At 37.6% G+C, this 72,089-nt stretch overlaps 2 protein-coding genes and 1 non-coding gene across 4 annotated transcripts in view; all 3 read left to right on the forward strand.

Annotated features, from left to right (window-relative positions):
- Positions 1-18,254: 18,254 nt before the first annotated feature.
- Positions 18,255-48,354, forward strand: UBE2D1 (ubiquitin conjugating enzyme E2 D1). Of its 2 annotated transcripts, none has more exons than XM_033131357.1 (7): positions 18,255-18,499; positions 39,142-39,205; positions 39,299-39,330; positions 41,346-41,423; positions 42,745-42,850; positions 45,625-45,718; positions 46,402-48,354. In XM_033131357.1, exons 1-7 carry the CDS (start codon positions 18,476-18,478, stop codon positions 46,463-46,465), a joined length of 462 nt encoding a protein of 153 aa, XP_032987248.1. In that variant the 5' UTR covers positions 18,255-18,475; the 3' UTR covers positions 46,466-48,354. The 2 variants fall into 2 exon arrangements, with proteins under 2 accessions (XP_032987248.1, XP_032987249.1); XM_033131358.1 differs by having other exon boundaries at positions 46,413-47,311.
- On the forward strand, positions 28,191-28,264 carry TRNAK-CUU (transfer RNA lysine (anticodon CUU)). Its single transcript has one exon. It is a non-coding gene; the product is annotated as a tRNA-Lys (tRNA).
- An 18,743-nt stretch (positions 48,355-67,097) lies between the features above and the next one.
- The window catches only part of TFAM (transcription factor A, mitochondrial), an 11,597-nt gene continuing 6,605 nt past the window's right edge, over positions 67,098-72,089 (forward strand). The window contains exons 1-4 of the mRNA XM_033129676.1: positions 67,098-67,354; positions 67,903-68,021; positions 69,268-69,338; positions 69,761-69,910. Coding sequence (XP_032985567.1) covers positions 67,254-67,354; positions 67,903-68,021; positions 69,268-69,338; positions 69,761-69,910 — 441 coding nt within the window. The 5' untranslated portion in view covers positions 67,098-67,253. The remainder of the gene's footprint in view (positions 67,355-67,902; positions 68,022-69,267; positions 69,339-69,760; positions 69,911-72,089) is intronic.

Consider the following 72,089-nt stretch of genomic DNA (forward strand, 5'->3'; position numbering starts at 1 on the left):
CTGTCTCTCTCTCTCTCCTCTCTCTCTCTCTTCTCTCTCCTCTCTCCTCTCTCTCTCTCTCTCTCTCTCTCTCTCTCTCTCTCTCTCTCTCTCTCTCTCCACATTCTCCTTCTTTTCTTTCCCCTCTCCAGCATTCTGTGTTAGGAATATCTGAAAATTATTCCAAGAGGCTTAATGTTCTTAAACCTGTCAGTTGCCTGAAACTTTTTTAGCACTAGCAGAATAAGGTGCTTTTTCTTTTTTAAGGTATGAAGTCTATAGCAGCTGTGTAGCTACAACACCTACATTCACACTAATTCCACCTCCTTTTCCTGCAAAGGCAAGAAGAACTTCAATCCAGGACACTGAAACTGTGCTTTGTTTTGAGGTGGGTGGGATGTTCAGTGTGAAGATGTGATTCAGCAATTTCCCATCCCCTCCGGGGTGGCGGTGGGCTGGAGAGACGTAAGAAGGTTAAACAACTTAACAGTCACTTATGTAGTGCACGCTTTATGGGATATTTTTGTCAAAACCCAGAAAACTGTGGCTTTCCCTTTTCTATTCAAGTGCCCTCTCCCCATTTCCCAGCAGGCAAGCATTAAAACAGTATAGTTATCCCTTAGCACACAAAGGGCCTTTGACCAAAGTCTCACACTTTTGCTCCTGGTCAAATAGTATGCTTTCTCTTCACTGTTTCCCAGGCAGCTGTACTCTTTTCACTTTCAAGTTTTACAAAGTGGATTGACCCCCCTCATTTTTTTATCTCTTCTCATTTCTTCCATTTCCTGATCATCTAATGATAGAATGTGTCCCTTTTCCCCAGGCACAGCAATGGATAGAAATTCTTTGACAAATAAAAAGCTAGAGACACAGGCGTGCAAAAGGGACTGGCTTACAGGGTTCAGAGCCACCCATGTGTTCTCTCTATAATAGAAGAGTTTAAGCAACAGTTCTTGGCCTGACTGTCCAGGCCCACCAGGATTGGTAGACTGAATGCCCAATCCCATAAATAGTTTAACAACACATAGTTTTGTATTATATGTATTATATATTGTATTCTTACAGTAAAGTAGAGAAAATAAAATGGAAGACAGTGGGATTCCAGTCAACATGGCAGATGAAAATAAAAATAAAAGTAAGCTAAAAAAAAAAATCACAAGGAAGAGAAAGTATATTTACAGTACTGTATGTATTTATTGAAAAACAAATCTGCACCTAAGGGGGGACCCGAGCAGTTCAAAACTGTGTTGTTCAAGGGTTGACTATATTTCCTTAATTAAAAAGCAGACTTTTGTATTTCAGTGTTTATGAAATTGGGATATCTGGCAATCTGTGCTGTTGTCTATTACATGTATACTATTGCCTACCTCCTGGGTTGTGATGAGGCTGAAAGCTGATCGTACGTGTGAGTTGCACTTCACTGGTGGAAATACGTCCATGATGGATGTTTGCTCTCCCAGAAGGTAAAAGAGGCATGTCAGAATCTGTGGGAACATGAGATTTTATTTTTTATTTGGGAGGATGTGGGTTTGTGTATGTGTGTGGATTTATTTTACTCACAAATCTTCATGTTGGGCAGAGCCCAGCTGAGGTAGCTCACCTCTGCTCCAGAAAGCACTCACACTGGTAGCTTGAATAGGGCGGGAGGATCTCCTTCCAATGGCTCCCACATGTGGGTCATGTGTTGTTTTAGTTTAATATTTATTTTATTAAAGTATAGCTTACATAGTATAAAATTCACCAATTTAAAATGTACACTGAAATGATTTTTTCGTGAATTTATCAAGTACAAACCATCCCCGCCATCCAGTTTTAGAACATTTCCATTACCCCCAAAAGTTTCATTTGTGCTTTGTTTACAGCTAATCCCTATTTGCATTCCCAAACCTAAGCAACCGCTGATCGCTTTATTTTGCTCTTTATAAATTTATCTTTGTTGGACATTTTGTATCAATGAAATCATACAATATGTAGGTCTTTTGCATCTGGCTTTTTTCACTCAACATAATGTTTTTGATGTTCAGCCATGTTGTAGCATGTGTCAGTAGTTTGCTCCTTTTCATTGCTTTAATATTTTATTGTGTGGATATACCACATTCAGTTTATCTATTCCCCAGCTGATGGGCATTTAAATTGTGTCCAATTTTCAGCCATGATAAATAATGCTGTTATGAACATTTATGGACATGTCATTTTGTATGTTTTATTTCTCCTGGGTAGATTTATAAGTGTGAAATGACTGGGTTCATATGGTAAAGTTTGTGTTTTTGTTAAGAAACTGCCAAAACATTTTTCCAAAGTGGCTATACCATTTTACATTCTCACCAGCAGTGTATAAGACCTACATATAGGATATTTGTCCACATCCAATAGTTGTTTGTCTTCTTAATAAGTCATTTTTTTAATTGTGGTTAAAAAAAACCCACATAAAACTTACCATCTTAACCATTTCTAGGTGTACAGTTCAGGAGTGTTAAGTTCATTTACATTGTGCAAACCAGTTTTCCAGAACATTTTTCATCTTGCAAAACTGAAACTCTATATGCATTAAACAACTCTGCCTTCCCCTCTGCCCCTAGCTCCTGGCAACCTCCACTCTACTTTCTGGTTCTATGAACTTGACTACTCTAGATAATTCATATAAGTGGAATCATACTATTTTTTTTTTGTGCCTGGCTTATTTCACTTAGTATAATGTCAAGATTCATCCATCTTGTAGTATGTGTCTGAAATTTCCTCCTTTTTTAAGGTTGAAGGCATGGGTTTTTAAAGGCCAAGGAATCCTGCATTTATCATCCTTAAGTTAAACAAGTCCCCCTTGCAGTTCTAGCTACAGGGGAGGGAAAGAAAAAGAAGGGAAAGAAGAAAGAAAGTAGAAGAAGGATGTTGGTTGGGAAGGAAAGTTTCTGAAAAGGGAGAAAGATATACAGCAAGTAATCAGAAATATGTACTTTATGTTATTTGTCCTTTGGCAGTCAGAAGTAATAAGCTTTCTGCCTTTTCACCATATGTACATATTATAATTATATGTACACACACACACACAAAGGTCCTCCGGGCAGACTGGCTTTTGGAGTCCTTGTCACTCTTAATTGATTATATAGTTGGATCTGCATTTACTGCCCATAATTATACCCTGTTAGGCCTTGTAGAAAAGCACATCCAGCCATGACTCAGGGCACTTGAAAATCAGTTTGTTGAAGAGCTGTATCTTGTATACTTGTTTAACAACCTTTATGGCATTGACATGCTTAATATTGTTTAAACTGAGGAATAAAATTATAAACATTCCTCTTTCACAGTAAATTGTCACATATTGTCTTGGATCACTTATAGAATTAACAGAGTGGGGTATTCATTTATTGCCTCTAAAAATAGTCTTATTATTACATGGCAATATCAGATGCAAAATGTGCAACTGTTATAAATAGAGCAAAAATTCTCAGAGCAATGAAGTATGGGGGTGAAGTGATGAAAGACTACATCCAGAATATTTATATCATAACCTAATATGATGATTCATATCAAAGGATGAAGGGATGGAATTTCTGAAAATACTTGTGGAGAGGTAAGAGACTGCCCTGCATAGGAAACAAATGTTAATTGGAATTGAAAAAAAAAAAAAAGAGAGAGCGAGAGAAAAAGAGAGCTCTGAGAAGGAAGAACTCTGCAAAAGAGTAGAACACGTTTAATTAGGGAATACAATTCTCTCTACATATAACTTGCTGCTTTAGGACTATCACTACCTTAATCTATTTTTTTACATTAAAAGTTTGAACTGAGTTGATTAGGGACATTTTCCCATAGAAACAGTTTTTATTTTAGAGAAGCAATTATGGGAGGGGGGGAACTGTTGTATTGTCACTGTTGCTTCTTTAAAAAATGTTTTTATACAAATGAATTCATGTGGTATTATGTAATTTTTCAAAACATTTTTTACAATGAAGACTATAGACCAAATCATGGACTTCCAAACCTGTTTTTCAAGTACTAGGAACCATTCTTCTAACAATTCTAAAGTAGAATGTAAATACGATAACAGCTACCATTTCTTCTGTAAAGCCCAGTGCTTCTCTCACTGTGCTAAGCGCATTACATGCATCACCTTATTTCGTGATACAGATGATATCAAGCCATTTTTTTATGTGAGGAAACTTGTCTAAGTCCACTCAGATAGTGTAGAAAAACAGATAAACACTCGTCTGTTGCAATTATATTTGAGGATAAGAGGGACCAGGTCTAGCTAGAGCCTCATCCACTTGTCTGCCCTCCCAACCCCCTCTTCCTAGCTCCCACAATCCCAGTCCAAACTCTGGGACTTCACTGAACTACTACCCTGCCTCATAGTGGATGGTCAGGAGCCTGTCCACTGGGCACTGTGTTACAGAATGAGGTGATTCAGCTGCTCTATTTAAGAAGAGTTGCCTGGGTGTGGTTAATTTTATGTGTCAACTGATTAGGCTAATGATGCCCACATAGCTGGGAAAATATTGTTTCTGGGTGTCTGTGAAGGTGGTCACTAAACTGAGTAAAGAGATCCACTCTCACCAATGTTGAGGGCCTGAATAGAACAAAAAGAACAAAAATAGAGGAAGGATAAATTCTTTCTCTTTCTTCTTGAGTTTGGATATTCATTTTCTCCCGTCCTTGGACATCAGAGCTCCTGGTTTAAGGGCCTTCGGACTCCAGGACTTCACACCAGTGCTGCCATTTCCCTCCCCTTCTCAGGCCTTTGGCCTCAGGCTGGAAGTTACACCACTGACTCCACTGGTTCTTAGGCCTTCAGACTTGGATTGATTTATACCTCCGGCTTTCCTGGTTCTCTAGGTTGCAGGTGGCATATCTCAGCCTCCACAGTAAATCTCTTCTTATATATCTATGTATATCCTATTGATTCTGTTTCTCTGGAGAACCGTGAGTAATATACCAGGGCTCCTCAGAACTTTATTAAAATAGGTTATTAGTAAAACCACAGAAGGCTTTTTCTTCTCATACCTTATTAAACAAACAAAAAAATGTTTAAGCATTCTCCTGCTTACTGTTCAGTGCTCAAAATTGATTTTTATTAACAATGAAAATAAATAGACTATGCAATGCACAGAAAGTCTTGAAGGAAATGTAGGTCATAGAAAGGTACATGCAACAGAAAACACCCTTGAAGGAAGCATCTGTCACTCCTGAAAAGTTAATAGTTGGTTTCACAACCATTAAGGCTCTCTGCTCCGTGCCCTTCTCAAACCACACTTCTAGTCCGTTTCAAACAGAAGCTCACTCAACACTGGCTTCTGACTCTATGGAGACTTACTTGGGGACAAGGAAGTTCACGCATCCATCACAGGCTTCACCCACGAATGGTCCCCCTGAAATCTTACGGCCTGTAGCTAGACAGAGTCAGTGGGAATGGTATAAGGACAGAATCTATAAGCCAGCAACCCAGACAGCTATTCTTGAAATACTTTACAATGAACAATGCATGAACAACGTGTGTGCCAAACATCTGTGCTGTGCCACCCCAAACTCTCCTGACCGGGCTCTGCCTCCTGGTGATTCTGCTTTTACAGGTCATGGGACAACAGAATTACATGGGGAGAAGGGCCGTTGTATCCGAACGACTACCACGGTGGCCTACACGCCCGGAACTGTCCCAGAGCAAAGACAGTTCCCATCTTCTCCACCAAAAAGCACCCACTGGCAAAAGAGCTGGGAGTTCTTGGTGGGGAGGCCCTCTCCAGATAAAGACTGTTGACAGCACAGCCATGTAAAAGCACAAAGAAAAAACCAAAACAAGCTCTCGACCTTTGCAAAAACGAACTTTTTTTTTTTTTTTTAAGATTTTATTGGGGAAGGGGAACAGTACTTTATTGGGGAACAGTGTGTACTTCCAGAACTTTTTTCCAAGTCAAGTTGTTGCCTTTCAATCGTAGTTGTGGAGGGCGCAGCTCAGCTCCAGGTCCAGTTGCTGTTGTTAGTTGCAGGAGGCGGAGCCCACCATCCCTTGCGGGACATCCCTTGCTGGAGTTGAACCAGCAACCTTGTGGTTGAGAGCCCACTGGCCCATGTGGGAATCCAACCGGCAGCCTTCGGAGTTAGGAGCAAGGCGCTCTAACCACCTGAGCCACTGGGCGGGCCCAAAACAAACATGTCTTCATAGAGAACAGATGGAGGAGAAGCAACATTGGCTATCAACAGATTGTTCCCAGCAGTACCTGAGAAGTCAGGTGACCTCAGTTGCAGCGAGAGCAGAGCTGGTGGTGTCGTTCCTGGCAGGGCAGCCACTCTCTGCTGGCTTCATTCAGCGGGGGTCAAGTTCATGGACTGCAGAGGCTTGACTCCCAGCAGATGCCCTGCTCCCCCATGTCACACTCACTCAGGAATGTCTGAATATTTTCACCAAACCCTTCCTTTTCACTCCACTCTCTTTGATATGTTCTGGCCACATCAGTGTGTCAGTATCTCTCAGGTCTTCATAAATTGCCCTATTGTCGTTTTGACTCTATTAGGTGTGCCTTGGCCTGCACATCCCACCTGATCCCAAGGGCCTCTTGGTTCACCTCTTTCACTTGGTCAGCAAACCTCTCCAGAGACTTCTCCAAATATGTCAATTCCTTCATTCAGCTTCTTGCCCTGGACCATTTTTTTCCCCTAATTAACATGATCCAGCAACTTCTCTGTATTCCAAGTGTTCACAACCCTGCAGAGGTTTCCGCTTAAATAGGAGTTTCTGAAAGCAAGTGCAATCACTGTGGCCTCTTCGAAAAGTTAAATCCGGGGAGACGGAGAACTGGTTTGCGGCAGCCCTGCTGCGGGGTGATATGAAGGTCAGGATTCTCATTGCTGTAAGTGACGGTCACCTGGAGATGCAGGGTCTGGCTCCCCGCATCTCCACCGGCCCAGCCCAGAGGGTCTGGACTGTCTTCTTCACTCACCTCCTTCCTGGAGCACCCGGCAGGCCACGGAGTGTATGTCCGGCCCGAGACTACACCCATAGGGAAAGGAGACAGAGAAGGACAGGGCGGAGCTCCCTGGACGCGCGGGAGGGGGAGGGAGAGGGCTGGGGGGGCGGATCGGAGGGGGGACAAGGCTTGGAGTTAAGGCCAATCGATGAGCTGCCTGGCCGCCGCTCCTTCTGCTTCTCTGTGCCTCACTGCCTTAATCCGGATTTCTAAAAAGTGATTCTAGCTATTTTGATGCACAGCCTGGGTGAAGAACTTCTACTTCACAGATGCTGAGGCTAGAGGATTCTGACGTCTTTCCATTCTTATTTGGAAGGGGTGGGAATACTGAAACGGCAACCTGGAGATGGAAGCTAGAATAGGGCTAACCAGAGGGAGAATCCAGGGGAAAGAGAGTGACAGTGATAAAGCCTGAGGATTCAAATCCCAATGTGGACAGAACTATCTTTTTAAAAATAGTTTTACTGAGATATAATTACATACCCTAAATCTTAAAGTGTAATATTCAGTGGTTTTAAGTATATTTACAGACTCCTGCAACCATCACCATCCTCTTAGAACAATTCCATCAACCCCAAAAGAAACCCCATGCCCTTTAGAAGCCACTCTTCGTCCCTCCCCCAACTCCATCCTGCCCCCCCAGCCCTTGGCAACCACTAAGATGCTTTTCATCTCTATGGATCTGCCTGTTTTGGACATTTCTTATAAATGGGATCATACAGTATGTAATCTTTGTGACTGGCTTCTTTCACTTATCATAATGTTTTTGAGGGTCATCCATGTTGCAGCATGTATCAGTACTTTATGCCTTTTTATTGCTGAATAATATCCCATAGTATAGATATACCACAGTTTGTTTTTCCATTCTCCAGTTAATGGACATTTGGGTTGTTTCCACTTTTCTGGTTATGATGAATAATGATACTATGAACATTCGTGTACAAGTTTTGGGATGGATGTGTGTTTTCATTTCCCTTGGATAGACATCTAGGAGTGGAATTGCTAGGTCATATGATTATAGACATCCCAGTGGGTGTGAAGTATTACCTCATTGATTTGCATTTCTTTGATGACTAATGGGGTTGAGCATCATTTCATGTGCTTATTATCCATCTGTTTACTTCTTTGAAGAAATGTCTATTCCTATCCTTTGCCCATTTTTAAATGAGGTTGTCTTTCTATTATTGATTTATAAGGATTCTTTACATATTTCAGATACAAGTCACTTATTAGGTATGTAATTTGCAAATATTTTCTTCAAGTTTGTGGGTTGTCTTTTCACTTTGTTGATGAGACTGACCTTTAATAGGTTTGTCTTATATTTACTTTGATGGATTCTTATAAGTTTGTCATGTGACTGTTGTTCATTGTCAACTTCATCAATTTCCTTGTTATTGCTAATACTAAAATACCTTCCTAAAAGTCTCAAAGGAAGGGTGTCTGTGAATTTAGGGAAAAGAAGTGAGAAGATATAGGAAACTTGTCAAAGGCTTCCAAGAGGGTCCAAGAGAAACATAGATGGGAACTACAATGAGGCTGAAGGTCCAATGCTAGGCATTAAGGTGGGGATAGGGACTATTCCAGAAAGTGATGTTTAGGGAGAAGAATCTCATGTGAGTCAACACCAGTCACAATCCTCATCTTTCTTATGAAATTAGGCTCTATTTATTGGCCAGTACTTCATGCTCAATATAGCACTTATTATTACATCAAGTCTGACGAAATGAGGAAGGAATCAAGAACTTTCCAGAATATATATGGTTTCTTAGATATGGTACTAGCAAATGTAATGTGCTCCCTTTAATCAGTGCGCTCTCTAATAAAATTAGAAAGATCGAGATTGGAGAATCTGAAGAATTCAAGAGAAATTTCCCCACAAGTAACAACTGTGATTAAAAGACCAAAAGGGGGGGTCGGCCAGGTGGCTCAGGAGGTTAGAGTTCCATGCTCCTGACTCTGAAGGCTGCCGGTTCGATTCCCACATGGGCCAGTGGGCTCTCAACCACAAGGTTGCAACTAAAATTGAACACAGCACCTTGAGCTCAGTTGCCGCTGAGCTCCTGGATGGCTCAGTTGGTTGGAACGCATCCTCTTGACCACAGGGTTGCCGGTTCAACTCCCGCGGGGGATGGTGGGCTGCGCCCCCTGCAACTAGCAACGGCGACTGGACCTGGAGCTGAGCTGCGCCTTCCACAGCTAAGACTGAAAAGACAACAACTTGACTTGGAAAAAAGTCCTGGAAGTACACACTGTTCCCCAATAAAGTCCTGTACCCCTTCCCCAATAAAAAAGAAAAGAAAAAAAAAAAGACCAAAAGGTAGGACCTACATGGAGAGTTTAAAGAGTTGGAAAAAAGGGGCAAAGAAATGGAAATATTATTGGAGGCTTACTCTGAACTGGATGCTTTAAGTAGTTTGTTTTATTTCTTCTTCTCTCCTACTCTATGGAATTGCTATTATTACCATCAAATTATTTATGAAAAAAGTTAAGAACTGGAGAGGTTAAGAAACTTGTCTGAAGATGCACAGCTAATTAATACTGGAATCAGGATATACATTCAGGTTTTTTATTTCAAAGTTATGTTCTTTCCACTGCATTGTATGGCCTCCTGAAGAAAACAGACTTATTTTTTCATCAAGTTTTCTACCTTAGTTGTAAGTAGGCCTTCTCTGAACAAACTCAAACAGTCACTTCCTTTATAAGTACTCTCAGTTACTTTCCCCTTCACCTCTGTCAGGAGATTCACTACCACTCTTCTTTCCTCCTGGAGAGGATGCAATCCCTCTCTCTAAAGCCAATCCCTATTCCTGTACTCTGGATCAATGTTTCTCGAAATTTAATACACAGATAGGCTACTTGAGAATCTTATAAAATGCAAATTCTGATTTGGTGGGCCTGAGATTCTGTATTTCTAAGAATCTCCCAAATGACACCGCTCTATGGACCATGCTTTGAGTAGCAAGGGCTTAGCTCCCACGCCTGGGGTGGCCAGCCTGTAAGATGCCCCTCAATGATTGTCACTTCTTGATATCCACATCTGTGAAGTTCCTTTCCAAGTTGAGTAAGTTCTTGTCCATACTGAGTCAATGTGTGACTTCCAAGGTTTGTTTATAAACGTCATTGTGACTTCCATCTTACTCTTTTCTTGGAAGAATGAATAGTGTGCCAGGTGCCTCATTGTGAGGGTACTCAAGCAACCCCATGGCCAGATGGCCAGAGACAAAGACCATGCTGCTATCCATGTGAATGAGTCATCGGGGATGAACCATCCTCCATCCCTAGTAGAATCTTCAGATAACTGCAACCCCAGCTCACATTTTGACGACAGTCTTATGAGAGACCTCAAGCTGGAGCCACCTGGCTTAGAGGCTCCCAAATCCGTGACCCACAGAAACTCTGTGAGGTAAGAAATGTTGACGGCTGATCTAAGCAGCTAAGTGTTATAGTATTTTGTTTGGGAGCAATAGATGATATATCTACCAATTCTTTCATGTCTACCTTAAGCATGCAATGATCTTATTTGGAAAAAACACCAAGTCTCTTTTAGTTCCTATTTCATGCCCCTCTCTCCCTCACAAGCAAACTTCTCCAAAGTGTGGTAAGCATTGGTTGAGTCCATTTGATTAACTTCTTTTTATTTTCAGCTTTATTGTGGTATAATTGACAAAATTCTAGGATATTCAAAGGGTATACATCATGGTGATTTGATATATTTATACATTGTGAAAGGATTTCCTTCATGTAGTTAAACCATCACATTACACCATTTATTTATTTGTTAAAGTTCTATCCTCTTAGCAAATTTCAGTTATACAATACAGTATTGTCAACTATAGTCACCATATTATACGTTAGATCCTCAGAACATATTCAACTTCTAGCTGAAGTTTACACCCTATTATTGACCTCTCCCGATTTCCCTCACTCCCAGCCCCTAGCAGTCACTTTTCTTCTCTTTATTTCTATCAGTTTGACTTTTTTTTTTTAAGGTTCCACATGTAAGTGATATGATGCAGTATTTGTCTTTCTCTGTCTGGCTCATTTCACTTAGTAGAATGCCCTCAAGATCCATCCATGTTGTCACAAGTGGCAAGATTTTCTTCTTTCTCATGGCTGAATAATATTTCATTGTATTATATATCTATACACCACATCTTCATCCATTCATTCGTTGATGGACACTTAGGTTTTTTCCATATGTTGACTATTGTGAATAATGTTGCAACGAACGTGGGAATGAAGGTATATTCAATATCCTGTTTTCATTTCCTATGGATATATGCCCTGAAATGGGATTGCTGGGTCATATGATAGTTCTATTTTTAATTTTTTGATGAGCCTCCATTGTGTTTTCCATAGCGACTGCACCAATTTACATTCCTAACAGTGCACAGGGTTCCCTTTTCTCCACATCCGTGTCAACACTTGTTATTTTCTGATTATTTTGTTGTTTTTGTAGTGGCCATGTTTATAAATGTGAGGTGATATCTCATTTGGTTTTGATTTGCATTTTTCTGATGATTAGTGATGTTGAGCATCTTTTCATGTTTGTTGATCATCTGTATGTCTTCTTTGGAGAATGTCTATTCAAGTTCTTTGCTCATTTTTTAATTGTGTTATCTGGTTTTTGGTGTTGTTGTTGAATTGTAGGGATTCTTTATATATTCTGGATAGTAACCTCTTATATATATATGGTTTGCAAATATTTTCTCCCATTCTGTAGGTTGCATTTTCACTCTGTTGATTGTTTTCTTTGCTGCACAGAAGTTTTTAATTTGACATAGTTCCATTTGTCTATTTTTGCTTTTGTTGCCTGCACTTCTGGTGTCACATTCTAGAAAATATTGCCAAATCCAGTGTTGTGAAGCGTTTCCCCTATGTTTTGTTTTAGGAGTTTTATAGTTTCAGGTCTTACCTTTAGGCCTTTAATCTATTTCAAGTTAATTTTTGTATATGAGATAAGGTAAGGGTATAACTTCTTTTTTATACAGACTTTCATACAGACTCCCATCCCTCCATCTCAACTCCTTACACTCTCCTGAGAAACAGAGCTTCATTTCTTGAACCTTTCTGGAACAGTCAGCTGGCTTTTCGTTTGCCTCTCTTGGCTCCCACTACACACAATTTTCTTGGTTTTCTACTTACTTTTCTGCTGTCTGGCTCTGCATACTGCAATAGCAACTGAACTTGTTCCGCTTCTTCCATTTTCTCTTCGTCTAGTCCATCCCACGTCCCTCTACTGTACTAATCTGTTGGTTAATATACCACTATCACCCTCATGATCAAAGCCTCTTCTTGTTGCATTTAAGCTCAACTTCATTGACATGACAGTCAATGTCCTCTATTATCTGATTCCCAATCACTGAATGTAGCTACCTGTATTTCCTTGTATTTCCCAACAGGAAACTTGGCCTCTGTGTGGAACATTTCATGCTCATTTCCTAGTTCTTCAGCTATTCCTGTTCTAATCCAAATGCTTCCCTCCATTCAAGGTCTATTATCTCCACAGAGGTTTCCTTTACTCTCCAGTCCACAATAAAGCCCTTTTTGAACACCTTTAACCCTTATCCTCGGCACCATTTATTTGGCTCTTGGGAAATTTGTTGTTGAGTGACCGAATGAATATCATCTTGCATTGCTACTTATTTATCTCACATATTTTTAAACATCTCCCGCCCATTGTAGATTTTAAGTTCGTGGAAGGTAGGAACAAGTCTAATCTTTCTTTTGTGTAATCCTTATCATTTGGCACAGTGTAACGCCCCAAATAGAGGTAATCCTGAGAGCAAAGATTGTTTATTAATAGTGTGGGCTGATGGCCAGAAATTTGCACTTCTAATACGTCTTGCACCCCTCTCTCCATCCCATAGGATTTTGATGTACTATTGAAGGTAGATCTTATCTATTTTCTTCGTCATATGCCTTCAGTGCCTGGCATATAGTAGTTATTAAGTACTATTTTTGAACCATGGCCTGGGAGAAAGAACAAGAGACTAAATAAAAACTCTGAACTACTATATGTTACATATGTATTTGCATGTTGCAAAACAGCATGCGAAATGTTTTCAAAAGTTTAAAGCAATCTCAAAATATAAACAATTATTATAAGATGCAAAAACAGATTTTATTTTTAAGTGCGATTTCTTTTCTGCTAGGAGGTAAATTTGCCTTGGGATAGATAAAAATAAACTTGTAAGCTTTCTTGTTTATAAAGAACAGAAAAATCAACTTTTTTTTTTTTTTTTACAAATCATAGACTTTTGAGTTGGAAAGGTACCAAACATTTTAGGTTCATTCACTTTAAACAAATACAATACATATTTATTGCCTTAGTTATAGATGAGCAAATTGGGGCTTAGACAGATTTAAGGATTTGCCTAAGGTGGAAATTCTCTCAAAGTGTTGTCCTCAGACACCTCAGAATATGCTGGGAAGCTTATTCAAAAGTATAGACCCCAGAGCTATACCCAAGACTTACTAAATTAGACTCTGCATTTTTAGACCCTTCTTCTATATCAGGGTCTTCCAGCATAGTGCTTCTCAGACTCTAATGTTCGTGTGAATCACCTAGGGATATTATTAAACTGCAAATTCTAATGCAGCCTACCTGGGGTGGGGCCTGAAATTCTTCATTTCTAACGGGTTCTCAAGTTATGCTGATGTTTCTTGTACATGAATCACATTTGAATAGCAAAGATCCAGAGCATCAGTTTTCAAGGTGTGGTCCAAGAACCAGCAGCATCAGCACCACCTGGGAACTTGTTAGAAACACAACTTTTTGGCCCCCACTCCAGACACTTTGATACATGTTAAAATTTGAAAACCCATTGAAACTCATAGCCACTGATTTAAGGACATTTATTGAACAGCCCTTGCCAGAGCCTACCAGAAAATCTGATATAACTACCCCTGGTTGAGGCTTGGATATTGCTGTAATTTTTAAGTTCCTGAGTTGATTCTAATATTTATTCAGGGTTGTACACTGTAGTTGGAAAATGCTGGTCTAAGGTAGCACCTATATTCTTAGAATGACCTAAGTCTCTTGCATGCTGGTGACATCCTTTTCCCATCCTTTCTGTGATTCCTTAACACCAGCTCTTCAGAATACTGACCTATGAATATTCTGCCTAATACTGACCTATGAAGACCTATGAAACACCAGCTCTGCAGAATACTGACTTATGAGTATTCTGACCTATGAGGATGCTGCCTAAGAATCTGACCTCTGCCCCCTTCACACACACACACATAATAGGGACAGAGAGTGGGAAGGCAGGGAAGGAAGAAACCACTTCACCTATGCAACTTTTTTAAAGATTCAGATCCCCAGCCTTGGTTGGGGTACAGAAACTTGGACTTTCTTTTAAGTTCCTTAGTTTTCAAGCACTTTGCGTTGCAGGACCCTGTCTACCTTACACTCCTATCTTTGCACAGACTCAGATTGTTTCTCCACCTAGGACAACTTTTCGAATTAAAAAGTTGCAAAGGCTTGGGTTTATTTGAGTATATATCTTGGCTAGGTAGCCTAAATTCTATGGTTGTTAAATAGATTTAAAATCAAGCTATGACTTTTTTTTAATCACAATTTGATATCCACTTTATCATACAAAGTCCCCTTCTTTGTATGCTGAACAAGATATTCTACTCCTGGCCAGACACTGGGACAGGAATAGCTAGATTTAGAGGGGAAAAAAAATTTAACTTCTCATGGAAAATCACAATTTTGTTTCTACTTTCTGGAAAATTAATTATTGAACTTACTTCTCAGTGACAGTAGGGTTTTCCATCTTCTTGGTTTTTATTCAGGAAATTTTGCTGGAAGACAGTGGATGGTGTTACTTTCTTGCTTGGTTAATTAAGGAGAACATTCAGTCAGTCTAGAAAATGTATTATATATCAACAATCTGCCAAGGGTAAGTTCTGAAGACTGGATGTCTGACATCGGGTGCCAGCATGGTCAGGTCTGGTGAGAGCGCTCTTATGGGTTACTTAATGACAACTTCTTGTATGCTCACATGGTTGAAAAATAAGGTACGACTTTTAGATACTCCTTTTTATGGGCAGAGGATGAGCTGAGAATGGAAAAGTATTTCTTGGTGCATCAATGAATAAAGTTCAAGTCACAAATTCACAGCTAATTGCTGTAGTTTTTCCTAATCTCCTATTTTTGACAAGGCCCCCTTTTTACTAACCCTACCACCATCATGGTTTACTCAGCAAAAAATTGTTTACCCTCTTTACAGAGAAAGGATTCATAATGAGTTCAAACTTTGTCAAGATTGTAGAACAAACAACAGTGTCATACAAGTGCTGTTAGGACTTTAAAATTATACTACCACTTTGGAAAACACTTTGGTGGTGTCATATGATATTATACATACAGTATCCTATGACCCAGTGATTCCACTTCTACGGTTTTAGCCTAGAGAAATGTCAACATATATCTGTAAACACAAGGGAATTTTCTGTGGTGATGGAAGTGTTCTGTATCTTGATTGTGGCTTTGTTACACAGGTATAGTCATTTGTCAAAACTCATACATGCATCTTACTGTATGCAAATTTTAACCAGCTTAAAAAGACATTTTCCATATGTTCTTAGAATTCATGTTCTAATGAGATAACCGAATAAGTCATGAATAAGATAAGTGATATCCCTAAAATATGAATATTTTGCTTTTGGACTGAAAAGAATAATATACATATTAATAAATCTACCTCAGTGACTAGGTAGAGGAGGATCTCATAGAGCATACATCATTTGAGTTGGGTCTAGAAGGATGTGTAGGAGTTTGTCAGGTGAATGGTGGGAGGTCATTCTATGTGAAGAGACTGCATTATGCAAAGGCACATGACATTAACTATAGCGTGTGAGCTAAAAATGGAAAGGAGGAATTTAGGGATAAACTGTGATGGGTGTTTTGCAGTAAGCTCAGGCATTGGGCTTCCATGATACAAACCAATAGAGGTTGTTCAGCAATGGAGTGATATGATAAGTGTGTCTTTTAGTAGTGTGTAGGATATCCTGGAATAGGGAGAAATTAATGACAGTATCTTGAGCTCTCAATGCCTTTTGAATGAAACTGCCCTGATCATAGCCTCTGCTTCAGTGTATATGTTTGTTATTTATTGCGTGATGATCAGGACTGTCCACTAAATAACCCTGGAGGTTTTTTCCTGGGCTTCTTGGGAATGAGCTACCTGCAACTAGGACTTCGCCATAGTGGTAGTGGTTGAATGTGGCCTCACTTTTGACATGATATCCTCAGCTTGGGAAAGGAACTCCCCAAAGCAGTTGGTGCCAAGCCCAGACTGTTTCTCCCCTATTTACAAGGATACTCTCATGCTTTCCCTAGAAAAAGGAAGAGCAATGTGGGGGTAGGATCCCACTTTCCGGAATACAAAAATGGTGCATAGAGCTAGCCCAAGTATCTCTCTCTGCAGGATGATAAGAACTTGCTGGGGTGTTTCAGAAACCTGTTTGCTCAAGAGAAGCTAAGGGGAAGCTTGAAAAAGGAGGTTGGGCCAAAATGCAGCAGTCCGCGAGACCCTATGAAAAGGAAAGTAAGAGAGTAGCCAGACAGATCTGGAGACCCAGATCTGTCTCCTTCTTCTTCTCCTTTTCTTCTTCTTCTTCTTCTTCTTCTTCTTCTTCTTCTTCTTCTTCTTCTTCTTCTTCTTCTTCTTCTTCTTCTTCTTCTTCTTCTCCTCCTCCTCCTCCTCCTCCTCCTCCTCCTCCTCCTCCTCTCCTCCTCCTCCTCCTCCTCCTCCTCCTCCTCCTCCTCCTCCTCCTCTTCTTCTTCTTCTTCTTCTTCTTATTATGTGGGGGATTTCTCAAATTAAGTTCAGGTCCCATTAATTATTTCTATCATTCTGCCACTATCCTATTCCCCTGGACATTTTCTTTTAAGTTATACGAGTGGATTTTTATTCCCTGCTCTTTGTAAGCCTGTAGAAGGCTACGGTAGCTATCGCTTTGGGCTTTCTGGAAAGCTTTCCTCCACCCACACCTTGTAGTACAGACTCTAATTCCTGGCCACAGGGAAGGAAGGTGGACATGCCCAACAGGCTTTTGGAAATACAAGGCCTGAAACTGAGGTGAGAGTTTAGGCTGGAAAGAGAGATTTTAAAGTCATTATCACAGAGATAAATATAAATAAGGAAATAATTTTTATAGAACACTTTCGACATGTTAGGTATTGCATTTGGCACATTATATATATTAAAACCGGTTAATTCTTACAATAATACATGTAGAGATTATTATCTCTATTGACAGATGATGAAACTGAAACTTAGAAAGCTTAAATGGCTTATCCATGGTCACACAGTGGGTGGAGGTCACAGCTGGGATTCCATCCCAGGATGGGGTGAGTCTACAAATCCCATGCTCCTTCAGCAATTCTGGTCCCCCTCCCAGGTTTTGGGAGGGTGGGAGGTCTATCTTCTTGGAAGATATTGATGGTGAGAAACCAAGGCTTGGCACTCCAACTCGAGAAGAGGAGCTAGTGACAGAAAAGGGAAAATCAGAGAAGTGGAAGATCCAACGGCCATGATGCTATGTAGGGCAGAGGGAGTGAACATTATCAAAAGCATAAGCGTAGCCTACTATCAAAAGGTTCAAAAACATCATGGAGAATCAGGGTGAATTGGGTTTGGTAATTAGAAGCTCAAGCGTGACATTGGTGAAAACCGATTCTGCTTGTGCGGCGAGAGAAGCCAAGCTTTAATGAGCACACAAGTGCATACGCATGTAGGGACTGAAGAGTGTGATAGATTATATTGAGCAGATATTGTCAACGGAAGGGAAGGAGCCAATGGTGAGGATGAAATTCAGAATTCAGAGTTCGTAGGAGGAGCAGACATGAGGGATTAGCATTGGATAGAGGAGGTGCCTTTTGAAATAGGAACTAAGGAGGTAAGGAGTCACAGTAGGTATGAGTCTGTATGTGTGGAGGGTAAGAAATTAATGTATTTGAGAAGAGACAGTGAAATCTGTAAAGGTGAAAATGACAGGATCAGCCGTAGAGCACATGTGAGAAATTCCTGTAAGCGCTTTACGAGTTAGTTGTTATCCGCATTTTACAGAGTGGGAAATCCAGCCAGGTCCAATAACCTAATCAGCATCAAACTGCACTCACCAACTCCAGCCCCTGGCCGTTCTAAGCCCGGGCTGCGGGGCTGAGGTCAGTAGCGAGTCCCGGGACCCCTCCTGGAGCTGGTGGCCGAGGAGAAGGCTGGAACTACACTTCCCAGTGTGCCAGGCGGGGCGGGGCGGGGCGCGGACGGGGAGGGCTCAGGCTCCTTCCCAGAAGCAAAAGCGGAAACAAAAGAGTCTCGCCGGCGTCCCCGCCCGCACACTCGCGCTCGGGCGCACACACGGAGCAGCCACCGGCGCCCGCAGGGAGCCAGCGAGCGGCGAGCCGGGGACCCACTCGACTGAGCCAGCCCAGCAGCCAGCGAGCCGAGTCCGGGACGTCCCCACGCTCCTGAGCCCCGCAGCCGCCCCCCGCCGGCCGGTGTCCCCGCCGTCCTCCCTGACCCATGGCGCTGAAGCGGATTCAGAAAGTGAGTGTTGGGGACAGGCCTGGGGCTGCGGGGCGGGCTTCGGCCCCTGCCTGCACTGACCCGGGCGGTGGTCCCGAGAGACGCACCGGGAGGGCATGGGATGGGCGGGTGGGCCGGGGCGGGGACCCGCAGCTGGAGAAGCCGGCCGGGCCAGCAGGCACCGGGCAGGTGAGGTGGGAGCAGGGGCAGGTCCCGGGTGCCCGGAGGAGCTTGGAGGCAGGGGGCCCGCTGCGCGCTCGCGCCGGACCTGCGCCCGGAGCCTCAGTGGGGAGCTAGATCGTCCTCGGTTTCCAGACCTTCCCGAAATCTGTGCTTCACGGTCACCGCTGGATTTTTGCCCTACACGGGGCTAGTTTGGGCCCTTGTCATGCTGTGTTTTTTCTCCACACTGTTTCTTAACCCCTTCCTCTTTTATGTTCTTGCTTCCCCCGGCTCCCGGGGAGGGCAAGGAAGGTGTGGTGGGCCTGCAGCCTTTCTCCTCGGAGCTGTTGGGTTTGTTCTTTCTCTCCTCTGCGGTTGGCTCTTGCTCAGATGCTCGAATGGGCTGGAAAAGCCCATTTGGGGCCGAGAAGCCAGGAAAAGCCTCCTGCCCCTTCTATTTTGGTGCTTCTCCTGCTGCCACTTCAGGTCACATAGCCGTAGTGAAAACATAGTTGCTGATACACAACAAGATGACCTCCTGGCTGTGATTCATGGTGAGTCAAGCCAAACAGGTTTTTTTCCCCTTATGATAAACTTATATATAAAGTTCGAGACACAACAGAAACTGCCACAAATTATATTGCTTGATGCTTTGACACATGGGTATAGAACGAGGAAGAAATGTATATATTCATTCGACAAATATTTATCCATTCCAACTGTGTAAGGAATTGTCTTCTCTTGCATAATATTTTTTGCTACAGTTTCAAATGTGAATATCTTACAAAATTGGGGTCGGGACATTTTCTTTCTGTTCACTTTTATTTCTTGTTGGGTTATTGGTCTGTTCACTAACACAAGTTTTAGGTTTCATAGGTATAGTTCATGTGGAGAACATTGAGAATTTGTTTTTTTAAATTGAGTGCTTTCGGCAAGTTAAGCCAACAATGGACAGCATGTTTGTAATGATTTCAGAAGAAATCAATGCCTTTTCAAGCACGAATCAACACAGCAGTGATAGAGATCGATACATTGTATCCTCAACCACTACAGGTGGCATCTTCTGGTACAGAGGACAGCAATTTTCAGATCTAGCCAATTTTTCTTTTTTTTTTGGTTCAAATCTGTGGGTCACTATTATTTTTTGTGCCATTTAAGGGTCTTCTCTATAGCTAATAATCAGTATTTATTGATTAATATGTTTTCTGGTTTGGGAATAATGCAATTACATATTTTTTTCATATAGATAATCCTAATTTTGAAGCCCCAGTCAGAATATTTGTTATACTTTGTATACTTATTAATGATAATGTAATATTGGCTGACGCTTACACACATTTTCCAAGAAAGTTGTAAAATTCCATTTCTTTCTTTCCTAGTTGGGAGAATTTTTCACGCTATTCTACACTATTTAAAAACTATTGTATGAGACTTTGCACATACAGTACTTTTAAATAGTGTAGAATTTGTCCCCAATAGGTAGACATTCAAGGAAAATGGACACTATTTGTAAATACTGTACTGAGCAATTGTTGATCACCATAGTGAGCCAATGTATTTGGCTTATATTTATAGCATAGCTTGTGTTCAAACCGTATTTTTAGTACTTACTGGTTATTACTAGTTTATAATAGAGTTGTCTGGTTAAAAAAAAATCACTTAGCTAAAATTGATGTCAGACCTGCAAAAATTGATTTTTGGGAGAAGAAATTGGGGATCATATTATATCGCATCTCTATATGTCAATCTTGGGCTTTCCTTTTCTGCTGTCAGAAAAGGTGACTTGCGTAAATCGCCTTTCCATTAATCACCTGTTGAAATCATTTCCTCAAACTTTAGGGGTATTATTTTGTTTGACACTCCCCCCCCCTTTCCTCCTTTGCCCACCTCCTCGATTAGAAGCAAATTCCAGGTAAGGTTTGCCATCTGAATAGTTAGGAAGCCTTCCTTATATCATTAGTATACAGATTCTTACTTGAATCTTGCTTGTTCCAACAAAAGGAGATGCATGTTAACTTTTGGCTCTTCTTTTTAAGCATATTAAAATAACACTGTCAGATTCCTTCCACGTTATTGGGTTGTGATTTTCCTGTATCTAAAGTGACAGACTTGAGAGCTGTGCAGAACCTCAGAGAACTGTGCAGTAGTGGAGTGGAGGGCAGGGACAAGGGCATAGCTTCTAGGGTGGTATATCAGAATCGCCTGTGGGACATTTTCAGATTGTCCCCATTGCTATAAATGGAGAGATGTTGAATCCCTCAGTTGGGCTGGGGTGGAAAGATTGAGAACCAGTGTTCTGGTCTACCTGCATTATTCAAAGAAGGAACCTGAGGCCTGGAGTGGAGGAGTACTTTGTCCAAGTTAATCTCTTAAGTGATTTGACATATTGGAGAATGTTAAAAAGTTCATGACCTTGTATTTCTTCACTTCATATAAAAATATTAAATATGACCAAATTAAAATTATATGTATAGAATACACAAAGCACGTATGTATCCATGCTTAAAGAATACTTTTATACTAGGGTATGCTAAATGATTTAATGCTGTAATTTAGACACCCAGTGCCAATTTTGCATGTCAGCTCATAAATTTACACACCCATGCCCTATTTTTAGATACAGTGTAAGATGTTATCACAGTCACCTAAATCGCTAAAGGGAAAAAGTTTAAACAAAGTCTGAGGAAAGATACCTAAAACATGTCTGAAAAAAGAGGACAGTTTTTTAGCTGGGCATCTAGTATTATTTTCTAGAATCAATTTCTAAGTGTTTCTTCCATCAATGCTATTTTCGATCCTCGATAAAGTCTTTGGAAACCATTTTTAAAGTGATGAATGTTATATCACAATACTGAATGTTTTGAAAACCAGAAGGAAAAACAGAAATCACAATACAGACATTGTCATCATCTTAGTATATTGTTGACCCTTGAACGACTCAGGTTTGAACTGTACAGGTCCACTTATATACGGATTTTTTCCCAATAAACACCTGTGCTGTTTTCAATCCACAGTTGGGAGTCTATGGATGTGTGTAGGGGGGCAGCTGTATGCATTGATCTACGCCATTTGACATAGGAGACTTGAGTGTCCTGGATTTGGGTATCCACGGGGGTGAGGGATGCCCTGGCATCTCCCCCCGCCCATGGATACTGAGGGACAACTTAAGTTTTGGGGGGAGTCAAACGTTATACGTGGACTTGATTTTCTATTGCATGGGGGTTCGGCGCCCCAAACCCCGTGTTGTTCAAGGGTGAACTGTATTTCCTTCTTGATATTTTGTATTTGATACAGAAATTGAAGTAATGATGATCACACTAGTGGGACGATAAGCTTGTTGCCTTTTTGCTCTATCTTTTGAAAAGGGAAACAAAAGAATTTTGGTTTGCAAATATAGCAACACAGATAACTATTCTTTATTGTACAGTCCTGTCTCCAAAATGGAATATTTGGTTTTTTAAATAATTAACTTAGCTTAGATTACCATACAACTTTTTCAGTGTTTTGAGTTGCTGAAGTTTTTGACTTCTGTAATTCCACATTGAACGGCGTGTCAGTCTAGAAAATCTTAGGATACTTAAAACAACAACAACCCAGCCCTCTAGACGGAGCATCAAATGGGAGAAGAAGATCTGGTTTGTATTCTTGACTCTGTGACGTCCTAGCTTGTTTCCCTTTCCCTGCAATGGTTTTGCTGATAAGTACAGCGAGAGTGTGTGATATACAACGGTTCCTCGGTGCTAGCCACTGTTTTAAGTGCTTAACTTATATTAATTGATTTAGTCCAAGAGATAGAAATGATTATTATCCCCATTTTACAGATGATGAAACTGAATCACAGTGATGCTGAGTTGACGTACTCAGAATTACATATCTAGTAAGTGGCAGTGCTAGGACTCCAAACCAGACATCTGGCTCCAGATTCCAAGCTCTTAACCGTTTCAGTACATGGCTTCTCTTATCCAGATAGACACATATATCTACTGTACGTAAATTGAAAGACATATAGTCAAATGAGTTTATGAATATAAGTGCTTTGCAAAGTAGAATGTTCTATACAGATGTAAAGTAGGATTGTCATTAAGACCTTGGCATATTGAATCATGTTCACTGATGCATCGCTCAGTGCACTGATTATGTATTGTAAACCTCTGTCTGAGGTACTAGACACTGGGTCTTTCAGCATGGTGAATAAATAATATACTTTGTTCCATCACGTAAGAGTTTTCTCCTCCAAAAGGATTTAGAAAAAAATTGGTTGTAATTCGTAAATGTTCAGTCAAAAGTACCATTTCATTGTGGGGTTTTCGTTTGAGAAAACTGTTTATGAATTCATATGGCTGTTTAGTTCTTTCGGTGGCTTTCAATAGTAGTCAGCTGTTCAGATTGCACATATACGTTCAAAGGATTTTCAGATTACTAGATTAATTGTAAGACTCTGTTCTTTGGGTCAAGAAGGATTAAATAAAAATTTAAAAAGGAGTAACACAGTATTCAGCTTCTTGGTAGATAAATGATCTACCTTGAGATGAAAGGAAGAAAGTGTTCTTTTTCTAAAAAGGCACCATGTGAATTATTATTTCCTTGTAAATCTTTGTAATTAAGCTCAGTCTTCCGTTTGCCCCTGGTACCATGTATGTTCCTTTCTTTGTCACAACAAAGGTGTACAAAGATGAGATACCCTATTAATAGTTAAAAAGTTCTGCAGTTCCATCTCTGTGGAAGTAAAGAGCATAAATCTAAATAAGGCTGTTCATGCCTATTTTAGGAAGCCAGGCACATATTAGAAAAACCAAACCCAGCAGGATGTGGGGTTGCCTCCAGTAAAGCAGGGTAGCACCCTTACTCGCTTTAGTTCCCTGAAACCCACAGAAAACATGTATTTAAGGAGTGTTACTAGTCAAATTGATAAGCCTAGTACTTTCCATCAAACTGAGTTATGGTTGTCTACAGTGTACTCGCTCGTCTTACCCGCCCCCCACCCCTTTTTTAACAGTGGATGAACTGATACTACCTTTAATTAAAAACAGGTATTGAGAGACTGTCCTCCCTTCTCTTTACCCTGTGATGCTGGACTAAAAGGCACTGGGATATATAACTATATTTGCAGGGTTTGGGGATGGGAGGGGTCCTCGGGCCACCTTAGAACATCTGATGGCAAAACAGTTCTATTTCTGGCCTGTCTTGGTCTAGATGGCCTCAGAGAAGCTGAGGTTTTTCTGCGTTTAATTTGGTTCTGGGATGAATCGATACAGGTTCAGTTACACACACTAGACAGTAGTGAGGCCACTGTGTTTCAGGAGTTGTCCTTATGGGGAGGCAGCTCCCATCCTGAAGCCTACAGTCTGGTGACTACTGCCCATCAGAGCACCACCACGGCTTGCCTCTTTCCAGATGTTTCCCTCACTGTTCTCTATTCATATGATCCTGTTTCTGTGGCTCTTCTCCTTTAGTGACACCAATTGCTCATGAGGTTCCTGGTCTCCTGTCAGATTTAGGAAAGCCTTTCCAACAGGGATTACATGGGGTTTGGTTCTTTCACCTTAAACTTCTGTAGCAGTAAAAACCATCTGATGGTTCTCACTCCAAGTGGCCACCCTCCTCGTGTGAGCAGTTCCGATTGCTCTGGAGGGAACACGCGGACCTGGTGGCCTGGGCTGAGTCTTCCTCTACACCGGTAAAACTCTGGCCTGTGTTCTTGCTGTCCCAAAGTTTTGATGTGTTGTGTTTTCATTTTCATTGGGTTAAAAAATATTTACTATTTCCCTTTTGATTTCTTCTTCGGCCCTTGAGTTAGTTAGAAGTATATTATTTATTTTCCAAATATGTGGGATTTTACAGATAGTTTTCTGTTAATTGATTTTTCATTTTATTCCATTGCGACCAGAGAAGATGTGTTATAATTTGACTCGTGTTAAATTTTTGAGACTTGTTTTATGGCCCAGGATGTGGTCTCTGTTTTTCACTCAATAACAACACCCTTCAGGTGCTCAACATAGCTTTTGAATGAACAATATTAAATAATTTCTAAACTTTGCTTTGCCAGTTTCTGGTTTGTGTTTATAGAGCCCAGGTTATTCCTAAGGAAGGAATGCCAAACTAAGGTTTGCACCTGCCCTGTGTCTTCTTCTTGCACTTTTATGAGCTTCCAGAACAGGGTAACGTAATCAGTGTAGTGGCTCACAGACAGCACTTTTAACAATGGAATAGAAAATCTTAGAGCTTTGGGTGTACTAAGGGTGTTGCTGTTTCATGAAACTTTTGTTTTAGTTATGTATGTATGTCCCTGTGCGTACGTGTATGTGGTAGGTGTACTAGGTTGTGGTGTATGTTTTTCTTATTATGAATTGTTGTAAGGAACGTTTGAAAATCACTGTTCCATAGCATAAGATCCTTAGGTAAATTAGTATTGTCAAAAACACGTCCCGTATATTTATACATATACATATGTGTGTGTATATATATGCATAGGTGTATATACTCATATAGAGAGAGAGTAAATGAACATATATACACACACAAACACACACACATACACAGATACATGCACAATGTAAAATGTTCTAGCCTTGGAACCATTTTTATTTGATACAAACTGTCAGTGCTCATTGTTTTCTACTACAAAGTAGCATTTTATAATCACTGATATACAGCCACAGTATTCAAGAATAGCACTGGGTGATTAATTTATTATGTATATACTTACTAAGTGCCTAATATGTGCCATTTACTAGGGACAGAGCTGTAAGAAGTGACACTTAGTAACAAATATTTGATAAACATTGGTAGTCATGTTTGTGTTTCAAGTTGATTTTAAGAAATAGCCTGCTAGCTTTTTTTCTTTCATTTGTTTTCTTTTTCTTTTTCCCTGAAGCACCATTTTTCTTGGTTACTATGAAGTAAATAGTAACTTTTGATAATGCAGCATTCAAAATGCTGTGTGTTGCATGTTCCATTGTGTCAAAATTCTGTTATATATTTTGAAAAACTATGTGTAATTTCCTATCATGTTATTCTTGTCTCTCAGAAGTCTTTGAAACAAACATTCTCCTCAAAAACTTATTAAGTAGTGTTCATTTTTAACCTTTTATAAGATATAAGACTCCTGGGAAAAGATAAAAAAGGATTCCTTTTCATTCCTTCACTCTTCACACTTTTGTTTCTCTTGAGCATGGCTGAAAATGAACAAATGGCTTTAATTCATACTGGAGCATTGCTGGCTCCAATGTTGATGGAGAATAATGTGCTCTAGTTATTACAGCCTTGAGGTGAGTATTGTTTTGGGGTGGGGAGAGTGCTAGAGTGGAAGTCAGATGGTCCTGAGCTTTTGTCCTAGCTTTAGCATTGTGACCTTGGCAAAGAAAGTCATTATCTTTGTATTCTTTATCTAGAAATTTAATGGGTTGAACTGGATAATTTGTATGGTCTTATCTGATTTATAATTTTAGGCACACTAAATAATGTTATTTGCTATTTGTTTTTGTTCATCAAACAGCAGAAATGGTCACAAAAATAAACATTGAGCAGTGGCACTGTGTTCTGCTGCTATATGCAACTTGAGTTAAAATTCTATTTACTTTGAGATGTCAGAATTGAAATAAATGTTGGCACCTTAATGTATAAGGTTAATGAGTCGCTGAAGATATATTACTCTTTGATTAAAGAGCAATTATTTGTGATGCAAATAAGATATATTTCTTTTTTTGTACTGGTAATATAATATGTTTTTCTAATTTAATTTATCTCCCATCTGTTTCACAGGTATCTTTTGTACTTTAAAGATAGTTTTATCCACATATTTACACCACTGCCTTACACAACTGCTTTAAAAGTTAATGCATTTATGGAGCATGTTCTATATATAAGGCATATATACAACGAAATAAGGAGATATATAGGAAAGTAAGGTATAACCAGCATTACCTAAAAAATTTAAAACCAATAAGGGTAAGAAAAGTACCATAACAACTGTGTAGATTTAGGAAACTACCATAAGGAAAATACAACATATTTGAGCAGGAAGGGAGTCAAATGTGGGAGAGGCCAAATTTATTGGGGGAAAATAAGGAAAAATTCTATGGAGAAGATGGAATTGTATATAAGTGTAGAAGAAAGGGTAACATGTTTAACGACAGGGAAGCCAGGTTCATAGAGGAAGCTACAGAAAGGAAGGCACTGGAAAGCGTGTGGCTTCTATGGGAAGGAACAGGTAGTCCTGCTTTGGGGAAGCATTCGGGGAATAGTAGACCGTAAAAGGTCATACTCTGGAGGCCCTTGAAGACTCACAGGAAGAAATGTGTGCTTCATGCAGAAGTTTGGGGAAGCCATTGAAGGTTTTTGAGTAAGGAAGGGGCGTTCTTAATCATAGTGTATATATGCACTCTTGCCCTCATTAAACAAAAGCTTATTTACCATTTGTGGATATAATTTGATGAATGTTATGACAAAGCGTACAGCAGGGACCCTTTGAAGGGGTCATGAAAAACCTTAAGGAAATGATGTGTAAGACGAGACATGAAGGTAAAAGTGAAGTAGGTAACGTGTGTGTGGGGAGGGAACTGAGGGGGTGATTTGGAGTCTTCCATATCCAAAAGGAAACGATGTTTGAAATTAGAGGCAAGATAGCATGTGGGGGGAATTGAGAGTCACGACTGGTGCAGAGATCGCTGGGGGAAAGTGGTGCAGACGTGAGGCTAGAGAGAAGGACTCAGATCCTGGAAGGTCTGGTCAGCCCTTTTAAGGATTTATAAATCCTTAAATCCTTATATTAAGGCGAATGAAAAACATCGGAAGGGTTTGACATGGTACTTTAAGAAGATGATTCTGACCACAGTGTGTTGGTAGAGAAATAGAAAGACAGTGGGTCCGTGAAGATGTCACTGCGCTTGTTCAAGTAATATTTAGGGAGGGTGTGAGCTGTGGTAGTGACAGAGGACGTTTGGGAGAGAAATGAGAGTGTGTTAGTGCCACCTAGCCTTTTGCAGTTGGCCTGATACACCCAATCCTTGGCTTTAGGACAGGTCGCTAAGGCTCAGTGGTCTACGCAGTCTCTTCAGACTCCCCCTACTACCCAGTCTGCCCCAGGCACTTTAATAGTCTCCCTGGTGCTAACCTTTGTCTTCTCATCCTGAAATGTGTCTCCTCTGGCCTTTCTCAGACTTTTCTGCCGTTCGGAGCTCAGTGTTTCTAAGTGATGGGCGTGCTCCTGGGATCCTATCAGTGGGAGTGATCTGCACAGAAGGAGAGGGAATCTGCACAACTTGGTACTGTTCAACGTGAGAGGGTGGGATAGGACCTGGCGGGAAGGAGGAATCAGACGGTGTTTCCAGGGCTTAGAGTTTGGGTGACTGGGATAAGTGCATTTTTACTATAATACTTAATAGGCTCGCATTCAGTTTTTATTGAAATACCCTGGATTTGTCTAAGGTATATTTTTATTTATGTAATGCCTATGATGGAATAATAGATATAAAGGGAGGTGATCAAGAGTCTTCTCTACAAACGGAAGCCATGTTTTAAATTATAGGCAAGATAGCATTATGGGAAGGATGGCCGGTTAGCTCAGTTGGTTAGAGCGTGGTGCTCTTAACAACAAGGTTGCTGGTTCGATCCCCACATGGGCCACTGTGAGCTGCGTCCTCCACAACTAGATTGAAACAACTACTTGACCTGGAGCTGATGGATCCTGGAAAAACACTTAAATAAAAAAAAAATTAAAAAAAATAGAGGATAGCATTATGGGAAATTGAAAGTCATTATGGCTGCTGTAGAGAGCAGTGAAGGAAAGTGGTTGCAGATCTGAGGCATTGGGAAGATAATGTCCCTGTTCCTGACCTCAAACGTTCATTCTAAATTGTGCTTTTTATAGTTCAGATTTAATACATATTACTTTGATGCGGCAAAGTCAATAGCATTATTCCTTTCCTCTTCTTCCTTTTGTGAAGAATTTGGTTGCATCATCATCATCATCATCATCATCCTCATTACTTATTTATTGATTATTTTAATAAACAGCCTTTGTCACATACACCTGATCTAAAGAGACAGCAGAGCCGCCAGGACCATCCTGTTGAAGTGAATTTGGTTCCTATAACTTAATTGGATATTGTCAGCATTTTGAAGTCTTCCAGAAAGAATCTACATAGTTTAAAATAAAGAGGTTCTTTAATTCAAGGGCTTTTAAGGAGGGTCTGTAATCGGAGACGTTTCACACAATTGTTTGACATCTCTATGTTGAAAAAGCCCTAGTCAACTGGATAAGGAGATCAGCATCTGAACTGTAAGGCTATAAAATGTTTATTTGCAGACAAACCAAATATAGCTCATATATTCCTTTAGAGACATCAAAAAATGCAATCCACTAAGAATCACTGTCTTGGTTTAGTGTTGAGGGAAAGATGGTTGTGTCACATTAATTAATTGCCTGGTGAGCCAGGATTTTTGAAATAATGCTTTCATATGGTTTGGATTCAGTAATTGAGATTTTGGACTGTAAATCAGTCCCTATGTGTGGGGCTGTTTAATGTCCTTTCCGCACACCCAGTGGGGTATATATTCTATCTATTACAGAGATTTAGACCTTCTGAATGTTGAAGCTAGAGAACAACAAAGCACTTTTCAGTCTGCTCGGCATAATTTTTTAGAGAATATTTACTGGATAGTGTCATACTAAGTCTGATGGTAAATAAGGCAGCTGACTTGTTAGCTTTCATTCTCCACTGTTCAGATTGGACTGTTACCCTTCTGGGAGCTGAGAGATTAATGCAGGCCTCTCTTCTCTTACATTCCCTTCTTTGTTTCCCTTTATTTGTTTACTTTCTTTGAATTAGACTGCCTCATCTACTTTTAGATTTTAAGTCCCCTAGAGGCAGGGACAGTGTCTAGGTTGGTTTTATGGAGAACACTCAGCATATTGTGGCGTGTTATAAACATGCCATCTGTGCCAATTTAAAATTCAGTTTCAGACCTCTCAGTACTTTTCTTTGTGTTTAGTTGGTTATAGAAATCTGACCTAGAATAGAGGCGGTTGGCCATGTAAGGCTGTATAAATCCATACAGTGCTTTTATAGTTCCAGTCCTAATATAGGGACCATATCTTGTAATCTACCTTTCGTTACCATATCTTATATTTTTATTTTGGAATTTAGATACCCTAATTATTTATTTATTTTTTTTGAGTGTTAATCACTTTGGAGTAGGAAATTGCTTCATTGACACGGACTATTGTCTGGGGCATACTTTCACCATTTTGATGATAATTATTGCTCGATCTATGTTTAGGTGTAACGGTTTGTTTTAAGCTTTCTTTGTCTCAAAGGAGAAGGAGGAGATTGGATCAACTGTGTATTTTAATTTTGGATTTATAAAGTCACTGGAAATAAACAAAGGTACCCACATACACACACAAGATATGTGCATACACATAGTGTGTTTACCGTAACGAGTGCTTTTCATTTATGGACTTAATAGTAGTTTCATTATTTGATAGCTACTTTTACATTATATGATTTCTGTATATTTCTCTTAGGTATATACCTGGCAGTAGATTTGCTGGGTCATTGAGTGTTCCTGGGTTTACTTTTAGTGTTGACTGTCAAACTTTTCCTCTTCCACCAGCAGCATGTCAGAGTCCCAGGTGCTTCACATCTTTGCCAACATGTGTGCTCTTCTGTCTTTTTTATGTTAATGATTCTGTTGGATTTGTGGTGGCATAGCATTTTAGTTTTAATTTACGCTTCCTTGATGACTAATAAAGCCAAGCTCCTTCTGATGTGTATATTAGCCATTTGGAGAGTCTCTTCTGTAAAATGCCTATTTGAGTCTGCCTTTTAAAAATTGATCTATAGGAGTATTTTTTACACATCCTGGATTTGAGTCTTTTGCCAGATATGTCCTATTTGGTGGCGTTCGTTTTCACACTTTTGATGTGTCTTTTGATGAACAGATGTTGTAGATTTTAATCGAGTTCAAATTTTCCAGTTTTTCTCTCATGGTCAATGCTCTTTGTTTAAGAAATCTGTGCCTCCCCAAGGTCATGAAGACATTTTATGTTTTCTTTTAAAAGAGTTATTGCCTTTCATATTTAAACCTATGATCTGTTTAGAATTGATTTCTGTGTGTGGTTTGAGGTGGGGAAGGTCAAGGTTCATTTGTTTCTCCATATGGATACCCAGGTGACCTAGCATCCACCCTGTATTGAAAAAAATTTTCCTTTTCTCCCCCACTAGAATGTTGCTGTCTTCACTTTAAGTTTTAAATCCCAAGTTTGTCATTGTTTTTCTTTCATTCTCAACACATTGATGAAATAAAGTTAAAATAAGTGTTTATGGTCCCACTCAGATGTCAAACACTGTCACTTCTGCTTCTCCATCAAAAGGGCTATTTGTTTATCCAAAATAGTGACACTATCCTAAGTTGCATTTAAAGGCTATGTTGTCCATTTCTTTTATGTGCAACTTTCTGTATTGAAGCTTTGTAGAGCTTCAGGGGGCCCCACTCACATTGAAATTTGTGTGAATGGCACCCTTTGGAGTTGGTGCACAACAGCCTGTGTGTCAAAATGCAGCAGCCCTGAATGCTATTTGTAATAACTGGCAAATACAAAAAAAAAATCGTTAACTTTTTCTGTGTTCCAGCAATCTACCTTTTAACAAATGAAGGTTGTTTTTATTTAAGTACAGGATTGTAGTGTGCCACAAGTTTAATGGGGTACAATAGGAATAAATTCTGAGGCAACCCATGGGGTTTTTCAGAATTTACCAAATCTATAACTTTTTAATGTTTCACATTTGTGTTTATTTTTGAAGGCCGTTTGAGTCAGTGAGGATATTTTATACCCGTTTTATACTACATCACCTTTCGATCTTAGGAGAAACTTTCTTTCCCACCCTCCTTAGAGTATTCCAAACTTTAATGAGCACATTCAGAAGATGACCCCTGAGGCTTATAGCTACCCTTACATGTATTTTCTTGGAGATACAACTACTTTGAAGCTTTTAAAAATCCAGAAGACCTCTTTCCTATATATTTTAAACTGTGTCTTACGAAGTTATCATTTTTTTTCCCACAAATCAGTTCTCCTTCAATTTCATGGCCCAGTATCATCATCAACAAATGCGCCTGACTTGTGAGGATTTTTATTAGCATCATAATCTGATATAATTAAGTTAAACCTTAAAAACATTGGGAATGGAGAGTTGGGAGGAGAGTATACGAGAATCAGAAAACCATGATCCCTGTTAGAAAGGATGTGGAAGTGCTTAATAAACTGCTATAATTAGTCCACCTGGTTAAATTGAGCATGGAGCAAATTAAAAAAACAACAACTCTGCCACAAACTGCAGCTCTGTCTATGGGCGGCTCTGTCACCAAGGATTGCCAGTGGTTGGAAGATGACTTACTTTGAGACTGTGTCAGCTCGGCACAAACCCTTATTAACTCCTCTAGGAAAAGCAACCCAAAGCTGTGTCCTGAAAGTAGGTCAACACCATCCTAAATAAGCAATAAGGATGGAATATTTAGAGTTTTGAGGTCTTCTAAACCAGAAAAACCAAAACAAAAATCTCTGACAGGAATTTAGTGTGGACTTGGAGACTTTTCTAGAATAGCATACATTCTGTAAATCAAAAATAGTTGTGGCAGTGCATGTGTTTTTAATACCTAATGATTAATAGTCTTTTGGTTCATTTTCAGGTATTATTATATGTTATTTAAAAGGCCACCGCAGTGTTTTTAAATGACCTGCACTATTAACACCTGCTATGATGTTCTTTTTATTATATGCAATCTGCATATCTACGTAGGGAGTAATTGATTCTTATTCTATTGCCAAATCTAATCATTTGCATTTCTAAAATAGAAATTTGAGATATCTGTGCTCTGCTGATCACATTATTTCTTAAATTTTGTTGCTTAACTCGAGTAATAATCACATACTTTACAAGAAAGTCATTGTGTTAAGTATTGTGGAGGAATCCATGAATAAAATGCATAAAGTCATGGTTTTAAAAGAAACGTTCCGGTAGAAGAGGAAGAGGGGGAGGAAATCAATATTCATTAAGCATCTATCACGCATCCCAGGTATTAAGCGAGGTACTTTATCTGTGTGTTTTCATGTAACTTTCCATATAGTTCTTCGAGGTTACCAGTGGTATTCCCAAATGAGGCACTTGAGACTCAAAGAGGTTAAGTAAGATGCTCACACAGTAAGCATCTTAGGAAGAGGCCAGACTTGATTCAGGTCTGACTCCAAAACTCATGTTTTTCAAGTGGCTGTTGAGAAGACTGCCACTGTTTAGAAAGACGGGCGAAATTTGGGCATTGGTAGATAGAAGAAAGGTTATATTAGGAGAAGGAAAAGTTTGAAGGCCAGAAAACTTAGCCATGTACAGGGGACATCCTTGTAGGCTAGACTTCACTAGACAGTTCGCAAGCTTTTTGGTCTATGGACCTCCTTATATTAAAAGTATTGAGGGCCCCAAAGAGCTTTTTTTTGTATGGGTTTTGTCTGTTAATACTTACCATATGAAAAATTAAAACGAATTTAAAAATGGTAATGAAAAAATAATAAACCTATATATTAACATAAGTAACATTTTTATTCAAAATAACTATATTTTGGGCTGCTGGATGGCTCAGATGGTTAGAGCGTGAGCTCTTAACAAAGGTTGCCAGTTCAATTCCCTCCAAGGGATGGTGGGCTGCACCCCCCGCAACTACGATTGAAAATGGCGACCAGACTTGGAGCTGACCTGCGCCCTCCACAACTAGATTGAAGGACAGTGACTTGGAGCTGATGGGCCCTGGAGAGACACATTGTTCCCCAATATTCCCCAATAAACAAACAAACAAACAAACTATATTTTCTGAAACGAAAAAAAAAAGGTAGAGTGGCGTCATTTTATACATGTTCGGATCTCATTCTAGTCTTATAGATGATAGTTGAGTTCTCACATCTGTTTATGCATTCAGTCTGTTACAATATCACATCATTAAACTGGAAAATGCCACTATATACTACTCATCAGATACTGAGAGTGAAAAAGGCAAATAACATCTTAGTTTTACTAAGAAATTAATTTTGACCTCACAGACCATCTGAAAGTGTTTTAGAAAACCCAAGGGGTGGGGGGGTCTTTGGAGAATTGCTGGGCACATTTGTGGGGAAACCCAATTGAAAGTGTATGGTTGGGACTAGATAATGAAAAGATCTTCATTGGTTGAGTTTAGTCTTCAATATGCGATTGGGAACCACTGAAATTTTCTAAGCAGAAGAATGAATGAAACAGAGTTGTGCTTTTAAAAGATTATTATGCAAATAATACACAGAGTATTGGGAAACAATTATAGTTGAACTGTAATTGTTTTTGGAGGTAACTATGGTAAATAATATAATGGGTATTGAGGTATAATGTATTATATTACTTTTCATCTGACTATATACAAAGGATGAGAGAAAGTCAAAACAATGCTGATATTTTGAGCTGGTGACTAATAATATTCCATTGTTAGATATAGGGAATACAGGAAATGAAACTATTTTCTTAGGAAAGAGAGTAGTTAAGTTTTGGAATATATAAAAAAAAAAGTTCTACATTTTTTACATTAAAATAATTTTAGTTTTACAGAAAAGTTGTAAAAATAACACAGAAGGTTCACAAATGTTCTTCACTTAAGGTTCCCTCATCTTTACACTTAGATAACCATAGTGCTGTTATCAAAATGAGGAAAGTAACATTGGTATGCTACTATAAGTTACAGACCTAATTCAGATTTCACAGGTTTTTTTTCACTCTCCTTTTCCTGTTTGGGGATCCAGTCTGGGATCACGTGTTGGTATTAGTTGTTGTGTCTCTTTAGTATATGTATCCTCTGATCTGTGAAAGTTCCTCAGTCTTTCCGTATAAAAAAATTTAATGAAAACAGAAGATCTTTATAGTATATGTAGCGAAAAAAAGCAGTATCATTTCATCTCTTTTAAAATGTATAAGAACCTGAATAAAATCATTGTTTTTTCTTTAAAAAGTTGCAAAAGTACTGTAAAAAATTGAAACACTGTCTTAGAAGACATAAATAAAAAGTGACAACCCACTCCCAGAGGTAACTACTGTTAATATTTTGGTGTATATTCTTTTAATATTTTGGTGTATATTTTTTTTAATGCATGTATAAAATGTGTATATATTATGGGATCTAATAGACATACTCTTCTGCAACTTGTAGTTTTCACGCAAACACTACATTATATTCGCACAACATTCTTTAATGTCAACATATGGAGATCTAGCTCCTTCTTTTTAATGCCTGCACAGTGTTTCGCAATATGGCTGTATCATGAAACCATTCCCTTGTTGGTGAGCCTTTAGGTTATTCTCAGTTTTTCGTAATTATAGAAAATGTCTCACTGAACATCTCTCTATATATACCTATATATCTTTGACTATTTGGACAGTTATTACTATGAGGTTATATTACTGGGTCAGACACCATACGTATTTCCACTTTCACAGTTATTACCAAATGGCCCTCCATTGCTCTTTTTGGTCTTTCCCTCCTAATCACTGCTTTGCTTTTATAACACACGTGCGCGCGATAGAATACTTAATTAAAATGGAATGGTTTTAAGAGCTTTGTCTTGAGACCTTTTACTTTTAATGGGCATGGGGTAAAAACATGGCCATGAACGCCAAGGCAGGAGGCCTGAGGGGCTAGTGACACAGTTATTGGGAGGCTACCTATGGGGTGCATCCTGGATTTCAGAGTAGTAGTGGAACAGGAAGAGGTGGGTGTTCAGGAAGGGAGCGTCAGTGTCATAAACTGTACTTTAGAGGGGTTTCCATTAGCAGTGAGATATGTGGAGGTGAGCCTTAGCTCTTAGGAGGATCCTTATGGACTTGAGCAGTTTTTATGATTCAGTGCTAATTCTTAGAGTGCAGAGAGGAGCAGAGGAAGAGATTACTAATCCTAACATTTCCTTTTGGAATAATGCAAGAAGCACTACATTATTTTTAATACTCCATATGTGCCTGTGATGCTAGAAGCAGATAACGAAGAATGTCGGTTATAACAGAGAGCATAAATCAGATCATATGGCAGTTTCCGAAAACCTTGGAGTAAACTAAATTAAAAGGGAGAATTTTACAAGTGTAAGTAGTCCATGATTTCTTGTGTCTCATCTAAAAGCACACTGGCTACGGAGTAGACAAAGAGCAAAAAAAGGTGGGGTTTGGTTTGTTTTATATTTTCACCTCCTTAGCACATCTCAGAATTCTTCACATTTTCTTTCTTCAAATTTAAGGTCTGTATTTTTGTGGGTGAGGGAGAGTATTATGCCTTTTGTTTCTGTTGTTTTAATTACACGTTTCCAAACAACGGCATATTTCCAGGCACATGGTTTGACAAAAGGGATAGAACATTAGAAAATTAGGCCCCCCTAAAAAGTCTAGGACGTGTAAGTCTTCTCACCAACGCATTAGTTCCATTAGTAGCAATGGTCAGTGTGACTATTAGGAATGTTTGACGTACCATCAGCTTTTGTAGTTTTCTATAATGAGTGAGCTTTCCATAGACACCTTAAGAACCTGGACTTAGCAGTTCTGTGGTTAGATTTTTTTCTCTCTCTCATCCTTAGCTCTAACGTCTCCTTACATAGGAGGCAGAATCAGGGCACAAAAATATAAGAGCATGATAACTTTTGTTTTTCTGTAATATTTTAAAGGGATTTGAAGAGCGGTCTGACATTTGAAATTTGAACGTGATTCAAGGCTATTCCAAGTGACATAAACAGTTTTGGGTTTTTTTTGTTGTTTGTACACAAAATAAATTGGTATGTATTTATGTGTATGTATGATTTATTCAATATACATTATCTATGTAAAATATATACATGCAGATCATTAATGGTTTTTTAAACCACGATTAGACTATCATTTTTTAAGTAACTAATTTTCTAGTTAAAATAAGGGCAAAGAAGTCTCATTTATACTGTTTAGAAAACTCCACAGGATGCATATTTTCAGAAGCAATCTCCTAAAAGTCCACACTGGAAACTGTTAAATAAAGCACAGCCATTCCAGCCATGGGGCTGTGACTTATGAACTCCTTCCCCCATCATTTAAACGAGTTAAATAATTCCGCTGCAGAGAATTTGATGGTTGTTAATCAATTTCATATTATCTTCACATTGATTTGAATGCTTACTATGTACCAGAGACTGTTGTACATTTCTCATCTATCATTTCACTTGTTCATCATAGAAACTACAGATGGAAGTAGTAAGGCCACTTTTACATTAAAGAAAACTAAGATTAGGAGAGAAAAAAATGTTTTGCCCGAGGTCATGTCACAAGTGAGTGATGGCATCTGGACTTGAACTTCAAAGCCTTGCTTTTTAACCACTATTGCTAAGTGGAAGACTCAACTCTTTCTCTTTATTGCTTAACTATACCTCTACCAAAGGAGCTGCTAACTAAGTTTTTGTCAGGAAGAGAAGCACAGCACTAACTGGAAAACAAAAACAAAAAAACAAAACAAAAACCAGCAATAAAACCAAAACTGAAAATACCAAGATATATTGGAAAAGACTGGAAGACTTGGAAGAAGGACACTTGAGTTTTCACGTGGCTTAATCATGTAGCTCATATATCACTTTCCTAGGAAAGCCTCTCCCCACCATGTCCTCTTCTTGTTTGTCTCTATTAGAACACTGAACTCATTGCCATAATTACCATATTGCAGTGTGTTCTAATGTGCACATCTTTTTCATTTTAACATTTCTAAAATCTGGATGTATGTGATAGTGGATGATGTCTTAAAATTAATTGGCAGTAGTCCTCCTTAATTATTGATACGTAAAATAGGGATATGATTTATGGTCGATGGTATATTAGATTTAATGGAATGTGTGCTTTGTTTACGTGTGTTCCACGAAATGTTTACATCGTTCCCAGGGTTTAAAATACCTGGTATACAGAAATCGGAATGATTTTCCGACTTCTAGTGTAGGCCTCTTCTAAGCTCCCGCCCTGTAGGTTGAACTAAAGTTCCTGTCACAGGCATCACAGGTTCCATGTCTACCTTCCAAATTAACTTACCTTCCGGCATCCCCCATCTCGGTAAATAGCATCTACATTTGCACATTTGTGAAGCTAAAAAGCCAGAAATGCGACTGCTAGGGTTTGAATCCCAGTCCCACCCTATACATGCTAGTTATGGGAGCACACAGTGAAGTGTGTCACCTCTGCTTTTGACACGTAACATGGGGAGCATAACGACACCTACCTCTGAGGATTGTTAGGGTGATAACACCTCCAGTAAATGTGAGCGGCCACTAATCTGCATGATACATATCTCTGACATTTGTCCTTACTCTGCACAAGTAATTCATCATCAGATCCTGTAATAGGTAGGCCCTTTAAAATACCTCAGATTTTATCCACGTTTATCTCGTTGCCACTTCTCCAGTCCAGGCCCCTATTTTTTTGCCTGTAGTAGTAACTAATCTCGTAGCTTCTCCTCTTCCCATCTCTAATCCATTCAACACTTAGACCCGTGGAGCCATCTTTTAAATCAGATCATGCCACTTCTTAAAACACCTCTCAACGCACTGGTGTAAACCCCCAAATCTTTAATAGGGTCTATAGTCTCAGTTTTCTGCCTGGCCTCTGCCTACTTTTTCAACCTCATTTTATGCCACCCTACCTCACAATGTTACTTATTTCTCCCCAAACTAACTACGACTGAATTAGATTTCAGCTTAAATATCACTTTCCCAGAGGCATTCCCTGATATTTCAAACTAAATTAGGTTCTTAAGTCCTAATATATATACTTCTTTATATTGAATTTATACCTTTTATCCTTGGAAGTAATCAGATCCTTCCCAACTGAAGGCAAAGAAATTAAGTCATTTCTCCAGGATCATAGAGCTAGTTATAGTAGAACTGGGATGCCAACCCAGGACTGGCTGACTCTAAACCTGTGTCAAACCCAGGATCCTTCCTTTGCTCTGGAGAGCAGAAAAGAGCATATGATTCAATGTGCTAGGCTTCAAAATATGGCCTGACTGCTCTCTTTTCTTTTCACTTAACCTTCAGCTTGTTCCTTAAATATCCATCTTTCTGTGAGTCTTCACTCGGCCAAATTAGATTGTAAAGCTGTTGAAGTAAGACCGATTTCTTATATATTGTATGCTTAGTACTTACATACATTACCTTGCCTGCAATAGATGCTCATTGAATATTTTTGTCTTAGGGATATTAAAGAAAAACAACATTTTAATCCATTTAATTTTTTTCAAGTTTTGGAGCTGTTTTATGAAAGAATTGAATACCTTATTCCCTACTCTTTTACCACTTGGTGACAGCACATTTTATGTTTTCATATTTTTTAATGGAACTCCGTAAAATGGTTTTAAAGTAAAGTTGGTAGTTTGCGTGTTCGTGGATCATTATGCTTATTTCACTGGAAAAAGAATTAACATTAAGTATTTTTGCTTTGCTTCAGGAATTAAGTGATCTACAACGCGATCCACCTGCTCATTGTTCAGCTGGACCTGTGGGGGATGACTGTAAGCTTTGCTTTATTACTAGCATTTTGCTACCATTAGTAATATAGGTTTGAACATCTGTTAATGACTCCAAAACTCCTTTGTTTGTTTCAGTGTTCCACTGGCAAGCAACTATTATGGGGCCTGTAAGTATGATTCATATATATGAAATTAATCCCCTCAGCCATACTTCATTCTTGCCATTTCACCTTTGATCAGATGTTTGTGGCTCAGGTTGAATTTTCTTGTATCTGAATCACTCAGGAAGCAAAATATGATTAAAGGGTTTATGATAATTTTCTAGAGCACTGATGGCAAATACTTGCTAGGATCACTATGATCTGTTTTCCTTTGCCAAATCCTTGATCGTTACACATAGTAATGGATCACCCACAATTTGCAACCTGGCTTTGTGTTTCTTTTTTCTTTTTTTTTTTTTTTTAAACACAAAAAGCCAGTTCAGAACTAAGCATAATTATTCTCACATCAACAGTTTTATTAGGTCAGAAATAAGTCTAATTAACCCAATCATAGAATTCCTACAAGTAACCAGTACCAGTTTGCAGTAAGTTTCATCACTGTTCCTGTTTGTGAGAGAGAACTGATAAAATACTGCAGTGGATCTATCTTTGCCACCCCATGAGTTTGCTGTTTTTGGTTTGTTGCATTATCCTGAAGTCAAAATTACCTACTATTTTACAACTAGCTTCTCTTAACGCTTAACACTTTATTAAGATTATTTCTCTCTACACCTCAGAGGCAATTCTGACTTGAAACAGACTTTCCTTTCTATGAGCAAAAATCTGATTGCATATCAAATCTGCTTTCTGGGTGACAGTACATGGGTAACATGTTTTCATTCTTTCCTCCCTCTCCCGAAAAAACTTCATCTAGTAAACCATAGAGTTTTTAATTATATTGACTTGTGTTTAACTTATAAAACAAAACAATTATTGAATTTTCAGAGCAGGAGTCCTGGGCTAGTGTCTCAAATTACTAAATTGTTAAGTTAGCTTTTTAAAGCGTAAATTGCAACATATTTACTTAACAACTTTCAATAAGAGTCTAGTTAATTCTGTTTGTTTTTCATTGCTTACTAAGAACCTTCAAAATACTATCATTTAAAGTCCCATCCCCACCATTTGAATTATAGCCCTTCAAAACTATTTCTTAGGTGAATTACATGTAGCAAATGGTTACAATTATGTTACTCATATCCCCTTTATTTTAGAAACATAAGCATGCTACTCGGTAGTATCATTTGAATATCTAAGCAGACCATGTCTGGCAATTATAATTCACTTATATTTTCTACATTCCTTATAATTTTTGATGAACTAGAATTAAACTATATATAGTAAGAATAATTATACAATATAGTCCTCTACTATGTATGCAGAAACTTAAGGAAGAAGTAATTAATGATAATTTTGCTATTACTACCAAGATGTTATATAACAGGATAAATTTAATTAAATATAAAGGAATTAAAATAGAATTTTAGGTATTTTTGCTACCTTTAAAAAGTTTGTCTTTTTTTCCCTTGCTTGTAACATTCTATTTTCTAATGATCATAAAGACATGGCCAAATTTAAATTCCTCTTGTTAATTTGCTAATTCCATGGATATTGAATTTATTAATTTTGTTTGGGGCTTTGTTTTTTGCATTTTCCTCAGTATTTTATAAACTTACTAAGTAAAGATTTGAGGTCCTTTTTATAACTTGTTCAGTTCATCTCCATTCTTGCCCCTGAAAGGACCGTCAGAACTTGTTTTGTAAATAAGAAGGTAAACACTAGCCTCAACCCTTGTTTTCATACTGATTACTACTGCAGAAAATTATGCTTTTCTCATAGCAGTGTTGTGTGTATACTGACGTTTAAAAATCTGTACTCGTAAGCAGATTTGCTTGGGCAAGTCACACCACTGCGTGTGTCCTATCTTTTATTTGTTTTAAACTCTATGATGTTATCATGATTGTTGGAATATCCTCCTTCACCCCTGCAAAGGAAAACCTGTTTTCAAGGTAAATGATTAGAACTTATGACAAAATGATGGCGTATTTTTCAAACTGACAGTTTTTGGGGGGAGGGAAGGATCATTTTAGGTTACCAAATGAATACAGTACTCAAACACTGATGCAAATATTTTGTAATTTCAGCCTGATAGCGCATATCAAGGTGGAGTCTTCTTTCTCACTGTACATTTTCCGACAGACTATCCTTTTAAACCACCAAAGGTATTTTTATTTTTGTGATTCATGTGACTTCTATGTCAGAGATATATGCAGAGATGTTTATGATGTCCAAGATGGGTTAGCATGTTTAAACTGTTCTATAAAACCACTGAACCTTAAAAAATGCTTTTGTACTCTAATATTGTACTACGTCTGTAAAACAAAAGTCAGTATCTGTTATGTTATAAATTAGGTGCCTTACTTCTTTTCCTCTTCATTAGATATGTGTAGTTTGGGAAGATTTTTATTATCAAGAATTAGACTTTTCCATTCAGGAGATTATCTTTCCAAAGTTGATTCTTTTTTCTCAGTTTTAAGTATTCAACAAACATTTACCGAGCACCTACCATGTTCTGTTACATTGGAGAATACAAAAGTAAATATGGCACTCAAGTTAGTGTGGTATGGGAAATAAAAACATGTTCTTGCTAAATTTAATTTAGATCTAAAGAAGAAACAAATGATGGGAATATCATGGAGAGAGAAAATCATTAACAAATTCTGTCACTCAGGAAATAATTATTTTAGATTTTAATAAAAAACACCTGATTAACATTATATATATGAAGCAATATAACAACTCTTGTGGAAGATTAGGATTCTTGGTGGATTTCTTAGGACAGGTAACAAGCTGAGGCCTCTGAGCTTTCCCCTAGAACAGGGTGAGCACCCCATTTTTAAATCCTGCTGTCACTTCCAGGTGTCACTGACAATCAAATTAAGAAAAGGATTACTTTAAGGGATGAAGAAAGCCATGGCTAATTATTTCAGGTGCTACTCAACCAGTCATAGCACCTATTATAGACTTATTTATTGCACTCTCCAAAATACTTCTCAATTTCTGTTGGGGGGTGGGAAACTGACTTTATTTGCTTTCCCATTCCCAGTACGGTGGTACCTCAGTTTTTGAATGTCTCCGTTGACGAACATTTCGGTTTATAAATGCCGTAAATTTTTGTGGATCTATGGTATCATTCATTAGATAGTAAAATTCATGCTCAATTTGCAGTTTTAGGGGTTGATTTTAAAGGTCTGGAACAGATTAATCCATTTTGCGTGACTTTCTCTGGGGAAACCACGCCTCAGTTTTTGAATGTTTCAGAACTCTAATCGTCTTCCGGAACAGATTGTGTTCGAAAACCGAGGTACAACTGTAGCTAAAACTACGCGTGCACAAAGTAGATACTCATTCAGTTTTTGTTGAATACATTTCTCTACTAGGGTCATGTAAAAATGAGGACATTTTACCCTAGAGCAAATTGGTTCTGTTTTGTGCATAGTTCTTGGATTGTCACATTTTTGTTTTGTTTTGTTGTATGTTTAGATTGCTTTCACAACAAAAATTTACCACCCCAACATAAACAGTAATGGAAGTATTTGTCTTGATATCCTGAGGTCACAATGGTCACCAGCTCTGACTGTATCAAAAGGTAATTTTATTTATTAGATTTATAACATTTGGAAAAATACAGCAGATGTTATCTAAGGACCAAGACCAAAGATTTTTTTAAAAAACAGTCTACTGTGTTTTCTTCTGCTTTGATTTTGTTTTGCTTTCATAACTCTTATATTACTCTTTTGGTTTTAGCAATTAGCTTGGGGAGTTGATGGGGATTGCTTTTAGCAAATAGCTTGGGGGTTGAAATCTAAATGTTGAAATAAAATAAATTTAAAATGTTAGAGCTAGAAATTTAGGGATAAGTCTCTTGACATTTTATGCTTTAGTTTTGACTTTATCTTGAGAGAGAGCGAAAGAGAGAGAGAGAGAGAGAGAGAGAGAGAGAGAGAAATACAAGATTTTAGGGCCAGTTGTCCCATTCATTAAATGGAATGATTGACATAATGAGTAAAGCTTCACATCTGTTTTACTTCATCTAAGGAGAATTATCAGATTAGGCTGATAAATGATTGAAAATGAAAGACATTTCACACTTTAGAATAATGCAGTACATATAACATATTAGTCTAAACTTTGAATAATCAAGAGCATTGTTATAATAACTGATACATAATCCATGTGGATTCTCAACTTTCACAGATATGTATCAGTGTTCTTTGGTGAATTATCAGATGTGTACGTAGGCCATCTGAAGCCATTTTTGTTTCATTAACCAATACTCTTTGCTGTACCAGTCCTCTTAATTCATGTCTTGTTTCTCTAACAGAAGAGAACCTGCAGTTGGCAAGTATTGTTTTAAGTTAGAAGCATGTGCCCCTGAAGTAACTGGTAGTTTTTCCTTTTTATAAAATTTAAGAAAATTATTTCTCTTGAAGGATTCAGGGGAGAAATCTATGGTCATTTAAAAAAAATTTTAATAAGTGCTACCTGAATATATAATTTGTTTTTTAAAAGTGATGAAAGATATAGAAAGCAGGGTCTGCAGCCACAATTATTTCAAGTATTAGATAAAGTAATACCCTTTAGGTCCGTTAGGTATTGAAGGACAGTTGTTCTGACCTAAATTGTTTGTACAAAATGTTCATAGAGATTCTAGTCTCTTTTTAAAAATTTTCACGTAGTGTAACTGTTAACGTGCTAGATGTAGGAAAGATTCTGTGTCAAAGGGTTATTCAAATTAATATACTCTTTCCTGGAATGGCATCACAAATTGTAATTCATTTGGCACAGTGGCTTTGTACTTGCACATATAAAAGAAATGGCAGACTGCCAGATGTTGAGAACTTATCTTCTGACATTGGTAGCTTTTTATAAAGAATAATTAGTAGTGTTGGCTTCTGTGAACTGTCATTTAAGAACAGTATCACACAGCCTTTGTTTCCTTGTATGTAAAATGAGGATTATAATAGTATTAGCACATAGGGTCCCTATGTACCTGGCACATAGTAAGCACTCAAGTGAATGTTAACTCTTCCTTTTTCTTTATCTTAAAACATTTGATTTGTGTGCATAATAGTGAAATCAGGGCTCATGGCTCTTGGCAGTGGAGTGGGGAGGTGAGGGACTTGCCTCTTGCTTATTTTATAAGGTAGCTTATACCTGCCCATTGTTTGTACATTTTTTCACTTCTCTGTATTTTAACTGTCTTATTTTGCTTTTTATCATGAGTTTAGTCTGGAAACGTTCTGGACACATGAGCCCAGATAATTGTGGTTTAACATACAAGACTTGAAATTTTATTGGCTAGAAGAATTAAAATATTAGTGTTTTCATTAGCCCTTAGCACTCCCTTTCTGTGTCATTTAATAATCAACTCTGCTTTATAAGTTCACCTGTGGATTTGTAAGAATAGGAAAAGCTAAAGGAACATAATAGAGGAGGCTGGAGATGGAAGGTTGTTCCAAAGATTCCATCCACAGACCCCCTCAGTGGTGGCATGCAATTAAAACAGAAAATGAGGAACCGGAGTCCTTCTTCCCTACTTTTTCAGATACTTAGATATTTTGTGTGTGTGTGTAGTTATTTGTATTAGTATTTTGATATATGGCAGGAAATTACTACTTTTTCAGTTTTCGTCTGTATTTTAAAATATTCAAGTTATCTATAAAACTATTTACATTATTTTTAAATGCATGTGATACAAATAATATACACAGAATAAAAAATTCATTGGAAAAAGTCTTACAAATTTTCCTTCTTTGTAGACAGTCTACAGCACTAAGCCAAAGTAAAAAAGTACATGAACACTGTCCAAATGGTTTGGACTGTTGACTGTAATTTGATTGCTTTACCTTGAATTGATTAGAACACAGATTTTTTGCATTAAAATAGAATAAAAAATGGACAGTTTTCTCATTGAAGTACAAAAGTATCTCAAAAAGAAACATCTAAAGTTAGGATGCTATTCTAAAAATTTTTTGATTATGTACTATATGGGGTATTGTTTGTGTTACCTAAAAATATTTTTGTAGAGAACTCTTGAGTTTAAGGTTGTTAATAGCTACTTTAGAGATTCACATTTTTAAAATAAATACAAATTCAAACAATTTAAAACTTTAAAAGTTATAATAATTTTATATACATTGTATGGTACATTATAAAATTATAAAAATTTTTATTATGTACGTTGTATAGTATATTATAAATTTTTATAATTTTAAAAATTAAAAATTAAAATTAATTTACTGTGTTCATTTTATTTTGTTTTCTATAAAGTTCATTGTCTATATTCAATGAAATCATTTTCATGTAATTGTATAAAGTAGAAATATCATTATCTAACATGATGTTCTCTTTTAAATCTAGTTTTATTGTCCATATGTTCTCTACTTTGTGATCCCAATCCAGATGATCCCTTAGTACCAGATATTGCACAAATCTATAAATCAGACAAAGAAAAGTAAGTGTTTACTTATATTAGTTTCTGCATGGGAACATTTTTATGTAGTCTACCCAATAGGTTGCTTATACTTATAAGTTTATCTTTCCAGTAGAGTAAACCTTTCTTTTTAAACTCTATTCGTTTTTTACCAAAAATGCTATTCCTTCCCACATACAGTTTAATCTTTTACAATTTAAGAGTACATGTTGTGCATTAGCACAGTATGTTATATTTTTGGTACGAGAAGAATGTATAATTCTAGATAGTAAATTTAAAATGAAAACATTTGATAATTGGAAAGTATTGAATATTATATTCCTTATCTTCTCCCAGGAAGAGAAGTTAACCCTAACTGCCCCCCTTCACCCCCAAACTGACCTAGTTTTTAAGGTGTTTCATCTTACTGGTACCAGTGGTTCATTCGCAGTTTACAAATAATGCCCATTGTCTTTTATATATTTTCATTAGAAACTGTTTTTTTCATTTTGTTGTTTATCATTCAGGTATGTTTTCACATAGGTTGTAGAGAAATCCATCAGTTAAAAAATCACTTTTTTCTGTTTTATTTATTCATAAGCCTAAGTCACATTGACCCAATAAATGCTGTATGTATGGTTATTGCAGTTAAGCATAAAAAGGTAGACTATACAGGTAGATCTTCTAAAAGATTCAGTTTGTATATTTTTACTGTATCCCTTTTGTATGCCCACAGATACAACAGACACGCAAGAGAATGGACTCAGAAATATGCAATGTAAAATTTAAAACATTTTCATATATACCAGAGTACTGTAAAATCTAGGTTTTTTTCAATATTAGCAGTAAATTGAGCACTGTTTACTGTTTCATTGTACCATTAAATCCTTTGATTTTTACCCATTTTAAATGTATTTCTGAAGCAAGACAAACCATACTTCCAAAAATATCCTTAAGACTGTGATGAGAGCATTTATCATTTTATATGCATTGAGAAAGACATTTATTATGGTTTTTAAGATACTTGGACATCTGCCTCTTCAGGTTACAAGATCTACAGTGCGTCTGAAAAGCAACCAAATTATTTTTTGCTGAAACTAGATGTTTTTACATGAGAAATACTGTATGTGTTATCTATGTCGTCCGTTTTATAAATCTGTATTCAGATTTCATTCTTGGTTAGCTCACTTTATAATTTGTATTTTTTTACTGTATAGACTAAATATATTCTATTTACATTATGTCAACTCATTACTTTTTTCCTGTGAACAGTATTGAAAAACCCAACAGCTGATCATTAAATGAATTTACTGTCTGTCTCCCTTGTCTTAGGGTATTCTGTAGATCGATTGCAGATTTCTTAAACCTGAATGATCTTTACACTGTAATTCTCAGTATACTGATTATGGAGAAACACTTGTTTTGATTTTGGTATACTTGACTTAACTTTATTGCAATGTGAATTAATTGCACTGCTAAGTAGGAGATGTGTACCTTTTATTTGTTGCTATTCACATTTGAATTTTTTTCTGTATAGGCCATATTATAATGATACCTTTTACAGATCTTAATGTAGCTTTTTCCATATAAATAAAATGCTTTTTCTACTATTTGTCTTGGTTACTTAAAAAGATAGAGGGAAAAAACTTACTTTGTAAGTCAGGATCAAAGCTATATAAAATTTTGCATGAAAATTAATTCCAAATTCTGAGAATGAGGTCTGTTGGTTTGGCTAATTAATCATCATTAATTATTTATATTTTATTGCTTTAAGTTTGTATCTGTTTACTAAGTTTTCGGTCTAAATGATTTACATTGGTCCCTTGTTATAGAAGAGAATTTAGAGTAAGTTGGGGTTCTTCTTGGATCACATTTAAAATGGATAAAGGTGTGTGTATAAGGTAGTGTCACCTACCTTGAAGAAAAGTCTTTAATAGACCTGAAGAATAATTAGGTTAATTCATTAAAATACCCCTCTAGATATAACTGACATTGTATTTCTTCACATTTTAAAATCTAGAATTTCTAAAATAGAATTTTAGTGCCATCACAGTTTGAAAGAGGACATCCATTTTTTACTATAGAAGTTATAGAGAAAATTCTAAAGTGATGCTTTCCTCTGTTTTTATAAATTGCCAGTTAAAAGTAGTTTAAATGAGGTTATCTTTGCAGATTTTAAAATCAGCTAGAAAGTTCTAATGTTTTAACTTGGGAAAAATACATCTCTAATTATTAGCATGCTTACCAAACTTGAGTGACTGTCATTTTTAAGAAGAGTTTTTGTTCTTCTGAATATTGCAGTAGCTGTATAAGTGTGCAAGAATCTGTGATGGGTGTAGTCATTAGCAAATCATTTAAATCACTTAAGTATTTTACCATGGTTCATTATTATTAAAGCACAAAATAACCCATTGTTAGAAATGTGTTTTTATAAATGAATGTAAACTAATTAAATGAATTGTGAAATGGATATTTAAGAAAATATAAGTTTAAAAAGTAATTATATTAAGTGATGTCTTGAGACAGCCATATCATGAAAAACACTACTTTACTTGCTATATTATTATAAGCTATATTCACCCAGAATTTGAACATTCAACATCATTAGATTTTAGTATATTTTGATAGTGAAGGGTTTTGTTTCATGAATATCTTTCACTTTTTTATAAACTTTCATTTGTGTGGCATTTATTTTTTGAAGTGTCTTTTTTTTCTTTATTAAAGTTTTGAAACTTGCCTAACTCTTGTTGGCCTTTGCTTACATCTGAATTGTACAGCCATATTTGTAAGGAGCGCAAGTTCCTAACTAAAATCTTCAGAATTCATCGGTGGCATAATGATCAGTCAGATCACCATGTGGGTATGTTGTTTAGGCTTAATTCTAACAAAGGTTACATCAGTTACCTTTTATAACTAAATCCCAACCCAGGAGCCTCCCTGCATAGATGAACCATTAAATTAAGGACCTCCCTGAAGTGAGGGAAATAGGGAGTCTTTTGGAGATTTAGAATCCTACCTCTTGAAGTCCTGGATGCTTTGAAGCATACTTGAAAACCATATTCAAATTGGATTCTGGACACTTATAACTGCCATATACAGTAAATCGGTATTACAGGTTGTAAAGGCAACTTCACCTTCATCCCGCAGCTGTCTCAAAGTCTCAAAAGCATATGATTCCTGAAATACAGGCTTTACACATTCCTATGTAAACCATGTATTATTAATTTTTTCTTTGTTTACCCCACTCCTTCATGAACTTGGTTAGGGAATATTAAAAATTTACTTTGGAAATCAACTACTTGTCACACTCCCTGACTTCAAATTATATTACAAAGTGACAATAATCAAAACAACGTAGTATTGGCAGAAAAACAGACACACACACTAATGGAACAGAATTGAGAACCCAGAAATAAAACCATGTGTGTATGGGCAAATAATTTTTAACAAAGGAGCCAAAAACATACTGTAGGGAAAAGAAAGCCTCTTCAATAAATGGTGCTCGGAAAATTGGAAAGCCACGTGTAAGAGAAACTAGACTGCTATCTGTCACCATACGCCAGAATTAACTCAAAATGGATCAGAGGCCTACATGTTAGACCTGAAACAATAAATTACTAGAAGAAAATATGGATACTAAACTTATGGACCTTGGTCTTAGGATTTTATGAATTTGACCTCAAAGGCAAGGGAAGTAAAAGCAACAATAAATAAATGGGACTATTTCAAACTAAAAAGCTTCTGCATAGCAAAAGAAACTGTCAACAAAACAAAGAGGCAACCAACTGAATGGGAAAAGATATTTTCAAACAACACCTCCAAGAAGGGGCTAATATCCAAAATACAGAGGGTGTCAAAAAAATGTAAACACATTTTAAGAAAGGAAAACTATTAAAATTGTAATAATATATACCGATAACAAAAGATGAATACAAGTCACATTTGACTTCTGCGATTACAAGAGGTGCTTAAAAGTTACCATCAGCGTCCAGATACCTCTGATTATGGAGAACTACTGCTTGAGCAACGTTGGCCAAAGTGTCCACTTGTATACATTTTTTTGGCACCCCAACTGTATAAAGAACTCATACAACTCAACAAGAAAAAAAACAATCCGGTTCAAAAATGGGCAGGGGACCTGAACAGATACTTCTCCCAAGAAGACATACAAATGGCCAACAGATAGATGAAAAAATGCTAAACTTCACTAGCTATCAGGGAAATGCAAGTCAAAAGCACAATGAGATACCACCTCACACCTGTTAGAATGACTGTTATCAACAAGACCAGTAATAAGTGTTGGAGAGGTTATGGAGAAAAAAGAACCCTCATAAACTGCTAGTGGGAATATAAGTTGTTAAAACTACTATAGAAAATGGTGTCTACGCCCAAAAATCTGAAAATGTTTATCCATAAAGATATATGTACCCCTATGTTCACTGCAGCATTATTCATGGTGGACAAGACATGGAAACAACTGAAGTGTCCTTTGATATATGATTGGATAAAGATGTGGTACATAAACCGAAATGCCCATCGGTAGATGACTGGATTAAGAAACTGTGGTACATTTATACAATGGAATATTACGCAGCCATAACTAAAGATGAAATACTGCCATTTGCGAGAACTTGGATGGATCTTGAGATTATCCTTCTAAGTGAAATAAGTGAGACAGAAAAAGTTGAGAACCATATGATTTCACTCATATGTGGGATATAAAACTGAAAGCAGCAAATGAACAAGACAACCAAACAAGCAAAAACTCATACACACAGACGACAGGTTAGTGGTTGCCTGAGTGTAAGGTGGGGAGGAGGGTGATAGAAGAGGGTAAAGGAGGTCAGATATATGGTGATGGAAGGAGAACTGAATCGGTGGTAGACACAATGTAATGTACAGATGATGTTATAGAATAATACACTTGAAATATATAGAATTTTATTAACCAATGTCACCTCAATAAATTTAATAAAAGAATTTAAAAATTCATATAAAAAAACCACCAAAGGATCAAAAGATATTAGGTCACAAACATAGAACACCAGGGCAACCCTAATAGTTAATTTTCAAAGGGGTAACTTTTAAATTTATTGATTAAAAACAATACCACATGTACTTTTTAATTTCTATCATTTTATTACAGTGATCTGTTTACATTTGTACATCATTCATTCACTGCTTCAGTGTCAAAAGATCCTGCTGTCACAGTTCTGTATTTTTAAAATGGAAAGAATGGGGAAGTTTATTTTTCAGATTAAAAGAGATACTTGGTCATGAAGCTATTTACATCATGTCTTTTTATTGGTAGTCCATTTGAAATGGACTCAAAATCCAGTCCAGTGAATGAATTAAAATTTGAGTTCTGCAGTAGAATCATCGATGCTGTTATTCATTCTTATTAGGACCAGCCATGAAAAATGTGATTAATTCTTTAGCCATAGCTATATAAGTAGAACTTCAGTGTATTCAGATTGTTGAATTGGTCTGTTAAGATACTACTGCTTTTTAGAAATGTTTGTTTACATCATTTAAGTGATTATTAATGGAACATAACATCTGAATTTTAAAAGTTAAGTTCTATCACTCTATCAACTGTAAATTAGGACTTTCAAAATTTCTTTAAAGCAGAAGTTTAATTACAATTTAATAGCCGAAAAATGTAATGCAGATTATTTGCGAAAGTTCTCATTTTTTATAGTGCTTCTCTTTTACTGTTCTGACAGTAAGGCAGCAGGTAGAGATTCATTTAATTTCACTTGTAAAAGAAGTCATTTGATTATATGTTCATGGATTCTGTTGGGTCAGGAATTAGGGATGAGGCACAATAAGAATGGCTGGTCTGTTCATAAAACTTAGGGCCTCAGCTGGGGGTGACTTAAATGTCTGGCAGCTGAAATCATCTGGAGGCTTCTTCACTCAGATGTTGGCACCTAGACAATTATCTACTAGAGCACTTATTTAAGTCTTTCTGTGTGTCTCGAGCTTCTCTCAGCCTGGCAGCTCAGTTCTCAGAGGGAGCATCTGGAGAGCAAGTGTTCCAAGAGAATGAGGAGAAAGCTGCATGACCTTTTAACCATCTATCCTGTAGTTTATTGGTTGAAGCAGTCACAGGCCCTCTCAAATTCAAAGGAAGGGCATGTAGATCTTTACCTTTCCATGCAAAAGAATTTGGGATCACCACCACATCTTACTGAGTCTTCCATTCCATGTATGTATATATATCATTCGATGTACTTAGGTTGTCTTTAATTTCTGATGGCTTAATTGCTTCATTGAGGTCTTACACATTTTTCATTGGATTTATTTCCAGGTGTCTAATTTTTAAAACCTGTTATAAAAGTGACCTTTCATCTCGTTTTCCTATTTGTGTGTTCTTACTGTACTGAAAAACAATTTATAATGTCTGCCTTGTACCCTGCAACCTTGCTAAATTCACTTTTTAAAATTTTGTAGAATTCTAAAGTTTTCTACACTTATGTTACCTGCAAATAATGATCATTTCTTTATTTCCAATCTATATGCCTCTCATTTCTCATGTTGCATTAGCTATGACCTTCAGTATCATGTTGAATAAAAATAGTGATAGCAAGCATCCTTTCTTGATTTCTGAGGGAAAGCTTTCATTATTTCAATATTAAGTATGGTGTTTGCTTCATATTGCTAAGGTCCCTTCTGTTTTTAGTTTATTGAGCATTTTTTATCATTGTTGAATTTTATTGAATGCTTTTTTTTACATCTAGCAAGATTATTATTGTGATTTTTATCATTTTTCTCTGTTAATGTGGAATGAATTTGTTACATGGTAGGATTTTATCTGATTTGTGTTTTATTCAGTATGACAATTTTAGTCTTATAATTGGAATATTCAGTTCTTTGCATTTAGCAGAATTACTGATATAATTGGGTTTCTATCTATGTTCCTTTTTTTTTTTTAAACCATGTTTTATTTTTTCTTCCTTTCGTGCCTTCTTTTGGATTAATCAATTTTTATAATAGTCCTATATTTTTCCCTCTGATAACTTGTTATACATTCTTTGATGTGTGTGATTACCCTGAATTAAAAGATCTGTCTTTGCCTTATTACAGTTTAATATAAATTATTACTTTTACCATTTTTACCAGGAATGTAAGAACCTTACACTACTTGGACTCTGATACCCCTTTCCCACATTTTGCATTATTGTCATGTATTATAATTCTATATATGTTAACTTCTACAAGGTGTTAATATTCTTATTTTGTATGTCATTGGCAATATATTTATCTCCGTATTTATTTTTTCCGATGCTCTTCATTGCTTCTTGCATTGTCATGTTTCCATCTGAGGTCATTTGCCATCGGACTAAAGAACTCCTTTTAGTATTTCTTTTAGTGCAAATCTGATAGTAACAAATATGTATTCTTTTTTTTTTTCCTGAAATGTTTTTATCTTGCTATTCTTTTATAGGATATTTTCACTGGGACTAGTTTACTACTTTCAGCACTTTCAAGACATTCCATTGTTTTTGGGTTCCACAATTGTGTTGCGAAATCAGCTGTTAGTTTTATTGTTGCAGCTTTAAAAATAATGTCTATTTTCTCTGACTACTTTTTAAATTCTCCTTTCTTATTTTTAGCAATTTTACTATGATGTTACAAGGTGTAGTTTTCTGTGTCTTCATTCTGCTTGAGGTTCACAGAGCTGCTTGAATCTGTAGGTTGACGCATTTTCTTAGTGTTGGAAAATCATCGTTTCATCAAATATTGCTTCTGTCCCATTCTATTTCTCCCTTTTAGGACTCCGGGATAAAGTATATTAGACCTTTTGACTGTATCCAGCATGTTTCCTAACGTATTTTCTGTGGTTTTCTTTTTACTTTTTTGCTTCAATTTAGAAATTTTGTATTGACCTTTTTTTACCGTTCACTAATCCTATCTTCTGCTTGTCAAATCTGCTCTTAAACCCCTTCACTCAGGTTCAGATATTATAGTTAATTTCAAATGTATTTTTCTGTTCTGGAGTTAGCATTTGATTTTTTAAAAACGTTTCAATTTTTTATTGATTTCCTAAATTAGTTTCTCCATTTTTTTTTTTTGAAGTCCTTATGGCTATTTTAAAGTCTCTCTCTCTCTCTCTCTCTTTTTTTTTTTTTTTGCTAACTTCAATTAACTGAATCATTTGTGGGTGTGCTTTTCTTGAAAGCCAGACATTGTGTATACAAACGATAGAGACTCTAGATGGTATTATCTTCCACCAGAGAGGGCTCGCTCTCTCCTTTGCTAGATAAATAATGTGTGAAGATTATCACCGTAAGACAATCAGGGTCTTGCTTAGTTGAGGTTGGTTTGCAGTTTTATCAGAGTCTGTCTATGTCTGGTTTACTCTCGTTCATAGCACACAGCCCTCTAGGACTGTCTTTGTTTTTTCAGTACAGAAAGACTGCTTTTTAATGTTTTTGATTCACAGTTTTAGCCTTGCACTGCTTTGAGTTTGGCAAACATCTTGAGGGAGGACTAACCACATGTGTGAAGCCTTTCAGATCTGCCATTTCCTCACTTGATCTGTGCCAACACCTAAAAGTCTTACTGGTTTTTCAGTGATGAACCGTCGCCCTCTGTCAGAGATCAAGCCTGACTTCTCAGCCTATCGCCACATCCCAATCAACAAGTGCCCCGGGGAAAAGCAGGACCGTTCCTTACTTCAGTCTTTTAACTCCCGGTGTGTTCTTTGGGGCCGATCCTCTGGCAGGCCTTTCTGTTCCCAACACTGAGACTGCAGGAAATTACACTATGTTTTCAAAGTTTCGTTCTTTAACTTCCTGACTAACACAGCTTAAGACTCTGGCACGCATCTTGAGAGGAAGACAAGTTGCATGTTGATGTCCCATCGGTCTCCAGTTTTGTCACTCCAGTACTGTGCAATCACAAAGCTCTGCTAGTTTCTCTGTCCCCCAGCAGTGGCGCACTGCCTGGGCTAAGCCCAAATTCTCAGCCCCTAGCCTGGAGTTCAGGGGAAAATGACGGCAAGTACTCAAGAGCTTACTTCTAAGAGTCTCATGGCTTCTGGAGCAATTGCATACCTTGTCAACTATAATTTTTATATTTTATCCAGTTCTGATTCTCGGTAGGACCCTCTATATGCAAAAATAGAAATTTGTCATCTACAGAAATGTCAAAAGTATTCTATCTGACCCTAATCTGATATTGTAGGTTATCAGCTTTAAATTTTTAAATAGCTCCCCACAGGCTCAGCAGTAGTTTTGCAGAGAGGCCTAGAAAAGAAAGAAAGGAGATGCTAATGGCCTTTAGATCCTACATGTCTATTCCAAACAGTGAAGCTCATTTTTATCTGATTTGTATATCAGGGTCCGGTAGGTTCTCAGGATAGTTCCTTTGTTTAAATCATCCACCAGCAGATAAAGTACTAATTACTTATGAATTACTCTGGTGACCTGACCTGGATTGCATCTGCAGACTCATCTGCCACTCCCTGAATCCCACCAAACTTCTGCAGTTCCCATTAGCTCCCAGCCTCTCCCACTTGCAGTGTAGACTGGTGCTTCTCATTCTCAGACTTTGGTCAAACTATTTATTCTGCCTAAAATGCCCTCTTCTCCAGGCCTTTAAATATCTATTTCCATGTTTCTTCCTCTTTACCAGTTGAGGAAAATAAGCCGTCCTCTTTGGTGCTGCTATGACACTCAGGGTACAGCTTTTACCTGCCAGCTGTATTGAGCTACAAGTGACATACGAGTGCATATAACATTGTGTGATTAAAGCATACAATGTGTTGATTTGATACACTTATTTATTGTGAAATGATTACCACAGTAGAGTTAGTTAACACCGCAATTACCTCACATAATCACCATTTCTCCTTTGTGGTGAGAACATTTAAGATCTACTCTTGGCAACTTCAAGTATATAATATTGTTAACTATGTTATAACCATGTTATAATTAGATCCCCAGGACTTATTCATCTATAACTGGAAGTTTGTACCCTTTGGCCAATCTTTCCCCTTCTGGCAAATACCATTCTACTCTCTGTTTCTATGAGTTTGGCTTTTTTAGATTATACATATACATGATATTATACAGTGTTTTCCTTTCTCTGTCTGACTTATTTCACTTAGTATAATCCCCTCAAGGCCCATCCATCTTGTAACAATGGCAGGATTTCCTTTTCTTATGCATGGCTGGATAACATTCCGTTTTGTGTGTGTGTGTATATTGATATCAATATCTATATCTGTATATATCACCTCGTTATCCATTCACCCATCTATGGACACTGTTTCCACATCTTTGCTATTGTGAATAATGCTGCAATGGACATGGAGTGAAAATATCTCTTCGATATCGTGTTTTCATTTCCTTTGGATGTATACCCAGAAGTGAGATTGCTGGGTCATATGGTAATTGTATTTTTAATGTTTTGAGGAACCTCCATACTGTTTTCCACAGTGGCTGCACCATCAGTAAAGAACAAGAGTTCCCTTTTCTCCACATTCTCTCCAACACTGGTTATCTTTAGTTTTTTGATGAAAGCCATTCTAACATTCTAAGGTGTGAGGTGATATCTCATTTGGTTTTGATTTGCATTTCCCTGATGATTAGTGATATTTTGAAATCAGGTAATGTGATGCCTTCAGTTTTGCTCTTTTTCAGAATTACTTTGGTTATTCAGGGTCTTTTGTGATTCCATCAGAATTTTATTTTTCTATTTGTGTGAAAAACGACTGGAATTTTGATAGGGATTGCTTTCAATGTAAAGATGGCTATGGGTGGTATGAACATTTTAACAATGTTAGTTCTTCCAGTCCATGAACACAGAATGTCTTTCTGTTTATTTGTGTCTTCTTCAGTTTCTTTCTCCAATCTTACAGTATTCAGTTTACAGAACTTTCACCACCTTGATTAAATTTATTCCTCAGTATTTTATTGATTTTGATGCTATTGTTAATGGGATTGTTTAATTTTTCAGATATTTTGTGTTATAGAAATGTAACTGATTTTTGTGTGTTGATTTTGTATCCTGCAACTTGACTGAATTTGTTGCTTAGTCTACTAGTTTTTGGGTGGAGTCTTGAGGATTTTCTATATCTAAGAGCATATCATTTGCAAGCAAAGACCACTTTACTTCTTTCTGATTTTGATGACTTTTCTGTTTCTTGCCTAATTGATCTGGCTGGGACTACTGTGTTGAATAGGAGTGTCTTGTTCCTTATCTGAGAGGAAACCCGTTTTCAACCTTTCACTGTTCTTTATATTTGCTGAGGACTTGCCATATATGGCCTTTATTATGGTAAGTTATGTTCCTTCTATACTTAATTTGTTGATAGTTTTTATCTTTAAAGGATGTTGTATTTTGTCAAATGCTTTTCCTGCAAATTGAGATGATCATATGATTTTCATCTTTCATTCTATTAATGTGGCTTATCACAGTTACTGACTTGCCTATGTTGAACCATCCTTGCAACACAAGGATAAATCCCACTTGAGCATAGTGTATGATCCTTTTAATGTGCTGTTGAATTCAGTTTGGTAATATTTTGTTCATATCTATATTCAACAGGGATATTGTTCTGTAGTTCTCCTTTGCAGTTTCCTTATTTGGCTTTGGTATCAGGTTAATGTTGGTCTTTAAAATGAGTTTTGGAGTTTTCCCTCTTCTTCACTTTTTCTTTTCTTTTTTTCTTTTTTTTGAATTGTTTGAGAACGATTGCTATTAATTCTTCTTTAAATGCTTGGTAGAATTTACCAGGGAAATCCATCTGGTCCTGGGCTTTGATTTGGTCGGGGATTTTTGATTACTGATTCTATCTCCTTATGCTTGGTTAATTCCAATTTTCTATTTCTTCAGGCTCTATGTTTCTAGAATTTATCCATTTCTTCTAGGTTATCCACTTTGTTGGTTTATAATTGTTCATAGTAGTCTCTTGTGATCCTTTGTATTTTTGTGTTTTTAGTTATATCCACTCTTTCATACCTGATTTTATTTATTTGAAGAACTTTTTTTCTTTTTTGCTTAGTCTAGGTCAAGTTTGTCAATTTTGATTATCTTTTTAAAAATCAGCTCTTAGTTTCAGTGATTAAAAAAAAATTTTTTTCCGGTCTGATCTTTGTTATTTCCTTCCTTCTACTAACTTTGGGCTTAGTTTGTTCCTCTTTTTATAGTTCCCTGAGGTATAAAATTAGGTTGTTTCTTTGAAATCTTTCTGTTTTTTTAATAAAGGTCTTTATCACTACAAACTTTCCTCTTAGAACTGCTTTTGCTGCATCCAGTAGATTTTAGCATGTTGTGTTATAATATTTGTTAACTTTAAGATATTTTTAAAATTTCCCTTTTGTTTTCTTCTTTGACCCTTGGTTTTTCAGGAGTGTGTTGTTTATTTACAAATATTTGTGAATTTTCCAGCTTTCCTCCAGCTTTCCTTTCCAAATATTTGTGAATTTTCCAGCATTCCTGTTATTGATTTGTAGTTTCATACTATTGTGATGTGAAAGGATACGTGGTATAATTTCAGTCTTCTGAACTCTGCTAAGATTTGTGCCTCTCATATGATCTGTCCTGGACAGTGTTCTGAGTGCTCTTAAGAAGACTGTGTTGTTGGGTGAAATGTTCTGTATATGTCAGATCGATCCATTATGTTGCAAGTGGTGTATTGAAGTTTCCTACCATTGCACTGTTGTCTGTTTTTACCTTCAGATCTGTTAGTATTTGCTTAATATATTTAGATACTCCAATGTTGGGTGCATCTATATTTAAGATTGTTATATCTTCTTGATGAACTGTCCCCTTTATCATTATCTAATGACTTTCTTTGTCTCTTGTTACAGTTTTTGGCTTCAGATCTATTCTGTCTGACATAAGTATAACTACCCTTGCTCTCTTTTGGTTTCCACTTGCATAGGATATCTTTTTTCATCCCCTCACTTTGAGCCTATGTATGTATGTCCTTAAGGATAAAGTGAGTCTCTTATAGGCAGCATACAGTAGGGTCTTGTTTTGTTTTGTTTTAAATCCATCCATCCCCTCTACGCCCTTTGATTGGATAATTCAATCCATTTGTTTTCAGAGTAATTATTGATAGGAAGGGACTTATTAATGCCATCATATTATTTTCTGGCTGTTTTGTAGTTCTCTTCCTTTTCTTCTCTTTTGCTGCCTTCCTTTGTGAAATGATTTTCCATGCTTTGATTCCCTTCTGTTTATCTTTTGTGAATGTATGGTAAGTTTTTGCTTGTGGTTACCATGAGGCTTATATGAAACACCTTATAGATATAACCGTCTATTTTATACTAGAAACAACTTAACTTTGATTGCATGCAAAAACTCGACCCTTTTACTCCCCTGCCTTTTAAATTTTTGATATTACTATTTCCCTCTATTTATATCATCTATTTATTGAAAAGTAATTGTATCCATAGTGATTTTTAATACTCTTTTCCTTTAACCTTTATATTGGAGTTAAGTAACACACTACCACATTGCAACATTAGGGTATTCTGAATTTGACTATATATTAATATTTACCTTTACAGTGTATTGTACATTTTTATATGTTTTCATGTTACTGATTAGCATCCTATTGTTTCAGCTTGAAAAATTCATTTCAGAACTTCTTGTAAGGCAGGTCTATTGCTAATGAACTCCATCATCTTTTGTCTGGGAAAGTCTATTTCTCCTTCACCCAGGATAACTTTCCTGGGTAGAGTATTCTTTGTTGGCACTTTTTTCCTTTTAGCACTGACTACATCATCTCATTTTTCTCCTGCCCTGTAAGGATTCTGCTGAGAAATCTGCTGATAGCTTTATTGGACTCCCTTGTAACTTACAAGCTTCTTTTCTCTTTCTGCTTTTAAAATTCTGTCTTTGTCTTTGATATTTGACAGTTGTATTATAATGCACTTGGGAGACAATCGTTTTAAGTTGAGGTTGGTGATCTGTGACCTTCATGAACTTGGATATCTAAATCTCTCCCAAGATTTAGAAAATTCTCACCAATTATTTATTTAAATGTTTTCTGCCCCCTTCTTCTAGAACTCCAATAATTTGCAGATTGTTTCTTTTTATAGTATCCCATAGATCATGTAGGTTTTCTTCACTCTTTCATTATTATTATTATTTTTTGGTTCTCTTTTGACTGGATAATATCAAAGTTCTTGTCTTTAAACTCATAGATTCTTTCTTCTGCTTGTTCTATTGTGTTGTTGATGTTCTCTATTGCATATTGTATTTCACGCACTGAATTCTTCAGCTAAAGAATTTCTGTTTTAGTCTTTTATGATTTGTATTTCTTTCTTGAACTTTTCATTTTTAAAATGTATTGTTCTCCTGATTTTGTTGAATTGTTTTTCTGTGTGTTCTTGTAGCTCATTGAGTTCCCTTAAACCAGCTACTTTGTATCAGATAAATTTCAGATCTCTATATTTTGGGGATTGGTTCCTGCAAGAATGTGATCCTTTGGTGGTATGTCTCCTTGATTTCTCATGTCCCTTGAAGTTTGCATTGCCGACTTCACATTGGAAGCAGCACCTCTTCTAGTCTTTACTAACTGCCTTCAGGAGAGAAACAACTTCCATCAGCCTTGCTAGGGATTTTCTCAGACCTTTTATGGATCACCTGCGCCATGTTTCTTCCTCGCTCTTGTGGCAGAAAATCTTAAACTTGTATGCCTTCTCTCGATCCTGTAACACACCCGGTTGAGTGCTGACAGCTTACTTTTTGTTTTTCCAAAGATGGTGGTTAAGCTCAAGTTTGTGGACTCTGGCCTGCAGATTCTGGCCGGCTTTCTGTGTGTGCTGACTAGCTGTATGCCAAATCTCGGTCTCATTGCTGTCATCAGAAGTGCTCACAGGGAGCTGTACACAGGTGTGTGTGTGTGTGTGTGTGTGTGTGTGTGTGTGTGTGTGTGGTGTGCTGAGCACTGGGGGCTGCTCATGGGCCAGTTAGGGAGATCTGTGAGTGGGGCATCCCCAGCAGCTCATGGCCTGGTGTCTTGATGGAACCCACACATAATATGATCCACGTCCCTTTAATGCCCTGAGAATCCTATCTGGTTCTCTCACAGCCTCTTCCCACTCTGTAGTCCTCAAGTTCATGAGTCCTCAAGTTCTCGTAAGGCAGGTTTATTGCTAATGTATTCTGGATGGGATGAAAGAGAAATGAGCTCGCTTTGCAGTGTTGTGCACAGCTGGGGAAACCGGGTGCTCTCACACACTCTCACTTTCCCTCATTACAGAAATCTCAGATATCTCGGCCCTTATGTTGTGCCATCTTGGGAGGTGAGTGTTGTGGGTAAAGTCAAACTGTTCATCTTACCTTCTCCAGTGTGTCCAAACTCATATGTTTTTTGCTTCCACATAATCCTGGAAGTTCTCTGCTGGAATCTTGACTTTCATAGTGGCTCTTTTGTCTGTGATTGTCTAAGACAGAATTTTGCAGGGTCTCCTGGACTGTGGCCAAGAGGGGCTGGAACTGGATCATGGGCCAGTGTAGGGTCCACAGCCAGGACCCAAATCTGCATGCCTGTTATCCAATGCATGGGTAGGCGAGACTCCTCCTGGGTCCCTTGGCATATGGTACTAGATCCCACAGCTCCCACAAAGGCACTTTTGTCTGAGGATGAATGCCAAATTGTTGTTGGGGGGACATGAACGAGGGGTGTCTTATTCAGCCATAATGCTCACTCTACCCTCAGTGTGTCTCTATAACTGCACTTTCCATGCTGTATTATCCGTATCATTAATTGTGAGAGCCTTGGTGTTTCCCATTTTTGACTGCCTGGGACATAGCACAGTATCTGGCACATAAGAACTCAAGTATTTATTGAGTCAACAAATGAATGAACTAGGTCTTGGGAGATACTTAGCATTTTAAGTGGCATATTTAAGTGGGGAAGGCAATTAAAATAAGAGAAACCAAACAAAGATAATAAAGTAGAAATAAGTGAAAATCGCCTTGGTAGGGTCTATGTGCATTTAATGAGAGAAAAGGTTAGGTGTAGAAGGCGGATCTACTGGATGTGAAACCTTGATTTGATAGCCTATAAGAACACTGTAAGTTTTTGACAAGCCAAGTGACGAAATAAAAGTGATTGTTTAGATATATTTATTTAGCAGATTTACATCGGAATAGTCTGTCATACTAGAAATTCTCAGTCATTCTTGACTTCCATGTGCTTAACTGGCCAATGAAATGCTGCTGATTGTACTTAGAAATGCTTTTAGAGTGTGAACCATGGCACTGTCTTAGTTCAGAACTCAGCCTCTCTTCCCTGACTTATAGCAATAGCCTCCTAACTCATCTTCTTCACAGTGTCCTCACTCCCATTACTCTGTGTTCCTACCAAGGAGATTTTTTTAAAAACAATTTTAACCTGCCTAAAAAGTTGTCTATCTTTTGCTAAAAAGCTCCTTGGCATATGATACTAAATCTTCACAACCTGATGCCACCCCTCTTTGGATTTGTCTCATACCGCTGTTTTCACATGTATTTTGTTTTTAAGTACACCTGTGACTTCTATATCTGTGACTTGCACGTACTGTTTCCTTTTTCTGGAAAGCACCTCTATCCTTCCCCACTTGAAAAAACAGTTCAAATGTCACCTACTCTCTGAAGCCATTCCCTACTCTCCCAGGCAGATTTAAACAGATGGATCATGCCTTAGTCATCCTTGTATTTTTAGAACTTATTACAGTATCTAGCATAGTACTGGCTTCCAATAGGAACTGAGTTAAAAAGAATATTACAAAATATTACTGTTGTATTTTGGAAAACATGTAAATTAATACGGACCTATAAATCAAAGTAAAAAGTGAGTGCCATCTACTCATTCCTGCAATCCTCAGGTATAATCACCATTAAATCCAATTGTGTATTATTTTGCACGTTTTATGCATGCACACCCATTCATATGTATGATTTTTTAAAAATTCAAACCTAAGTGTTATTGAATGATTGAATGAGTGAATAAAGGAACTTAAGATTTTATTTAAACAATCCACTCATTTGTTAAACAAGTCAAGAAAGTCTTTATAGGGTTAGAAAAGAAACAGTAGAATGTGAGAGTGTGGGAAAAACAAAACTGCGATTTATGACTGATTTCCCTATATTGTGCTTACATAGAGTCAAACATAATTTCAAGGCTGCAAAGAGGATTTGTAGGATTTATAAATTTTTACCAGTTTAAAATTTTTTTAAACTGGTAAAAATTTTAACAAGATGCAACAAGGAAGATACTTTGTTCTATATATCTCTCAATACGTTTTCATATTTGTACAATAGAAATAATTCCATCTTATAGGTTGTATAAAAGGATTAGGGAGAATGTATTAAAGTACATAGTTGAGCCATAGTTGAGCAATAAATTATTATTTATATGGATCAGGTGTTTTACAGTAATGTGAGGGCAAACACTGTAGGTTATCCTGTTTATTAATAACATTATTCCATCAATATAATCTCTCTGGATTTCTTCCACTCTGTAAGTCAGCTTTCAGGTTTCATATTCAGCAATATGAATTTGGGTTTTATAAATTTACATAAAATTATAGTTATCTTTTTGCTTGTCCTACCTCCTGCTGGCTCATACAATCAGCTTTAAAATAGAGAAGCTATATTTATTTTGAATAATGCTGCTACAGCAATGGCTAAAAATAACTCTGATGTGCTCTTAATAATTAAGGCTGCATGTAGACTTTGTTCTGAGAAATAATTCATAAGCTAATTTGGATATCTGGGAACTATTAACATGCAATAGATCTTTCTAATTTTTCTGTCCCATTCTTTTGTATACTAATTTTAAAGGCAAAGTCCTTTTGGGATAATAGACCCTAAGTGAATGAAAAGAATTTGAAGGGAAAAAAAGTTATACATGTCATTTTCTACATGTATATTTAATATTATACATGTAGAAAATGACATGTATAACTTTTTTTCCCTTCAAATTCTTATATTATTAATATAATATTAAAATCTTGATTTTCAGGAAAGATAAGGTAAGAAATATTCAGGTTATAATTTTTTCCCGGACTTGCTGCAGTGAATTATATTTTTGTAATTTTTGCATGTTCATACTTTGTTTCCACAGGAACGTCTTACCTTATTTTGCCGCTTCCTGTGCCTATCACAATGCTATTTAATTGTTGATGAGTAAATTGTCTTTAAATGTGTTTTCAGTATAATCTTATTTCTAGAACTATATTTTACTTATGAGTTCAGAATTAAATATATTTGGCATCCTAACCCTATTAGGTGATTGCTTCAATTGTAGCTGAATTATTTATCCATTATGAATAGAAAAGCAAGACGGCTTTCTCTTAATATTTTTTCTTTGAGTGGTATCTATGGATCTAACTCCATTATTCAGCAGAGAATTATCTTGGTCTGTGATTGCTGATGCTGTTTATCGGTGCCTTCAGTTTTACCAATGTGCAAATATCTATAAACCATGCTCATTACTTTTATATTGTAGATTCCCAAATTTTACATGGTTTCCATCTCCATACATAACTGTCCTTTCTACTGGCAAATAACACATTTAACAGGTAGTTGCTGTTTCTATAGGGCCAAGTTTGTATAAAAATAATTTGTGCGGATACTAATCTCTCTCTCCCTCTCTCCTCCTCCCCTCCCTCCATCTATCCATTATGCTTAATGTACTATGCTGGGTACTATAAGGGATAGAAAGAAGCAGAAGACTTGGTCTTGTCCTCAAGTAGCTTCCCATCTATTGAGGAAAAAATATGTATACATATAAAACAGATATATATCTCAAGTAAATAATACAAGCTCATACACTATAGATCCAAGGACGATATTTATATTTTGGGCTAGAATGATGTGGTGTGTTGACTGAGTCTGAGGGTTAGTTTGATATAATGGGAAAAGCACAAGACCCCAATTCACTTCTATAACTTGTTAACTATTGTAACCTTATGACTTAGGCTTTCTGAACTTAATTTTTCTCATCTGTAAATTGGGAATCATGATCATGATAATACTTTCTCTGTTTACTTCATTTTGTGAATCATAGAATCAAATAAAATTATATAAAAATGTTCTGAAGACATTAAAATATGATTCCTACCTAACGGTGTGTTGTTTTAATTTTTCATTATGTACCATAGTGTTTATGCTCAAACACTAATTTAAGAAATTAGTGTTTCAGGAAAAGAGAAGCAATGCTTGTATATAATATGTATGTATGTAATGTTATTTAATAGATGTTGGCAAACACTACATATTAGGTCATTCTTTTTGGAGAGCTAATTTACCAACATACTACTGGCTTCAACAAAAGGTTGAAGAAGAGGGAATACTTACTGGAGGGGTTAATGAGGTTGATTGATGGGGTAGGAGTGTCAATGGGGGATATTATAAAGTGATTTATTAAGTTTTTGGCTTAGGTGAATCAAATGGGATACTGGTGCCTCTTACCAAAAGGAGGAGTTGAAGATAAGGTGAATTGGTGAATTCTGTTTAGGGAAAATTAAGCTATCTGTGGGACATGATGGTAAATGTTCAGAAGACGGTGGTTATATAGATATGGGACTACAAGGAGAGGTCTGGATTCCATATAAAATATGGGAAGCGTGTGCACATAACTGATAATTGAAGTCATGGGAGTGGACGAACTTTTAAAACAAAAGGACAGAACCCTGGGAAAGACTGTGGTAAGTCTCATTTTACAAAGTAAATGTAAATGAAACCATATGTCTTTTTGTTCAAAACAGTTTGAGAAAGTAGGTAGAATTATATTTGCTTTGTAAATACTGCATTTGGAGTAAAATTATCACTGCAGTGTTAACGAGTTTTAAGGAATATTGGCATCTGATGAAAACAGCAACGTTATAGATCAGATTTATAAGAACTTTATAGCTGTATTTATCAAAATGACACTTTAAAACAAAATATCTTTTAATATCCAAAAGAAATTTAACTTTATGTCAAACATCTGAAAGAACAAAAACATTCTAGAAAAAGAGAGAAAATAAATTATTTCCAAAATGTAATTATAAGCAATTCTATCCTGTATGTACCTCTCTCTTGGCACTATATTGTAATTATTTCTTTTCCTCTGCCACTAAACTTTACCGGGTGTGGGGGAAAGGCTGTATCTTTTATCTATGTTTGGGTCTTTGTACATAGCATCATGTACTCAGGAAAAAAACAAAAACAAAACTCTTCCATGACAGGATGGGAGGTTTGAAGAGATGATCTGGAATGTCCCTTTCAACCCTGAGGGTATAAAAAGAGAAGTGGTGATGATTGCTTACCACTTAAAAGAAGTGGACTTAGTCCTTTGTAGCACCAAAGGGCCAATGTTTCAAGGCTACAGAAAGGCAGGAGACTCTCAACTCAGTATTACACTAGTAAGGATTTTCTAACAAGTACAGCTATCCAACAGAGGAAAGGCTGTTTCAGGAGGTGGCTATCTTTGAAGTAACTATAATGTAAAAGCTGGAAGGGTTCTTAGATATCTGTAGTTGGTCTTCCCAATCTTTTCATGCCATTGCCTACACAGAAAATGGTTGTACAGCACATCAATGAATTTCTCAAAGCGCACTTGTCATACGGTTTCAGGGCTTTGGTTGGGAAAACTGTTCTCGTACAACATCCTCCTTTGCAGTGGAGGAAATTGGATCTTAGAGGGGGGATGCGACATTCCCGGATCAAGACCTTTATGTTGATGCTGGGGCTAGAACTCAGGTGTCTCTGGATAACTAGCCAAAGTCTCCTCCCCACAAATTCAACAAAATTACATGTCTGGCTTGAAGACTGGGTCAGCATTAATTGCAATAAATAGGACATGATCTAGGTCAGTGTTGGTTTAAATGTGGTCCCATGACCACTTCCACTAGTACTTGTTAAACCTTGAGGAACTTGTTACAAACGCTAATTCATGGGCACCATACAGACACATTGAGTCAGGTGCTGCGGTAAGACCCGAAAATCTGCATTCTTCGGTTTGAAAACACGCACCATCCTCCACTCTCCTCCGCGGCAGGGTTTTTGGCTCCAGCTCCGGGTTGATCTGAGCGGCTCTGCTGGATGCTCAGCACCGGCCAACCTGACCTCAGAGCAACGTGGGCGGCACAACCATCCAGTGTTCTTGTGGTATAACTGTTACGTATTAGCTTTTCGGGCCATCACAGGCAGACGCCAACCAGTGTCAGGTCCTGGTGACACCGCCGCAGTACCTCCATCACCTCGGGTCCTGGTGAGGAACCAACTGCGGAGGCGGGGGCCGGGGGCAGAGGCGGCTCAGCAGCGCCCCCTCCAGGCCAGGGCCCTCCGCAGGCGAGCCGGGCTGCGGCCTCCTTTCTTCTCTTCCGAGCTCCTCCTCCTTTTTTGCAGTCCCGCCCACCGGAGGGAAGCCACTACAGCGCCTGCGCCAATTCTGCCTTATCCCGCCCCTATCTACCAACCGGAAGTTAACAGGCTTCCCATAGTGCCTCGCGAGTGGTGGGCATGATAGCGAACCCGGGACGGTGGTACGCGGGTTCAGCTTGTCGTTGTTGGGGTTCTGTTGTGCCAGGGGGCTCCACGAGGTTGGGGCCCGGTCACTGCCTTGTCGGCGGGTGCAATGGCGCTTCTTCGGGGCGTGTGGGGCGTGCTGAGTACACTGGGCAAGTCCGGAGCGGCTCTGTGCGCGGACTGTGGGAGTCGACTGCGCTCTCCCTTCAGGTAAGAGCTCGCCTGCGCTTCAGCGGGCGGTCGGGCTCAGGACGCCCAGGGGCTGCACCGTAGACGGCTTCTTCCACTTTCTGCTCCTCCTGGGAGTTGAGGGCCACCTTGAGCCTTAGGTCAGACCTCGACCTTGCCGGGGGACCGGTGGCTTTGATACCAGGCCTGACTGCAGTAGTACCCAGCACCTTCGCTCCGGCCATCCCCCACCTTCCCGCCTCCCCACTGTCCGGGAGCACCTGCAGACTCGGCGTTCTCCGCAAACTCGCGCCAAGAGTCTCCCGCCTTCAGCTGGGCATTGAGGAGGCGGCGCCCCGGAGCGGGCGTCCAGGTGCTTTCTGCACTCTGCCCTTGGTCGAAGTGAAGGGCTTTGAGACTTCAGGTTGGCAGTCTCTTCCCTCTGGGTAGCGTAGGATTTTAAGTGTCACGCGCTTTCTTGTTGAAGGTGTAGATAGCATCTTGATAACATCTTATTTGGTATTTGTATACGTGTGAATATTTCCTCTTAAATACTTGACCTTGGTTATTTTCTTTTTATTTCTATGTAGTTTTGTGTATGTCCCGAGATGGTTTTCATCCACCTTGAGTAGTTATCCAAAGAAGCCTATGACTTCATACGTTCGATTTTCTAAAGAACAGCTACCCATATTTAAAGCTCAGAACCCAGGTAAGGAGTTTGGGGGCTTGTACTCTTCTTCTCTGATGTAATAAAGAGGCCACTAAGCAGATAAACTGCGAACTTGATTTGCACTACCAAACCATCCAGTGAGTGCAGGAACTAACCATTTTTTTGGATGGTCTTAAAATAGGAGGTATAACATTTTTTACCAGACAGAAATGCTTTAAATAGGACTGAGAACTAATGGAAGGTATTTTAAAAATAGTAGGACGTAGAGTGGAAGAGTGGAAATCATCAGAGAAGAGGATGTAAAAAAGCTTTAGTTCAGGTGTAGTTGCCACTGGCTTAGAGGACCATTGATGAATCGTTTTATCTCTTGCTTAGCTCCTTCTGCCTCGGGGAATTGTTAAAGAAGTTGCAACGAAATAAGTTATGTGGAAGTGTTAGGTAAACTGTAAAGCTCTATACAACTTACTGTTAATTTCAACAGCTTTTATACTGAAAAGATTTCCAGATAGGATGTTTGTTGATTCCCTAGAAAGACTGTGGGGCCTTTATTTGAGGTTGTGGTGTAAAGGTGATTACTAAATTATTAATAGTAAAGCTTTTGCTTATGATTTCTAAAGCCCTTTCACATGCAGTATTATCTACCACAGGGCACTTGTGAAAATCAAATGAGCTATAATAAAAATTTTTACGTTATAAAGAATTGGTTTATAAGATATGCATAAATACGTTTTTTAAAATGTAGGAGTTGCAACTAGTAAGTGGTTTGTTAAAGCATTTATACCTGCCTTTCCAGTTAAGGTGAGGAAGGAAATGGGGAATAATGAATTGATTTTAGAATAATTTAGTTTGTTTGCAAATGGTATTTCTGTAATTGAAATACAACATGGTATGTGAATCAAAACTATATTTTGTTGTTTATTCAGGTTCTATGAACTTAGTTCCTAAAAGACGAAAAAATGTTTGATTGAATATGAAGTAAACAACTTGAAGCAATGGACTACCCAACTGCTTAAAGTAGTAACCAGTTTCTGAGGACTGTTTTGGTGATATGTGATATACATCTTGATTATTAGATAGGGAACTTAAACAATTTGGATAAAGTATTAAATTATCATAAATTAGTTGGGTAAAGAAAAGCTAAATGATTGTGTTAAATTGTGTGTGGTATAGAGGTATCTAATAGAACTTATAGAGCTAATGGATTATACTTTCTTGGAAACCTTTAGAAATTAATCCTGAGACATAAAAGTGTGACATCTTTTCTCATTTTTTTTCCAATCCATAGATGCAAAAAATTCAGAACTAATTAAAAAAATCGCCGAGATATGGAGGGAACTTCCTGATGCAGAGAAAAAAGTAAGCATATAGGTTTTCAAAATGGCTGTCCAGTTATTCTGCAGTTAGGAACAATTGTCATGTCCCTTAAGGGACCAGATAACCCACAGGTTTTTTTTTTGTTTGTTTGTATTTTTTTAACATCTGTTATCTACAAATGAACTTCATACCTTCTGATCTATATAAATGATGACAGTATGGATGAATAGGGAAGGTTTGGCAGCAATTTGAAGACAAATTGCTAGACTCTCACCTTGGTTAGCATGTATATGAAAAAAATACATGTTTTTAATCCATATAAATGTGATCCCAGAGCACATTTCCCATTTGGTGGTTCAGTCTCTGACTTTATCCGAAATCATGCAGTTGTCTTTCGTTGGCAGTTATGCTATGTTTAATTTACTATCAAGTTCACTGACTTCATACTGGGTTTTTATTCATAGATATATGAAGATGCCTATAAGGCAGACTGGCAGGCATACAAAGAAGAGATCAACAGAATTCAAGAACAGCTAACTCCAAGTCAGCTGGTATCTTTGGAAAAAGAAATCATGCAAAAACGTTTAAAAAAGAAAGCGATAATAAAAAAGAGAGTGAGTATCGTTTAAATACTCTTTTTCCTTTGACAAAAAAATGAAATTTGTGTAACTCTGCATATGGGTAGTTTTCTCTCTTTTTGATGATATGTGTGGCTATGAGGTAGAATGCCATCAGGTGTCCTTCAGTTAGGAATAGCTCTCTTCTTGCCACTAGGACCACTTGCTGTTGAGTCTGTCTTGGAATCCCTTGTTGCTACTTTTGGATGTATTCGAATTTAAGATATATATGAAAGTTGTAGGAACAAAATTATGGAACAGCCAAATCAGGAACAGTAAGAATCTTTGCTTCTGGGTCTTGTCTAGAATAGCTTACTGATTTGAATAGTTTTGTAGGTCATGGTGAGTATGATTCTGAATATTGCTGAATAGACTGAATTTATTAACGCATTAGGGAAAAGTGCCTGTTGTATCTAATCAAATAAGTGCCTTTAGGTTAAAATACTATTTTTCCTCATTAAAACCTTCACATGGTTCAAAAATTGTAGTTCTCAGCTTAAGGTATCAATCCACATAAATCCCATTGTTTAAAATGGAATTTCAAACATTCTCCTGTAGAACCAGTATTAGGCGTGAGGTGGTCAGCGGGCTGGTCCAGTACATATACTATAGGAAATGGGCATCAGAATTAAAACTGTTTCTCTGAAAAAGTAGATTACAGCCTTTAATGTGACATGCCAAGATACCTGTCCCTGACCCTAATGTCTTAAGTCCTCCTACCAGTTTCGGGTCAATGATGGTAATCTAAGGCTGCTGATTCAATTAGTAAAAGGGATCCAGAAGAGATACCAAGAGTGAGAAATACAATCTCTGCATAGGGCTGGTATTTGGAGAGGTGTGAGTTCTAAAGTTCACTCTCCCTTTCTTTTTAATGCATCCAGCCAGTGCTAAGAGTGGAGAGGACCAGAAATGAGGATTGGGCAGATAAAAGGGGTTTCCTTTTCAAATATTTCTTTTCGTCCTTTCTCTCTTCTCTTGGTATTCCCATCATGCTTCTGTTACACCTACTGTAGTTGCCCCATAGTCCTTGGATAGTCTGTTCTGTGTTTTTCCCCAGTCTTCGTTCTCTTTCATTTTGGGTTTTCCAGGATTCTGTTAATGTGTTCTCTAGCTCAGAGATTTTTTTCCTCACCTGTATCCAGCCTACTAATAAGCACATCAAAGGCATTCTTTATTTCAGTTACTGTTTTTGCTCTAGCGTTTTTTCATTCTTTCTTAGGATTCCCACCTGTCTGCTTACATATTAATCATAGTTGTTTTAAATTCCTGATATGATAATTCCACCATCTCTGCTCTGTCTGGTGCTGATGCTTTCTTTGTCTCTTCAAACTATGTATTTTGCCTCTTAGTATGCCTTGGAATTTTTTCTTGATAACTGGACATGATGTACTGCGCAGAAGGAATTGCTGTTAAATACGCCTTAATGTGATGGTGGATGTGGCCACAAGGGAAGCGTTCTTTAGTCATTTGATTAGGTCCCGGGCTTTCAGTGACCCTTTGCTTCTTGACTGTGAACTGCACAGTGTTTCTCAGTTTTTTTCCCTCCCCCCTAGGTGGGACAGGATAGCTAGAGTGGGCTGGAGTTGGCTATTTCCCTTCCTTCAGGTCATTTAAGCTCTGATAATATCCCAGCAGGTTAGGCTCTGTCTAGGTAACTAGTTTCGCCGAGAGCAGGCCTTGTTAAGAAGACAGAGTGCTCATGCATTTCAAAATGGTTCTTTTTCTCCTCTCCATGCTGGAACCAGGGGGGAATTTTTCTAGATAGTTATTGTGGGAGTCTGGTTAAGCTCCTGGAGTTGTGAATCTCACAGTATTGTGAGGCCCCTCAAATGACTGGATTCTCTGGAGTTTTTAAACTCTGAGTTGTCCACACAGAGCCTCCAGCAGTGCATTACTTACAGTTCAGGTTTTCTTACCCAGCACCGGTTCACACAGCAGTTTCCTCCTGAGTCTTTTTGCTCCTCTGCTCTGGTAAGCCTCCTCTATATTCACTTGTCTGTCTCTCCAGTCTGGGGGGCAAGCAGCAGTTGCCCAGTGTCGTCCTTTCATGCATCCAAGGAGAGCTGTTGATTTTTCAGTCTGTTCAGAAAGCTTTATACTTTTAGGATGGAGCAGTGACTTCCAAGCTCTTTACTTGTTGAACCTGAAGCCTGAGGGTTGTTTTTCCCCTCAGTCT

The sequence above is a fragment of the Rhinolophus ferrumequinum genome, chromosome 16 (assembly GCF_004115265.2).
Source record: "Rhinolophus ferrumequinum isolate MPI-CBG mRhiFer1 chromosome 16, mRhiFer1_v1.p, whole genome shotgun sequence".
In the NCBI taxonomy this organism is placed as follows: domain Eukaryota; kingdom Metazoa; phylum Chordata; class Mammalia; order Chiroptera; family Rhinolophidae; genus Rhinolophus; species Rhinolophus ferrumequinum.

Coding starts and splice junctions, on each gene's coding strand:
- UBE2D1 (XM_033131357.1), top strand. CDS start 18,476: ATGGCGCTGAAGCGGATTCAGAAA. Junction 39,331..41,345: donor AAGCAACTATTATGGGGCCT/GTAAGTATGATT, acceptor TTGTAATTTCAG/CCTGATAGCGCATATCAAGG. Junction 45,719..46,401: donor TATAAATCAGACAAAGAAAA/GTAAGTGTTTAC, acceptor GTATCCCTTTTG/TATGCCCACAGATACAACAG.